Here is a 72,089-nt window from a genome sequence, read left to right as displayed (position 1 = left end):
GCAAATCACTCTATTTTTCTGAGTGCGCGAAGGATGAGTGGTTTCTCATAATGCGGCGTTGACGATAAATGAACGCTACCATAAGACGCTCCCATTGCTCGCGATCGGCCCTTGCGTAATCTACTACGAAATTCGACATTTTTCTTGTCCTTCCCCTGGATACCAATTCGACTTGACTCGACTAGTAACAATCGATAATGGTATTGCGGTTTCAATGATTTACTTCATTTCAACCAGTTTCTTCTAAACACACTTTTTAACTACAACGCACTGCTATATTGCAAACAACGCAAATAGCAAATTGTTGATGTGCCTACTGATTCAGTGCGCTGAACAACACTAGCCAGAAATGAAACTTAATTTGCGGGTCTGGCACAGGTATAAATGGACGGCAGCCGCTTATTGCACTATACTGCAACAACAATCAACCTCATTGATTATTGGTTGGCTAATAATGCGCGCGATAGCATTCCTTGACAAAATCTACCATATTCAATGATATCTATCTATCTATCGATCTATCTGTCTGTCTATCTATCTATCTATCTATCTATCTATCTATCTATCTATCTATCTATCTATCTATCTATCTATCTATCTATCTATCTATCTATCTATCTAGTCTACCTGTCTGTCTGTCTGTCTGTCTGTCTGTCTGTCTGTCTGTCTGTCTGTCTGTCTGTCTGTCTGTCATTCTGTCTGTCTGTCTGTCTGTCTGTCTGTCTGTCTGTCTGTCTGTCTGTCTGTCTGTCTGTCTGTTTGTCTAGTCTCTTACGCCGGCCCAATGAATTAAGTTCTCTTCCAACTTATGCTACCAGGTAGTTGCGTCACTAGTGGGAGAGGGGGAGCGGAGCATTTGGGGTGCACCATGTAGTGGGGGTTCAATGTAAGTGGGTGGTGGCTGACATGCAAACAATTATTCGTCAATGAAGCGATAAGGTTTGTGCATGCCCTTCATTCAGCGGAGTCGTCACACAATGCGCCGCCTAAATTAAAGAACTTCGAAATCTGAGGAGTGGTTATAACCACTCCTCAGATTTGGTAAAAAAACAGTGTGCGAATAGCGTAGGCTGCTGCGAACATCTCAGCGGAATTTTACAGTGGTGCACGGAGTGTAGAGCTCGCAAGCATATCGCGATGTTACATTTTTCTTAGACGTTCTCTTTTCAACATAAGCCTACTCCTAGCTCTCTTGCGGACGCTTTACATCGCAATAGAGCAGATTACCCGTATGCGTCGTCTATTGGCCAATAACTGACTTCAACCTAGACGGGTGCTCGAATTAGTGCGCTCCTTCATATTGCTGTGTGCATTCTTGACGCTGTTTGATAAACAGACTGAATTAAGCGAAAATCTGCTGTTCATTTTTGGTAATAATTGCGTAATTTCCCAAGGAGCAGAATATCATCTGCTCACGCTCGGCCACGGCAGACCACGTAGCAATTAGATTTTCGCCACTCTGCTTATCGGTGTCGTGGCCATCGGATCTCGCTAATTAAGAATATTTTTGAATAATCAACGAGCATCTAACGCCGCGAAACTTAAAGTCAGTGTGCTCGCATGCTTGGCAGCACGAGCTGCCTCCTAGCCGCTTCAGGTTGGACTCCATAGCATACCTCGCTGTGTATTGAACTACTGAAGGTGTTTCAAAATGCACAAGTTGGATGCGACTCTTATCGTTCGGTCAAGCTAGCGCACGACAAAGGTGGTCTGCCCGTCGTACCACGGCCAGACTTATCATACGAGCGCGAGGGCACAGTCAAGCCTTGTCATCCACAAAGCAAAAGCTGCGCATACGCATTACAGCTGCGTGTAGCTGCCCTCTCCTACGTTGCGTAGATACAGCGGCCGCCGCCTGATGCCGCGAATAGTCTGCTGGTTGAGCGCACTGCTGTTCCATGAGCAAAAGTGGGAGCAGCGGGTCGTACGCGCCAAAATCAGAAATAGTGTTGCCTACGTGAGCATCAAAAGTTGAACGGCGCGACGGACACGTTGAGTATGCAGAGCGTTTTGTACACGCCTCACTATAACGTAGCCTTCGCAGTGCAATTCATTGAATGAGCAGTCAAAGCACCAGGAAGAGGGTGTTTGAAATAAATTATGAGGTTTTACATGCCAAAACCACTTTTTGATTATGAGGCGCGCCGTAGTGGAGGACGCCACTCCCCTTTAGTGATAAGGGGTTGTATGAGTCTCACTGCGGTTGCTAATGGATCGAAGCGGATGGATAAGCTGCCAAAGCGAAATGAGTGTTTATATTCGTCAGATGATTACTATTAAAGTTGGTAAGGTCCGATGAAGGTTTACAAGGGCCGGATCGTTCCTGATAAGTTGATAAGGATTGATCAAAATAAATTAAGAGGTTAAAATACCAAAACCATGATTTGATTAGCAGGCATGCTGTAGTGATAGACTACTGAATTTTCGACCACCTGGTGTTCTTTGACGTGCACCTCATTCTAAGTATACGTATGCCTTCGCATTTCACCCCCATCGAAATGCGGCCGCTGTGGCCGTGATTCGATCCCGCGACCTCGTGCTCAGCAGCCCAAAACCATAGCCACTGAGCAACCACGGTGGGTAGAAGGTGTTTGATTGCCAATAAAGTCGCTTCTTCCTAATGCATTGAAGTACTTTTTGAGGCAATACGTTTTTGAAATCGTCTATTTTTACATTAAACACAATTATTCACTGCAACAGAATGTTGTTCAGGGCCCAATTTGCGCCTTTGGGTGACTTACACCTTAGAGGTATATGAAACATGTATTACAGACGTCGTTTCTCAGATGTACACAAAATATTTCGCAGGTACTCCCGCATTGCACTCATTGTAATTGATGTAAAAATACCACCTCATCGAGGCCCACTGCGCTACTATATTGTCACAGGCATATGCTATTACCGTGGTGTATTATATAAACAGCAGCCGAGAATCCCCAGAGGCTGTTGCCACTTCGTCGTCTTTACCCTCGATGACCTTGTCCTCTTTTCCCACCGTAACACGACTGCGACAGAAAACGCACCGTCCCGGTGCTCCAGACGGGGCCGTCGGTACGGGAATAGTAACGTTTAAGCAGAGAGACGTGTACGACGTCATGTGTTGTGGAACCGGGTGGCAGGTTGGAGGTCATGTGGATTATCTGGTGACATTGGTCACTTGACGTAGAACACGGTAAGGGTCTTTGTAACACGGAAGAAGTTTCTCGGTGAGCCCCACTCGGCGGCACGGGGACCAAAGTGCCACGAGAGAGCGTGGCGAAAAATAAGTGTCATGATGGCGGCGATTGTAAGCGAGCGGTTGAGATTCCCGCAATGCCAACAGGCGAGTACGGGCAAGCCGGCTCACATGGTCAGCGTGGGCGATGGCGTCGCGGGCATACTCGGTCCTCGAATCCTGTGTCGAGGGGAGTATCCAATGGTAAGACAGGGTCGCGACCGAAGAGTAAGTAAAAGGGTGAATACCCAGCAGTATCGTGGCATCTTGAATTATAGGCGAACGTGACATAAGGTAGAGCAACATCCCAGTCTTTGTGGTCGGTTGAAACGTATTTCAAGAGCATGTCTGTAATGGTGCGACTAAGTGGCTCATTAAGGCCGTTGGTCTGGGGATAATAGGAGCTAGCCAGTTTGTGTTTGGTAGAACGTGAGCGCAGTATATCGGTGATGACTTGGGAGAGGAAAGTGCGGCCGCGGTCAGTAAGGAGCTGTCGTGGGGCGCCATGTACTAAAATGATATCATGGAGGAGGAAATCTGCGAAGTCAGTTGCGCAGCTCGTGGGAAGTGCTCGAGTGATGGCATAGCGCGTCGTGTAATCCGTGGCCACAGCGATGCACCTGTTGCCAGAGCTGGGCTTGGGTTAAGGGCCATCAGATCCAAACCCACGTGAAAGAAATGCTCAGGTGGAATGTCGATCGGCTGTAAGTACCCGGCAGGAATTGTTGCTGGGTTTTTGCGATGTTGACAGGGCTTGCAAGCAGATACACAGCGCCGTATGGAGCGAGCGAGGCCGGGCCAGTAGAAGCGGCGGCGCACGCGGTCGTAAGTGCGAGCAAAGCCAAGGTGTCCGGCATTTGCGGCGTCATGAAGCTCCTGAAGCACGGTTGAGCGGAGCTGTTGATGAACGACAAGGAGAAGGGGCGGGCCTTCAGGATGAAAATTGCGTCGGTAAAATATCCCGTCGTCGAGGACGAAGCACCGTAACGATGGATCAGTAGCAACAGATTCCATTCGGTCAATGAGGGTCCTCAAAGTAGCGTCATGATGTTGCTCGTTGGCCATGTTCAAATGCTGGGAAACTGAAAAAACACTTGCAGAAGCGTCCATGTCGGTGTTGGCGGGTGTGTGTACAGGGTAGCGGCACAAGCACTCGGCGTACTTGTGTAGGCGACCAGACCAATACACCACCCAATAGGAATACTCCTGCAGCCGCAGAGCCCATCGTGCAAGCCTCCCTGTAGGATATTTTAAGGATGAAAGCCAACACAGGGCGTGGTGGCCCGGTACAATAGAAAAGGGCCTGCCGTATAGATAGGGGCGGATTTTCGCCACTGCCCACAAAACGGCCAAGCATTAGTACTCGGTAATAGAGTAGTTCCCCTCCGCAGGTGACAAAAGACGGCTAGCGTACGCGATGACACGCTCATGGCCGCGTTCAACTTGTGCCAAGACGGCACCAATTCCGTGGCCACTGGCATCGGTGCGCCCCTCTGTAGGGGCTGAAGTAGCGAAGTGTCCTAAAATCGATGGGTTGGTGAACATGGTGGTGAGGCTAGAAAAGGCGGTGGCCTGAGAGAGTCCCCATGAAAACGGCACACTTTTCTTCAGGAGATCTGTGAGAGGGCGTCCTACGGCGGCAAAATGTTTAACAAAGCGGCGGAAGTAAGAGCAAAGGCCCGCGAAACTTCGCACATCTTTTGCGTACACTGGAACAGGGAACTCTCTCAGGGCACGAATTTTCTCTGGGTTCGGTTGGATGCCAGTCGAATTGACGATATCTCCAAGAACAGTAATCTCATGGTGGCCGAAGTTACATTTCTTGAAGTTGAACTGTAGACTGGCCTTTCGAAAAATGGCAAGCACAGCTGAAAGGCGCTCAATGTGTGTGCTGAATGAGGCTGAGAACACAATAACATCATCTAGGTTGCACAGACAAGTCGACCACTTGAATGCTTGGAGTAATGAGCCCATCATCATACGCTCAAAGGTAGCCGGAGCGTTGCATAGCCCAAATGGCATAACTTTGAAGTGGTAAAGACCATCAGGCGTTATAAAGGCGGTCTCTTCATGATCGAGATCATCTACAGGCATTTGCCAATATCCGGACCGCAGGTCGATAGACGAAAAATACTGTGCCCCGCACGAGCAATCGAGGGCGTCATCAATACGAGGTATTCGGTAGACGTCCTTCCTCTTGATGTGCTTGATGTGGTGAATCGACGCAGAATCTGCATGAGCCGTCGTTCTTTTTCACCAGCATGACAGTGGACGCCCAGGGACTTGACGATGGCTCAATGATGTCTTTCGCAAGCATCCTGTCTACTTCCGTTTTGATGACGTGACGCTACGAAGCTGAGACTCGGTAGGGTAGCCAATGGATGGGTGGAATATTACCTCTATGGATACGATGTTTGACAAGTGACGTCTGGCCTAAGGGTCGGTTGTTCAAGTCGAATATATCCTTGTAGGAAAGCAATAGACTGCAGAGCTGTTGATTCTCCGTAGGAGCGAGATTCGGGGCGATCATTTTCCTAATGTCGTTGTCAGTACATTTGTCAGACCGGAAAGGCTCACATGAAGCATCGACGGCAAAAGTCTCAACTAAACTTATAAAGCAGCGATTGTAGCCAGGGTGATATCTATAGGCAGAATTTGCTTAGCGAGCCAGAAATTCACCACAGGTGATACGTGCGATTGTCTTTGACCCTCAGGATTGTATGCGGGACAGTCAGGTTGTGGGTGAGAACGATGGCAGTTATAGAAGCGAAGATGTGATCACAATCGCGCACTGGCGTAGAAGGCGACATTTCAATGTATGTCAACACCTGTGGTGGGACGGGAGCAAAATCAGTCGGTCTTAGACGAATTTCATGTGGTGTCGGAGGAACGTCCAGTAGAGGCAGGTCAAGACGCACAGTACTTGAGTAACAGTCGATGAGCGCTGAATGGGCAGAGTGGAAGTGTAGGCCTTGTATGAGGTCACGGCGGCATTGGTCAAGCACGGTGAAAAGGACGGCAGTATGACGGGCGGAAATGGTCACAGGTGCAGTACACATTCCGACCGCGGTCACCGTGCTACCGTGGGCGATTTGTACGAACCGAGTAATGGCAGGCGTTACAATTTTCTTTAAATAGCGGCGTAGGCGGCTGGTCATAATCGACATGTGTGCTTCTGTATCTATGAGTGCTGTGACGGTTGTGCCGTCAACTTAGACGTCATGAAGGTTATGTCTTGTAAACAGCGTCAAAGGAGGATTTTGTGGCGAATCCGGCACTGCAGCACCACCTCGAGGTGCCGCATTGGCTCGTTTTCCTGCTGGGACGGTCCGGGTAGGTCAGCGAGGGCGATCGGTGAACCTGGGACCGACCTGGCTGGCTACGTTGAAGTGAGGGCGTCGGAAGCGTCGTAGAAGCGACGGGGTGAGGAACTTCATGGCGAACTTGAATTCCGGAACGTGTTTTGAGGAGGGGACGGCCGACGGCTCCCGCAGTGATGGGAAACGTGACTGATTCGGCCACAGCAGAAACAGATCGGCCTGTCGTCAGGTGTGCGCCAGTCCGATGGATTTCTTGTAGTTTAGGGATAACGGACATTGTAAAGTGGACTGCGATAGGACCGAGTCATAGGAGCAGGGCGGGTGTCAGGGCGACTCAAGGAGCAGGCATTGGGAAGACCCATATTTGTTATTTCCTGGCGAACCACGGACTGGATCAGCGATATCGTCTCGCCAGTGTTGTTCCAAGATGTCTGTTGAGGTGAGGCTGGAAACGCTGCTTCGAGTTCGCGGCGTACAATTCGGGTCACGTTATCGCTTAGAGGTGGCGAGCTAGATTGGTCGGTGGGGTCGGTACAGAAAGAGGTCGCTGCAGTATTTGGAAGCCGTGTAAACTGATTGTATATACGGCGACTCTTCGCTTGCTCGAAATGGCGGCATTCCTTCATGATGGCGTGGACAGTCGATACGTTTCTAAAGACCAGAAGGTTGAATGCGTCGTCCGCGCGGCCTTTGATAATGTGTCCAACCTTGTCCGCCTCTGGCATTGACGTGTCGATCTTATGACAGAGGGATATGACGTCCTGAATGTAGGAGACATACGACTTGGTAGCTGTTTGGGCACGCGTGACGAGTTGTTGCTTAGCGACTAGTTGTCAACTGGTTGGATTACCAAACACGTCCGACAGCTTTTCCTTGATAACCTCCCAGCTGGTTAGCTCTTCCTCGTGTGTGTAAAACCACGTTCGCGGTGTTCCGTCGAGGTAGAACACTACATTGGCCAGCATTATGGTCGTATCCCTCCTGTTCACTTTGCTGACGCGCTTATACATCTTCAACCATTCTTCTACGTCAACGCCATCGATGCCGGTGAACTTGCAGGGGTCTTGCGACTGAGGTAGAGCAACGTACTGAGTATGTGTAGTCGGCATTGGAGCTGCGGACGCGGTGCCTTCCACTCGAAGCATGGTCCTAGGCTATATGAGACGTGCGCTGCGGAGCTCCGTGACGAAGACGCGTACGCCGCACGTCCACCAAAATGTTAAAGGTATAATGCTATTTACACGGTGTATTATATAAAAAGCAGCCGAGAATCCCCAGAGGCTGTTGCCACTTGGTCGTCTTTACCGCCGACGACCTTGTCCTCCTTTTCCACCGTAACAATATAGTGCGTGATTAGCTTAAAGTAGCGTTTTTATTTCCTTGCGAAAACTTTTTTTAGAATACCACATGTTTTACTGAGACCGTATTGACCTAGGCGCCTGCTATTTATGGCTAGTCTTTGTGATCCTTTCAAGTTTCCTCTTTCAGAGTTACCTCTTCTAACGTCACTCAAAGATTGTGCACAAACTCCGCAGGAAATGTCTATGTGTGCGTGCATACTTTGCTACTTCCTCATGTCCAGGCAGCCTGGTGCCATTATCAATTTTATTCTTATTTTTATAAAACCTTATCAACCCTTCTTTGTCGTTATCAACCTTATCGGACTCAATCCCAGCCTTATCAATCCTTATCTGTCGTTATCAACCTTAGGACAGCTGATATAATTCTTAACATCCCTTATCTACCCAGCGTGGTTGCTTAGTGGCTATTATGTTGGGCTGCTAAGCTCGGCGTTGCGGGATCGAATTCCGGCCACGGCTGCCGCATTTCGATGGGGGCAAAATGCGAAAAAAACCATGTCGTAAGATTTATGTGCACCCTAGTGACCGTGCCTCATAATCAGATCGTGGTTTTGACATTTGAACCTCATAATTTATTTTAATCATCCTTTATCAACGTGTCAGATTTAATCCGACCCTTACCAACCTCAACATTATAGAAGAGCTCTGATGAATATAAGCCCTCATTGCTCTTATCCATCCGTGTCGACTCATTACTAACCGTAGTGAGACCCATACAACCCTTCATCACTCCCTATCAATTGACTGACTGCTTATCTATCTTTGTTGTGCAACACAAACTTCATGAGCCCTCAAACATGGTCCCATTTTGGAGCGTTAAGGCACGCCCCAACCGAAGACACATCCGGCCTCCGGTGAAGCGCATGTGGGATGTGCAGTGTTTGTCATCAAATTTTGACAAAACTGGATGTCTTTTTATGTCTGCAAGGCGCTGAGTCGGCTCTACATGAGGTCCTAGAGATGGCTCTTATTCCACCATCACCATGTTTTTTTTTTTAACAGAGCCTTAATAGAAACTTTTCTCATTTGACATATTTGTTATGCCGACGTTATTAAACATTCGGCTCACATCACGGTGGAAGTTATATAGGTGAGGACACAGCAGCCCGCACCGGTGACCGATAATGTCGCTTAATTTCTCTAAGTGCCACGAGATGGCTGTTCCCCTAGCGTCCCGTGGCGCATTGAGCCGCAATGGTTTTCTATGAGAAATACGCACTTTTCGAATGCCGCTTTACAGGACACTGTTTGTGATCAACCAACGGTTGTTGGAGATGTCTGTGCAGCTTTGCTACTAACTGCAGTTTTGTGAAGTTTACTGCTCATTTACTTGAACGCGTAGAAGGCAATGAATTCCGGTGGTTTATTTGAACCTGTTACGCGAGTAAGCGCCAGGGCCTCTATAACGGAGCTGTAGCCATCCCGCGTCTCATTTGCTCTCTTTACTGTTGGCTTGTTCATTTGTTCGTGCGTCAGTTTGCCTGCTGACTCGTATGCCCGTTCCAAGCCCTGATCGTGTGTTTCTCTAGTTCGCTCGTTGGTTTGACCCTTAAATGATTTCAGCATTTGTTCGAGCTTTCGTACACACCACTCATTGATACTTCCATGCACTTGCTTATTATATCGTCAATTCACTCATTCGCGTACTCGCCCTTCACTTGTTCGCTCGTTCGGTTGTTTTAGTGCGAAAACTCTGCTAGCCCACCACCGTGAATTCCGTGGCTGCATCCTTGCAAGGATGCATGCTTGCATGCGAGTGTGCAAGGATGCCTTGAGCTCCCTAGAGCTTGTTCGAGGAGAGAAGCCTGGGTCTAAGAAGTCTCACAAACCACTTTCTGCTTGCGTAGGCACTGTTGCTGTTATCAGCGAACCACTCGCGGCCCATTGTCGCAGTTTACCGATCACCACCGCGCCCGCCGCTGGGCAGTGTTGGCGTAAAATCGGTGTCAGCTTGCTTGAAGAGCTGTGACGACGCTGCTGAGGACGACGCAAGGAACAGTTGAGGCCATGCAAACCGGAAGTGTGACATGTTGGCTGTTTTACCTACCAGACCAGTGGTGTATCTGTTAACCACTGCCCCGCTGTGCCAGGAATGCTATGAGGACTTTCGGCGATCTATAGACCCCCTCCCCCCGGCGGATTATTACATGGTGCTAGGGGGCAGTGAAACTGAATAAGCTACGCATAGCAACCACCTAGCATTGCATAACCTGGCTCTAGAATGTGCTGTCGCGGAGTGGCACGCTCGTTGGCGCAGCCAAACCATCCCTCATTTTTTTTTACCTTTTCGCGCTATCGCCTGCTCGAACGTGCCGCAGTCTCACAATATGTTTTTAGCAGTCCCATTGCATTAATTTGATCTAACTAAAAGTGCGAGAACTATGCTTCCCGAGTGCCTGCAGTAGAATAACCATGACTCAATGGTGGGGTGATATGCTACTCAGTCCACCACATTGCAGCATCGAGTGCCATATCAACCTACATCAATATATGCAGGTCGTGTTTTTCTGTTCTTTTTTTTGCTGAAGAGAGCACCGGTTTTACCTCCAGGTACTGCTCGCGTCTTTGTAGCCGCGTTCGAGCGCACACTTACATACTTAGTATGACATGGGCCGCCAGGACAGAGTTGCAGTTCATGAAGGCATAGTACCGCTTTGCTTACAACGACTGAGTCCCACTGACAGCGCAGCTGGCAAGCATCTGAAATTTCTGTTCTTTGAAGATCGTGGCCTAGCATAAAAGTGCTTAAGGAGAACCAAGATTTTTTTCATCTGTTGGACGAGGATTGCCTTCGATGGAAGGGGTTCTCCTAATTCGACTAGAATAACTTCGATAAAGCAATACCTGTTAAGTTCCTCTTGATGCACACAGTGCTTATTCCAAGCAGCCCTGGGCAGCCACCGACGGATTTCATCGGTGGTGGAGAGGGCCTGCGTTTCCAATGCTGCATACTCCTTGCTGCGCGTTGTGTCGAGATGTCTAGTGAGGCAGCCTTTGTGAGAGTTTTAATTAGAGGATTCTGTACATTTGTGCTCAACAAAGGAAAAGACCTTTCCTGCTTCTGCAGAAAAGGACCTTCTGCAGGAGGTCCTCGTATACAGAAGCAGAAGATGGTTACGTCATCTTATCACGTTGGGCTGTTCCATAAGCCTCATCTTTCGCACTGTCTTCTGGTGCACGTCGTTTCTTTCTGGGCCTTTTGGGTGGGGTGATTTCTTGGTCATGGGTTGCTTCCACTTCATTACATATGTAGGTGGGAAAATGCAAGGTATGGCGTGGTCTGCCGGTACGGTTCTCTTTGCAACGTCAAGGAAAATGTTGACACTAAACTCAGCGAAGTACCGTTTTTAAACCATTTCTTTCATAAAGCGCTTGCTGCAAATGCAATCCTCTTGGCTCAACATAGGGTCTATGCGAGGAATGACTTCTGCCTAGTCTTTTACTCGCTTCGGGTCGGAAGGAGCATTGAACACGATTACCTTTTATTTGCAGTGTTCCTAGCCACTGTTGCAGTTTTCAGCGAAGCACTTGCGGCCCATCAGTGCAGTTTACCGATCACCACCACGGCGCTGGGAATTGCTGGCCTTAGATCAGTGTCAGCTTGCTTTAAGAGCTGTGACAGTGCTGGTGGCGAGCACGGAAGGAACAGTTCAGGCCATCCGAACCGCCTGTGCGGTATGGACGAGCCGTGCGATGTCATTTGATCGCTATCGCAACGAGATCTTTAATGTATGTTCTTGTTTCTTCCGGCGAAGTTTCAGCGCTAGGCCGAGCTGACGATGCAATCAGCGGCCCGGTTTGCAGGAGCTTGTCTGGTACTTTATCTGGGTCGCTTGTACCTTGCGCATCGCCCGTGCTGTGTCCCCATCTGTATATCTTTCACCTTGGCTCGGATACTCATTCTGCAAGCGTAGCCCTCTAGCCAAGTGGATAAGAGATTCGAGCCCAGAGCGTGGTTTCGTTCGTTCGAAACTCACCATAGCCAACGTTATTTCACTACAATTTATTGCAGTCTTCTAGATGGCGTTCATCGTGTTGCGCGTTACGGATGGGCAGTCAGACCGACGTACACATTTCCTTTGCGAGTCGCCAAAGAGCATTTACGGATCAAAATGCGGATAGTCGGTAGGTTTGTATATACCTACGCGGCTATGTATGCAATGTGCAGCTCACGTGGCTGTGCACACTCATTTTAGGTCGTATTTAATATACCTGCTCAACGCCTCCATCTCTTTATTGATGTGCACGTTTCTTTTTTTATATATATTGTTCTTCTGCTGAATCATAAGACGAAATCTAGTTCGTCTATATTTTAGAAATTCCCTTGTGGAATGTAAGAGGGCATTGCACATTCGTGTTCTTTCTGCATGTAATCACAAAATAAACAATAAATATGCGCTTTCAATGCGATGTCACGCTGAGTTTGGAGCTGTGTTGCGCATTATTACTCTGGGAATTCAAAATGAGGAATTATTCGGTTACTACAGCCGAAGGTCCCCACTGAAGTAAGCCTTGAAGATAAAAATGTGCTTCGTCAGCTTCGTCGTTCAATTGTCATGCCGTCATCGGTAGTCATGCATCAGCTGTTATGCCAGTCTCGCTATGCCGTCGTTGTTGTCGCCTTCATACAGTCTTCGTGATACAGTGGTAATGCTATTGTAATCATACACTCGTCGTCAACCCGTTGTGCTCACACCGTCAACGTCATAGCACCTTCGTCGTTTTGTCGACGTCAACGTTGGCCTGTACATCAGAACAGCGCATGCACACATACGCGAATCAGCGCAGGTCTCTTAAAAAGTATGCATATCCAACGTACACATTGGAATATGTGTGAAGAAAAGCCTTTATAAAGGGGTTAAATAAATGCTATTATTATTTTCCTATTGACTCCTGTATATTTGGCGTAAAGGAATACTTGTTTGCGCATGAGCTCTCACATAACCGTGCTAAGCAATATTACATATCTTATATAAGTATCTATTTTATGACTTCGCCGTGTTTCTTTTAAATGTACCGACCGCTCCTTGAATAGCCCCCTCTTTTGGGTGTGTGCATAGTACAAGAATGATAGTCCTCATCCAAACACAGCTATCGTTTCAAACGTCAAGCTGGCGTTGGTAGGGTATGAATCTACCGCTTCCAGGTAGTCTCCCGCGGAGGCCTTTTGCCATTTTGCCGCACGCTTCTGGGCCAGAACCTACCCTGCTGTGTGTATGTTTCATGGTGTAGAAGTACACATTGTCTGAATCAGCACGTGGTGACCATCCTAAAGAGCTAGTTGGCATTAGCACATTATGCAGCGCCAGCTTTTCGTCCGATATGTTCCATCGTGGTTACGTGCATCATCATCATATCAATGCACGAAAACATTTGTTTGCCGAACCCCCATTGCGGGTATGTGCCATAGCATGGCAATCATAATCATCAACAGCGCCATAGTACGGAAGTGAGATTCATCTTCCACATGCAGCCATCGACCGTAAGATCTAGATAGCGTGGCAGTATATGTACCACCCACTTCTTAACAATGTGCGTATGTGCAATAGTTGACAGGCGGTGCGAAACTTCGCCAAAGGCCTAATCTGCAGGGAGGCTGAGCGCGACTGCGAGCGGTCAAACTAAAAGAACGAAAAGTACGACTCAAGGGGTTCCCGGTGCACGCGGGCGACGCATCGGGACGCAATGAGAACCGTAATGAGACAGCACACGCAGTGGCGCGAGCGCTAACCAACCGCGCCCCGGCGACAGACCGTCCGACGCTGTCCGGAACCAAGGACCGCATGACAGATTACAGTGAAATCACGAAGGCCTACCGCCTGGCTCGCAGGACTCTCCCACCCCCGCACCCGAGACTGAGTCGAGCGGCGGCGGTAGTACTGAGACAGCTCCAGACCGGATAGCTACCGAGCCCGAGACTGATGAATCGTATGTACCCCCAGTCATATCCGACAGATATGTGCAGAGTCTGCCGGAGGGAGACTGCAGACTACACGCACATCTTGTGGGACTGCGTCAAATATCCATAAGATTCAAAATCAAGAACACTCCCACCGCGGCTCGAGGCAGCCGCGAAGAGCTACGACCGAGACGATCAGCTCTGGGCCGTCCAGCAGGTCCTCGAGGCGCTCGAAAGGCACGGACCCAGAGAGCCGGCAACGGCGAGCGGAGACCCGCGCCGAGTAACGGCGACTTCGAGGATGACGTAGGCCCTCGTCGGGGCGCGCGCGCGCCCAACTGCAGGCATAAATAAAGTTGTCTCCAATCCAATTCAATTCAATATGTCCAATAGTTTGAAAACCTCCATGATCATCATCATCACGCAAACAGGATTTTTAGCCAATCGTCCGTTGTGGGAGTGTGGCATAGTATGAGAATCATAATCATTACCACGCGCAGACAACCGCGACGAGCCGGTCAGTGTGGGCACAAAAAAAGTGTCAATGTGTCAATAATTTCTGATCTTAATGTTTCGTTTGTTTTAAGAAGGTAATAAAGAAAATAAAGGTGTTCTGGACGAAATGTTTACCATTGGGTTGCTGCGCCATTGGGCCGGGGTTCGAAACTCGCCACCAGATACGCAGCTCTTTTTTTTTTAGGGAATGCAAATTTAATTGGCGATAAACCGACGAATGGCCAACAGACAGACAGACAGACAGACAGACAGACAGACAGACAGACAGACAGACAGACAGACAGACAGACAGACAGACAGACAGACAGACAGACAGACAGACATAGGTCAACCCAACCGAAAGCATAGAATGGTAGGTAATGAAAGCCTCGCTTTCAAAAAATTTAAGCAAGACCAAGTGAAATCGGGGCCCTATAACGTAAAACTATTCCAATATGTTTTTATTCCAATCTCTTGAGGTCAAATTTGCCTAACCACCGACGCAAGCAGCGGGCGGTCACCCGCAGGTTTGCCTGAACAGACCAATCAAACGCTCTCTTCATTCATAGGAGGTCACTTTCGCTTGCTTGAAAAACGAATAACATTGGCTACACTGAGCGCCTAGTCGTATCTAATTGGCTGACAAAAGGCGAGGAGAACGCTCAAGTGGAGAGGGACTCGATGGGGCAGAACCAGTGCACTGAAAATCGAAAACCGGATGAAGAGGATGGTGCTGGCGTCTGCGATTGGCCCGCTGAACCTTACTTAGCTTGCGGTGGCTGGTGGAAAATCACGGCGGAATGTAATGAAAGCTTAAGAATGGCGCTAAAACGGATCCTAAGCAAAGAAGAGTTGGCCAAATGAGGTCGTAAATTGTCGAAAGTGCTCGAAAACTTTACACGACCACGCAAGAAGTTTTATTATACGAAAATAAACCCATGCTCTCCGGCAGGTGCGAGTAGCCAGCGCCTGAGCGATCGGCGGCAGCCATCTCTTATTCCTTTCGGAATGCGGCAGCCTGCGGCTATTAAGAAGAAAATTGTTTTCTTCGGCATATTAATGCATCTTTAATGCGTACACGTCACTTTGACGCGTTGAGTTTTCGCGGTTTTGTGACGTCGCATGACAGGCAGGTGAAGTGGGTGTAGCCCGAAAGATTTTGACAAATAGCCGGGGGCTAATGGCGACAAGGCGTCGAATCAGAAATAACTGTTTTTCTTTTTTCGGTCAAATCATTCATAATCACTGTGTACACATCATATCATATGGGGACGTATCGCGGTTTTCGGGACGTCGCTGACAGACAGGTGAAGTGGGGGTGGTCCAGAAAAGTGTTTGACCAATCACGTAGAGGTGACAGTAGAAATGGAATAGAAAAAGTTGGAATAGGTTTACGTTATAGAACCCCTGGGCTAATAAATTTGGGGAAGCTGGAAAGTAGGTAAATGTACAAAATAAGGCTAAATAATGTCGGGCCATATTATGAATTTTGCATGAAAATAAGAATAAAGTTAAGAAGGACCACATGGCATTTGCATTGTACAATGTTTGACGTGAAATCTGGAGTTTGACCGTAGTGAGATACTCCTAGTCAATTTTGAAACAACAGGAAAACTTTATTTTGCGTACCTCCAACGCAGGGCATACGGACGTTCTTAAATCTCGCCCCTCGATATGAGAACGCGGCGGCCGGAATTTGATCCATCGACCTTGTGCTTAGCAGCACAAAACCTTAGCCTCTAAGCCCCTACGGTGGATAACGTTCTATAAATGCGAAAAAGAGCGATATGTATGTATGCACAGGTAGCTATCATGGAGGCATCAGCTGTGCGATGACCATTAATTGCTTTCTTACTTTTTGGAGAACTAGAGGCTCAAATATAATAAAATGAAATCGCACATCTATCTCACACATCCCTAGTGTTTGAACAAACGTTTGAGCGTTTGAGCGCAGCTCCTTGATGAGCTAAAGGGACCTAGCAAATAGAAAGGAGTAATTATATCTAGTATGGGGAAATTCCGTACTTTTGGCGCGATGTGAACGTTAGGTTTTTAGATGTTCCCACGTGGAGCAGGTGTAGCCTAGGGAATCTTGTGAAATGAAGGCATCACACCAACATTTCAGAAGTCATTCTTTACTGAAGAGCAAGAGATAAGTGTACATGTAGAATCCTTAAACACGGCATTCGCCGGAACTATAAATGGTTTGCAAGTTATCCCCGAATTGTCGGCAATGCAGGTATACCGTATCCATAAGGCGCGGTAATAATACCGAAGCAAGCCACAAAGTTTGCCACACCGAAGCACTGCTCTGATAATCTCGACAGGTTTGCCCCGTTTCGACTTTCTATCTAATAGACATAGCTACTGACAATATATGTAGCAATAATAGCTACAGTAAAGTAGATAGATGATCGCGATGAGTTTGAGGCTTATCAATAGTGTGCAATAATAGACATTTATCCAATATTTGTAAAATTAGATACACTAAACAATTTTATGCACCGTAATATTTTGCAAAAAAATATTATTCCAGGTTGCTGAAATTGCACTTAAAGTGAGCCCCAAAGAAAGGCTTCTCAGGCACCAGGTTTAGAAATGGCAGCACATTTAAATGGTTGTACTGTTTTCATGAAATAATAAACGCATTTACCTTATTTAGCTCAAAACGCATATACCTTACTATCATGTGGTTATCTACAAGAGAATGTGCTGGCGTTTGTAGGAGAAGACAGCCCTAGATACTTCAGCAATGTCTGTCTTGATAAAGCTCGCGTGCATATTTTGCCATATAAAGGTGTTAGTAAGGCCTATAGCGCTTTCTGTACACGGAAGCTTTGCTTGTTCTCGAATTTTTCATGCACTTCTGTGAAGCTCATACTTCACCAAGTTCAATATCTTGTAGCCGATCAGAAATGCAGGTTTTATCCTTGGGGTTCATCTCTTCCGTGATGGCCTTTGCTTCTATACAATACATCGCGGATCCTGCAGCATCCTGCAAAGCACAACTGCCACGTGAGAGACGGTTTATTTATCTATGATTACTAATTGGTGTAATATATATCTTCAGCTCAGTTCTTGTCTTATTCTTGCTAATCCACTTGATGGGTCTGTGTGCTTTGTAGCACTCTTGGTATAGTGATAAAAATGTACTCAAATATCTTACTACTATATAATTGTCCCCTCCTCACTTTTCCTCACTCGACAAAACACGTAAGATTGCCTTCACCATGTGACAGGGCTTGTCAACGTCTATCATTGTGCGCCTACATCAACTAGACTTTGAATTTCGGCATAGTTTGTGAAAAGCATAATCAAACACATTGCGGCATTTTACAACTGAGGCATGCCCGGCATACATAAACACGCGCATTGAATGAGTTTGCAGCAATGTTTGCACTTTAGCAATTTTATGGCTAATTCACCTATTAGCCACATCACGAGAATTTTGCACTTTTCGAATCATAGCGATTTGTAAGTGATTCTTTCGTCGTTAATTATTGAAAGCAGATCTAACTACCTTCTTAAGAGATGGATTATATGGTCCACTTTAAATTCGGGCTGAAGGTGAAATTTTCGGTGAGCGTCCAGTCAGCTAGTGAAACCAGTCGTCCTAGCTTTAACTCTCGATAGGGATTTCGAGTTCTTCCTGAACAACAAAATCACGTGAAAAAGGCGGAACAATCTTACAGAATACGAAAATTGGGGATTTCCCTCCGAAATGCAGAAAGCACAACTGCGCATGTGGGCGAGGGTACGCTTTAGTGATTAATATCCGCACAGCAAGAATTAAGGGTATATTTCCAGTAACCAGTATCATATTGACGCTGTATTAGTAAGATAAAGTTAGAACTAAACTATGCCGCTGAAATGCGACCAGCTCTACAGATATATTTGGGACTATTTAGCGTATTTAAAATTTTGTTAGGTGGCTTAGAGCAGAATAGAACATGCATGGACGGATGGATACAACTTTCTTGTACGTCCGGCAAGGTTTAACACGACCCGGGTTCAGGTCTCCCACGGGGGAACGTCAAGGCCCTGCTTCAACGCCGCTTCACGGGCTTGCTGGACTGCCTACGTCTGGATTCCGAGGCCTGAGCTGCGCCGAGCGGCGGCCCAGCTCGCCGACAGGGTCTCCGGAGTAACTGCCAACCCTCCTATAACTACATTGCACAGCCACATCATGTGCTTGAGTGTTGCTGGTCCTTCCTGGCACAATTTGCACCTGTCGTCCTGATGCTTATCTGGGAAGATACGTTTCAGACGGAATGGATTAGGGAAAGTGTTCGTCTGGAGTCTTCGCCAGGCGACGGCCTGCCTCCTGTTGAATTTGGGACTCGGCGGTGGGTATATTCTTGTGGCGTTCAAATATGCACTGTTTATGTCGTCGTATCTGGTGAGCCTGTCCCGTTCTGCTCGAGAAGCGTTCGCTATCGTGCGAGAGGCGTCGCCCTGTTGGACGCGGCGGGTCATGCCTCGCGCCGTCCGGTGCGCCGCCTCGTTTAGGTTCGGCAGTGCGTCCCCTTCGGTGGTGACGTGCGCGGGGAACCATATGATCCTCGAGCTCGCGGTTTTGAATCTGCCCGCTTTGGCCAGAATGGACAGGGCTTCCTTGGAATTTCGACCTTTGGCGCAATTCTTTACTGCCGTTTGCGAATCACTTAGTACGACTTCGCATTTCTGTTCTCTCAGGGCCAGCGCAATTGCTACTTCCTCCGCTATTTCCGAGTGTTTGGTGTATACACTGCAGGTGGTTCTGATTTTTGACTCTGTGTCTATGATTACGGCGCTGTATTTTTGGCCGTTCGCATATTCGGCTGCGTCGACAAATCGCGCGTTTCTCTCCCTGCCGAATGAACGGAGCAGAGCCTCGGCTCTTGCCTTTCTTCTACTTCGGTTGTAATCAGGGTGCACGTTTCTTGGGATGGTTGCCACCGTAATGGTATCTCTGATTTTGTTGGGGATTTGAATTTTCTGGTCATGCTGGTTGTGGTACGTTATGCCGAGCGTGTTTATAATGTACCTTCCCGTCGTGGTGGTCGACAGGCGTTCGAGCTGCGAGATGCGTTGTGCTTTGTAATTGTAGGATGCAATTGTAGGAGGAACTTCTACGAGCTATAAAAATCAGTACACCACAACAAAGCAGACTATCTTAGACGATCCCAGTTCCTGACACTAAAACGTGAGTCTCCAGCCGCATATAGCTGTTTAATTGGAGATGAAACAGCAAGTTTGTGTTTATTCCTGTGCATCCATGCAGCATTCTCTTCAGCTAACCATCTCATATAGCCCCGAGACGAGCCATTGAAAGACTTTGAAAGAGTAGCTCGCCTACCCGTGTACATGCGTAGACGAGGTAACAGGTAAAGCTAAAACGTTGTCAAACAAAACATGAATCGTAAGTGAAAACTCGCCAAATTAATTATAATAATTATTTCACACACGCGGACGCTGTTCCCAGAATACTTCCTGGAGGGTGTACGTATTCGTACGCGAACAGCACATGTGATTTGGTCATTCATCAAACCTGCCTAGAGTTAATGCTGCCAGGAGCATGTGCGCAGGACAATACCAATTTGCTATAATTTGCTATTCTGACAGTATGGAAGATAATGTGTTCTCTTGAAGCCGGCCGCAATGAGAATTTGACACTAATTTTAATTGCTGCTGAAGCGATTTGCAAAGACAATATCTATGGAAGGCAGCTACAATGCAGAGCTGCTATATTATGTATACTCTGATCAAAAAAGCAAGCTCTCCCTGCCCTACCTTCGCGTTGTCCAACCAGGGAGTATAGAGCTCGCATATTTGGTAGAGATTCAGTGTAGAAGCGCGCTAGGAAAAGAACTGAAAGCACGCTTGTGGAGCTTGTGGTGTCTTGTTGTTCAGTGTCTGTCTGTTTGCGTTCTTTCACAGTGAATTTCCCTCGATAGACTCCGCGACAAGTCGAGTCCTACGGAATGGTATTTTTGGTTGCTGATTCCTGCGGAAGGCTTCACCTCTTTTATCAAAATTCTACGTAATAAAGTTATGATTCAAATCGAGAAGGTATGCCTTCGCGTTCATCCCAACAATTGTCATTAGACTCGCATGTCTTACCACGAATACGAGTTGGAGAAACTTGCAAACAAGGCACCCGCTTCATGCGAAATTGATAGTGTGGATGCATTGCATTCAGTGTTAGGCTATCAAATGAGCACCGACAGTGCCAACCATCGACGTTTAAGACAACATAGCGATACAGTGGGCAGGTGCCGGAATGCTTTCCATGAACCCATCGAGCAGTTGCCTGAACTTTCTGAAGTCTGCTCAAATATACTGAATCTGGCGGATGCTCAAGAAAGAGGCTAACACTAGAGGGACGGGCTGCCACTACAATCACCAGCGTATTTCGGTTCGTGGTACTCGTGCACAGTTAAGCAGGTACCTCAAATTTCTCGAGTCTGCGCAGCTCATCCATTCGCTCACCGTGCCGATCACAAACACCAAGGTGGATATTGTTCTCCTCGACTTATAGTTGTAACGCCATCGCACAGGAATAGTTACAAAGGCCGTGTTGACCGTTCGTTATTAGAATTGGTGGCACACATATGGCCTTCCCGATAACGTAAACTGAAGTTGCTAACGCCACACGCATTGTCCACGGACATTTGCACCTAGTAACGGTGCAGATACGCAGAAATATGGAGCGCGATATTAAAGAACCCGCTGCAGCTCAGCCTGAAGTACAACGAGGACTTGTGATACTTCTGATTTGCTTCAATCATATATCAGTTCATGAAATACCGCGCAAAATGAGTCCAAGAGATGCGCATTTCATTATGCAGCTTCAAGATAAAAGAGACATGAAACAGTTCATTCTTGCTGCTCTTTAAGTTACCTTCGATAATGTATTTAATGAACGCTTTGCAAACGGCCAATAACTGCCCCTGGTAAAATTCGTCAGGCACCTTTGACTCAGTTCAATGTATTTCATGCCGTTGTAGTAATACAACGACAATTTTGTCTTTCTGTATTAGACCGCCGACTTGCCCTAATGTAGTTTAAGAGAAAAATCATAGCACAGATGACGAATAAAAATAAATAAAACGTAATAAATGCAGTTCCGATCAAGAGCATATCACAACATTCACTTACGAGTTTTCCGGTAAATGTGGACTTTTCATCCACGAGATGATAGTTCTTTTATAAGCAATGATGCTAAGGCGGCGTTACATATTTCATATCATCAAATTAGGCATTAAGATGCGCCGTGAAATGTAGTTCTGTGAATGTAATTACTAGCTCGACGCACGCTTGGCAGGTTCGTCCATGCATGTTTGTGACTTTTTATATACGAAAGTGATCGTGTTTTGCCATATCACAAAACAGTGTTTAAAATACATCTGCATTCTATAAAGTAGCAGGCAATTGTGGCATTCCTTGCTAATTTCAGCTTACCTGCAAGACGAACGTGTCTGGCAAAATATTTCTCTTTTCACACCAGCTGATGAATTTTGCATTCGAACTCGCTTCCGTGCCGTTTATGCCCATGTTTTTTAACCTAAGGGTCATCCGTCACCTTTACCACACATTACAAACCTTAACAGAGTTTTTAGTTAATGCCAAATACGAGCGCTCTCCAAATACCTTAAGATATATAAATCAATTAAAATACAATGTATTCATAATATTTGCATGCAGCTTTTGGTCCCCGCCTGCTGACTGCGAAAGCTATTTTTGGCGAAGCCATGCGAGGCTGTATGAAAGAAATGGTCGCCTTTGTAAGAACTGTCCCGTCAGAGAAGGTACGTCAGGTACGTGCACTTTATCAAAATACTAACTTTGTATGATTAAGATTGCAGGAAATCGCACGTCGTGCTCCCGACATGTCTTGCTGTTTAGATAGCTGTTACATTGTATAACCGCGTTTTATAAGCATACGCTGACGTTTAATTATCCATCTCGCATTAAACTGTTACATATTGAAATAGGTACAGCTGTGTTGATTGAAGAGGTCGTAATTACATGCGCAAGAAGTCAGAACTGTAATTTGGTCGTTTTAAAGTTTTAACAAGTTCTACATTTCATTTACTCGAGGTGCATGTTGCATCTTAGAAATCGAAGCCTGCCAGTTTTCAAAGCTGATCCACTTGGAACTTCGTCGGGATTAGGGAAACGCACTGTTGTAAGTCGCTGTATGATTATCTCCCCAGTTACCTAATTTGAGAAGAAAGCAACCCCTTACGCATGGTAGTTTCGATCCTGCACCCTGCAAGTGCACACCACAAAGACACAGAGACTCGTCAAGAAGTGCAAAACAAACATGTCTGAACGACGTTGGTAAGTTTTGCAGAAACATTGTCAATGTCTGCGTAAAAGTGGAGTAGATGATGTCACTCCGAAGTTTTTAAAAGTCGCGGACGTTTATTCGCCATCCTCTTGAACACTACATTCCAAGTCCTTAGAATCTTGTTTCTTTTAACCCGGGCCCTTGGAAGGTAAGCGACGTGGTGCCGTTTTCTTGGGTCTGGAGAGGCACAGTCTCCCTTAAATTACGGACAACAATCTCTCACCAGTGCACGCTGTAAACACTTAAAACAGATCATTCCCACCTGGTTGTATATTTGATGCAAAGTCATTCTTTTCTCATTATCAGCACGGTTTCGCTAAGCCTTTTCTCTTTTGAAACAGAAATGGCTTCTTTTGGATACGACGTTCTCGAGGTATTGGGCAAAGGTGTAATAATTGATTGCACATTTTTGGACATTTCTCACGATTTTGGTCTGTGTTTTAAGTTAAGTGAATTAAGCCCTGACGACAATATAATAGCGTGAATTGAACATTTCTTCGACAGCAGAACACATTTCGTTGACGCTAACATTTGCAGTTCTTTCAATTCTCCTGTAGGTTATGGTGTGTTCAGGGCTCTGTTTTGCACTTATTTTTGTACCTTCGTTTCATAAGTGATATGCCTAATACAATTTATTCTCCATTCAATTAACTGCCGGTCAGGAGCGTAGCCAGCGGAGGGGGGGCTTATGGGGCTTCAGCCCCCCCACCATAATTTTTCGTGCTGTCCATGCATCGCTGACAAAAGCAACCCCCGGGGCTCGAAATGATTCTGTATTTTGTCTAAAATGTCTTTTTCATGCTCGAAAAAACAATTTCACCGCGAACATGGCGAACTCGGGCTGGATTTCACGGCAACGCCCATGCACCTGGAGTCACATAACGCAAACAGTCTCATCCGAGCACAGTTTCAAGGGCGTTTTGATGGCGAACTGGGTTGCCGGGGCATCTAGCGGAGTCCGAAGAACCTACGGAGCGCATGAATGTCAATTCCGAAACTTTACGGGTTTATAGTTCTCGTACATTTTTTTATGTGAAAGGTGCATTGGAATTTCCAAAGTTGCGCTTTAGATTTTCAGTTGTGGAACCTTGAAGTTTCTAGTTGTTATAAACATTTGACGCCGAAGGTGATTGATTTTTCTAAAGTCGTACATCGGAACATACAACGAGGCAAGCTAAATCAACCCACTATCAAACAATTTGCCAAAGCACGCAGCGAGGTCCGATGAGACGAAGCGTTGTGGTGGTTCATGTGCGCCATCATGTCACACAAAAAAATTATCAACATTTTGTTACCTACGCCAGAGAATCCACGTAAATACAACAGAGCCAGCAAGGGTACCAATGTTCTTATTTATTTTTCCTACTGTGACTTTTATTCGCGAGGACGCATTGAGCCTCCTCAATTTTTTTTTGTTCTCGCTACCCTACCCACGGGCTGCCATAGCCAACCAGAGCGCATGCTTTTTTCTCGTGTTGTCCCGACCACCGCAAGGCGCACTTTGGTGAGCATTCGGTTTTCTCCGGCCGTCTGAATTTTCGCCTGACAGAGTTTCGCATGCTTTCTGGCTAGCAGGCGGGAAAAAGAAACAATGGTCGCTTGCCGTCATCACTATGGGGACTCGACGGCTTGCACCGTGTTCGCTGGAGCGCAACCTCTCCGGAAAGTCTTGTCTCGCCGGTGCAGGATACCGAGCAATATGCGTAAGGTTTTCGGTGGACCGAGCGTCTCACGTTTCCTTCGATATGTCCATGGAATCATCATGTACCAGATACACCCCACCAAATTATAATACCTATGCCGATATTGTGATGTACCAGACACCTTCCAACACACGGTGTTGGTGTGCCCATACCGCGAGAAAAACGGTCAAGATGATGCCTCAGAACTGCTACGACTGATCGAAGACACGTGGAAGGCAATGTTGAAGGCACAGAGCCCGGAAGATCAGCGAAATGTAATGGACCGGGTCCGGGCTGCGGCATTAGCCAACGGGTTTCTCGACTAAGAGAGCCGGCCACCTATAGGGCGAAGAAAGTACACGTTCTCACAATAAACGTTCATTCCTCTTCAGTCCACCTTTGGTAGCCACATTAGGTGCCCAAAGTAGGCATTCGATTGTGGCCAGGATACTTTTCCTTCCGTTTTTTTTTATTTCGGTGACCCCACCCCATAAAAGGAAAAAGAAGGCATGTTGCGGCACAGCGAAATGTCGCATGGTGAAAGTTCGCTTTTGTTACTTCTTTTGCGCAAAATAATGGGCCACGGGACACTTCAGCTGCCGGGCACTCTTACTATATTATTGCCATAGCAATTATATGGACACTCCAGGCGCATTCCTGTCGTCGCCCTCATGATCTGTATAAGTCCAAGGGCCATAACATCGTGGCCGCCCGCCGCATGCTGTATGTGCGACTGTCGGCAATGGTGGCGCAGTCTTTTGTGCGCAAAGGAGAGAAGCGGAATGGAAACGCGCCACCTTCCGTCGCACGCGATACATCGGAGCGAGTGGACCTCTAAAAATGGCGGGGCAGGGCAGGACCTTTTGCAGAAAGAAAGAGGAGAACTTCGAACTGTGGCACAGATTTTACAGAAAGTAGGTAATCTACATTCACGCTTTTTTAGCGTTATGTAACAAATAGCATGGCGAATTAACAAGCCAAAGTCTATGTGTGGGAATACATAGCCATAATCCGTGTTAGCTCTGTGGAAATCCCGCTATTTACTTTGTTGAAGTAAATCATTACTTCCTAAGACACGCCTGTCATGGTACTACATGTGAAGTGGGCTTCTATAAACAAAAAGTTCATATATAGTGGCTTTGAAATGGTACACAGTTCGATCGGCCAGATGATTCCAGTCCCTGGCCGTCTGAACGAAGAAGGACTTCAGGTACAAATGAGTACGTGCGGGTGGCACATATACATGGTCTTATGAAGAATGCACATTGGAGCACTGGCAATGTAAGGGGAAATTGGCGAGTTAAGATGCCGAAATAATACAAAAAGGAATTCGGAAATTTCGTATGTTATTTCCAAATCGTAAAAGTTACTGTACTAACGACATGCTGCTGTAGTAGAAATACTCGTTACAAGTATAGTTGCAGGCCTTTGAATAGATTAGAGGGTCTAGACCGGACAGGAATATTATATTTTCGGTCGTGCTTTTCTCGAATATGCTAGTAGATTCACAGAAAGTGATGCGAGTACCAAAAAACGGCGCAAGTAATCAAGAACGCCGTTGCATTACTTGCTTATTGTAGGGCGAAATCACTACCATCCTAGCAGCCTTAATTTTGCCTCTGTTTACATGACGCTTCTTTATACGGGGCTGCGCCAATTGAAAAAAAACTTTCACGTTCACTTAAGCGTACGCCAAAGAAGGTGAAGGTGAAAGCCGGTGCTGCGCTCAATAGAAATAAATAAATTACTTGGCATTCTCAAAAGAACGCTTATTACTTGTTTTCTCCAAACAAAGATCATGGGTTTGAGTCAATTAATTATCCCTATAATAATTACCACTACATTAATTAGCTTTGTGGTAATAGCAAACGCGGTGGGTTCTACATCCACCTAAGCTAGAGGACTCAACTCCTACAGAAGGTCGTTGGTTCCAATGCCTGAATTAACTAGATAATTTGCCTTTCTTTTGGCATGGTGAGCGGCACCAGAGCCAGCTCTGGAAGAAGACGAAAATGAACGGGAGAGCAGTGGCACAAGGGCGTGTTTGCGTCACTCACGTGACTTTCTGCACCGCATCCCGCATTTTGCAGACCATTGGGGGCATTAGCTACGTAGCACTGTTGCCTTAATAATGTGTGATTGACGGTGGAAGCGTTCCTCGGCTGTCCAGCACAGCAACCAGGTGCGCTAAACACTAGGCTACAATCTCATGCACACTTATCTCGTTCCAAAGACAGCCACCTTATTGAACACTCGGCATGTGCATCACAGGCCACTTGTTAGTCTTTTTTGCGAAAGCGCGCGTGTGAGGTCATGAAAATCAACCGTGATCTCAACATGTCGTGCCGCTTAGTCAGTCCTCCCGTACGCCTCGGCTGGTGTGCAAAGACACCCCCAGGCGTATGCGCAAAAAAGAAAGCTCAAGAGAAGCAAGTAACACAGATATACAAGATATCTGATGCGTGCCAGCTGGCGCGTGGGTACGAGAGGTCTTGTTACAGCGAAGCTGTCATTGGCTAGGATGTGGCGGATCGCATCCGCACGTAGGCCAACAATCTATCATACGTGGACCAATCCCCTGGATAGTGCAAAAGCGCGCCGACCCGCAGGTGGAGTAGAGGTGGAGCAGGTGTTAAGCACTCGCCATACTTGGGCCGACCTCAAAGGTAGTCGAAGACCCGGCCGACCCGCGGCGGAGGTGACGCAGGCGTGAAGCACATCCCATACCTGAGCCAACTCCAAAGATAGTACAATGCTAGCGTGACCCGCGGTGGAGGTGAAGCAGTCGTTAAGCGCTCTCCACATGTCGGCAGGTCCCGAAGATTGTGCAGTGCCAGGTAGACGCAGGACGGAAGTGAGGCAGGCTTTAAGTACTCCCCATACGTGGGCCATTCCGAAGATTCTGCAATGCCGGCCCGATCCACGGCGCAGGTGAAGCAGGCCATAAGCTCTCCTCAATGTTGGCAGGTCCCGAAGATAGTGGAATACCGGGCAGACCCACGGCAGATGTGCAGTTTGCCATTAAGGGGCACACATATACAGTTTCGCTGCTTATCCTTCTTCACAGTGGAAGGGCACTGAATTTTTATGAAAGGTTACCGCCAGCGCTACAAACGATATGAAATGCGCCAACAAAAGATATACTTGATGTGAAAACCTCGACTGATTAGGGAATTGCTTTCCACCGTTAGTCCAATGCGTCCTGAGCAACGTAGCACTGGTGCATTATTGTAGGGCGCGGGTCACATCTCTGGTCGTGCTTTCACGCGTTATCAGTAGCAGTTGTGAGGTCAAAACAGGCCACATGTGTACGCCGTAAATACCGATAGAAACTTGCGCAACAATACGCTACTCAAATAACCACCGCACAGGCACATAAACTACTAATATCCGCATTGTGAAAGACTTGACCAAGTTACAAGCTAGCAACTGCCGGTGATTCGGCGAGAAATTTTAAATTTAGAGGGCCGACAAGCATGCCATGTTGTTGATTTACATGCCAAGAAACAATGGCGAAAGCCGAACGCCACAAAAGTACTCGCATGAGGTCCAGAATATTAAGCTATAGCAAGCAAGCGTGCCATATGGAAAGGCAGGCGCACGAGCAGGTGGTGGATAAGTGATTTGTAGATGAACACCTTTCTGACACAACGAAGAATTGAAGTTCTTTCGAACACACCAAGAAATCATTTAACCAAAGCCACAGAATCCACAACGCTTCACGGGTGCCCTTTGCAGCAGCTAAAAAATGTGCAAAATAATGAAACCCGGGACGAAGCAATCCGAAAGCACCACAGAAAACTAACCAGCACGCGCCTGGCCATGTTCTTCGGCGCGGTGGCGTCGTTGCGCACGTTAGGAGCAAAAAGTTTGTTCGATTAAAGTTTTAATGCTGCATGAGCGAAACGGATATGGATAGTTTTCATAGTCGTCATGGACGCGGCTCTCATTATATTAGTACCCACACCTGGCAGCTACGATGATGTCAGTGCAATGTATTATTACGCGCACATTGTCTTGCTTATTCACAGTGACAGTTTTTCACCGATCTATAACTGTCGTCGTTCTGTCATTAGACACGCGATGGGCACGTCGTGCTGTCATCCTGTCACATTTCTTGATCACACTCCTCGTCGACGTGCTAGTAGCTAAAGATAGCGGCCGCAATGACGTGTGTGCAAACTATCTGCACGATGAACTTCCTGCCAATCGCAGACAATAACGGTACTTAGCACATCAGTCACACAAAACTTAACAACTTGTCATATCCCAAATTAACATTTTTTTGTAAAACAGGGTCGGAGCCGCTAAAGCACGTTACAGAATGCAGCGGCTACAGTGTTTGTGTGGCTATGGTGCCCTAGGATGTTTATGTACTTCTACATATGACAGTGTACCTAAAGGCCCCACGGCCGAAATTGCGAAATTCTTCGTCTAGAGCATCCTGCTATTACATGGCGCCCCAGACGTCCTAATCTCTGACAGAAGAACTGCTTTTAAGGCGAGCCTTACTCAAACAATTGCGCAATAAATTGAGACAAATCCACGCAGCACCCGCATAGGAACTGCCTTACAGACCGCTTGAATTAGACCATCGCCGACATTGTAATCTATATACAGTACGTCCACATCGAATACAAGATGTATTCAATACATCTTGTATTGTATACATCAATATTCATGTATAGATCAAATTCTTGTATACATCAATATTCATGTATATAAGACAACGCAAATCAGGCGTTCAAGCTGGCTTACGGAAGAAACGCCACGGCTACGCTCAACGAAGATTTTACTCCGCAGCGAAGAAGCACGTGGACTTGCCCGGCCAAGACCTCTCACGTCGCAAGCTCATGCTAAGGTTCCCTTCAGCGCAGAGCATTTGCCTGTCGAATTAGCCACAGATGACCTTCCGTTCTTTAGACGCCAGTTGAGTAACGGGGCCATTACCAAAAGTTTATTGCCAAGCACCCGCCGCGGTCGCTACCGGTCCTTTTTATCCAGTGGAAAATAAAGCGCCGTCTTGGGGAACCACGTGGTAGCCAGAGAGCTTGCTTTCTGTATCCAATCCGATCCTTTCTGACGCCAACGCTAGCCAACGTGCTGCGCAGCCCGCTCCGCTGAGGCAGCTTGTAAGCGGACCGTGTTTGTCAGCTGTGGTGTGGTGCTGCTAAGCACGAAGTCGCAGGGTGAAATTACGGCCACGGCGGCTGCATTTCCACGGAGAGAAATGCAAAGACGCCCGTGTCGTGCGTACTGGGAGCCCGGTAATGAACCCGAGGTGTTCGAAATTAGTCCGGAGTCCCTCAATACGATGTGCCTCATAATTATATCGTGACTGTGACTGTGAATTCTTTTTTTTTTGCTTTCAAAGTACATGGATCTCTGGAGCCACATACACAGTTAGGAGCACAGGCCTTTATTTGTACGTCCCTTCGCTTTATCTACTCCATTGTTTTAACTCTCCTTCCTCACACCTTAAGCCGTACCCCACTGCTGGCTAAGGTCTAAAACCAGTGACGCGCCTGAAGAAGAGGAAAAGTTTCCCACAGATGTTCCCCCTCCCCCGCCCCGGCGGGCAAGTGCCTGCGGTCACGTGGTCAGACGGAAGGGTTGATAATAGGAGCCGGTTTCCTCCCTGCCAGACCCATTGTCATCACGCCCATTGCGCAGGAATTTTCAGTAGTATTCAGAATGTTTCATGACGGGAAAGGACCGTCATAGCGGGGCTGAAAGGAACAAGGAGGCGTATCAACACGAACAAAAACGTGTCGGATGTTCGCAGATTTAAGGATAGAAAAAGGTTGCGTTTGTTCGTGTGAGCTTAGGTTGTCGATGGACGCAAATTGTGCATGAAAATTCGTAAACACTGGACGAAAGTACTTCGATACGAAATATATTGCGTGGGTACGGGGTTGACGAGGACACTGTGCGAACGGAGCGTGCAGCCATAAAGCTTCGCAGCTACAGCACATGCGAGTGCTGGTTGTCGTGTTGAACGAAGGCCGAGCAGTACGATTGAAATGCGCGATACCCAATCGTCAGCGTGAGGCTGAGTGGCGAGTGCAGCTTTCAGGTGACGATGTAGCCTCTCGACTTTGGCGTTGGATGCAGGGTTGTAAGAAGTTGTGCGAATGCACGTACAACACAGATGTAACAAACGTGAAAAGTTCCGACTGAAACTGTCTGCCTCCATCAGTGTTCACCGTTGCTGGCACACCAAAACGATTAATCCCGGTAGACAGAAGCCTATGAGCAACTCTCCCCGCCGTTATGCCAGGCATTAGAACTGCTTCAGGCCCCCGTGTGCATCTATCCGTGGCGTAAGCAAAACATACTTATAACTAGGGCGCCGTGGCAAAGGCCTAATGATGCGCAAATTAATAGTATCGAAACGCGAATCGGGGCGAAGGAATGTGCCCAATGGAGGCTTGGTGTGCCGTTGACCCTTCATACGTTGACACGCTGTACAATCGGGGACCCAGTCTTGTAAATCGGCGCGTATGCACGGCCAAACGCAACGTTCGGTGATAAGGTTTTGCGTCGCACGTACGCCTGGATAATAGATAGGGTGCAGGGCATAAAAAACAGCACGGAAAAGAAGAGCAGGAACATAAATGCGGTGCTGTTAGGTGAAGCGTCGAACCCCAGTGGGACGACGTGGTCGAGAAAGTTGACTTGCTCCAAGCGCAGAGATGTAGCAGATCGGAGACGTAGGAGTTCATCGTCGGACGCTTGAGCCGCCGAGAGGGATAACAACGAAAGGTGGACATATTTTGCGGCGCCATTGATGATAATACGATTGAGAGCTTCTGCTGCCTTGCTAAGACCGGTTTTATGTAGCGTATGTTAGTCGTGAATGAATTGGGCAATGAAAGCAAGATGTCGGAACTCTCCAGCAAGCACCTGAATGCTTTATTGCGAGGTATGCCGGAAGGAGTTCCCGTCTGAAAGTGCGGTATCGGCGTTCAGTGTAAAGTAATTTGCAGAAAAAGAAGGAGATCAGGACACATGCAACATTAACCTACTGATGAAGACGTGCTCCCACGGCTTCCGAAGATGCGTCCACCATAACGCTACTGCGAGGGGTCTGTAAAGGGTGATGCAAGAGAGCGGCTTGCGCAAGTGCGGTTTTAACAGTCGCGAAAGCTTGATCAACGACTGTGTCCCAAGCAAGTGCAGTAGACTCAGCTTTCAAAATGAAACGGAAGGCTTCAAGAGGCTGCACCAACTTAGACCATACAGGGATGAAGCGGCGATAAAAAATTGAGCATGAGAAAACGTCGCAAGCCACATGTGGGCTTAGGTGGCGGGCAGTCGATGATGGCTTGACTCTTGTCAGGCAGATGAGTGATGCCATGACTGTTAATGTGAGGTGCGAAAAAATCATCCTCATAACACCAAACTAACATTTGTCAACATTTATGACCAGATAATAATCAAAACTAGAGTGAATACTTAACGTAGATGCGCTTTGGGGGTTTCCGCATCGTTGCTGGCGACGAGGAGACTATCTATGTAGGCAAAACAAAAGGGTAAGCCTCTGATGACTTCGTCAATAAAACACTAACAGGTTCGAGCTAGTGTGCGCAAACTAACAGGCATGCGTAAATACTCAAAAATTATCAAATGGGGTATTAATTGCAGTCTGAAATGGTAGTTGGCTCTAGGAGGATGTGGTGATAAGCTTTCGCATGATCAATTTTCCTATATATTGTTGGGCCGGCTAAAAAAGCACTGCAATCCTGAATATTGGGTATCGGATATGGGACGGCAATAGAGATAACATTCAGTGCGCAATAATTATCACAACTGCCAGTCATAGTTCTTCTTAGGCACCATTTGTAGTTCCGACGAGCACTAGTGTGGTCACTGACAAATAATTTTTAGTTGCGACATATGATCGAATTCGTTGCGGGCAACTCGAAGTTAATCAGGACCGAGTCGGTGGGGGCGGCAGTGAATGAGCGGACCTGTGGTTACAATACAATGAGTTACAAGGGGTTCGGGGGCTGTATTAGTAGGATTGAGAGCAGTAGCGTCTGCTAAAACCGTTGACTGACAGACAAGGTGATGCTCTTAATCAAGCGACAGCGGCTCATGCGCAAAAACAGGTAAAAATGGCTCTAGAAATCAGCCACTAAGACGACATAGCGCACTTCTGCTATTTAAAATAGCCAAGTCAAGCTTCTATTAACACCCAGATCCAGGGTAAGAGACTTCTGTCCGTATGTTGCGATGAAGGAAGATTTGATAGCGCGTATGTGTTTTCACTGCACTGTGACGCCGGCCAGTGTTGGACGCAGGATATATGCTCATTACCGCACCATTGTTTACCAAAATATCATTCCTGTTGTTTGGTCACTTATATTGAAAACGTGGCTTGATGTATGACCATGATCACCCGCTGCTGTTATTGATGACCGGCCTGAGCGTTCCCCGCGTGCCACGAACAGCATGACATACATTGACGAGCCACGCCTCGAAAATGTCTGTGCTAGTAGTACCAGCCCAGTGATTAAAAACGGCGCTAAGGTTGTTGAAACGGCCGTTGAATAAAAGGCGTGCGGGAGGGGCAGGTGTGTTGGATAGGGTCAGTCATTATAGTTACGAGTGTTGCGTATTCCTGACGCAAGTCGGCGACTTTAGGTGCGAGCGTGTTTACTGTTTCGCGAAGGGAATCCACTTCAGGAAGTGGAGAGCTACCGACTGCATTTATGGCTGCCGGAGATGAAGTAGTCCATCATATCGTAAGCCTGTTCGCCGAGTCCCGGCAAGGATTTATGCTTAGCTGCGACGACAGCAATGAGCACGTTCGCTGGAAGACGCAGAAACAACTCACGCAATACGGTCTTGTCCAAGGAGTCTAGTTGGTCAACAATCAGTGTTGCAAGTGACAAAGAAACTGAGTTGTGCGTCACTCACCGAGCCCTTCTTTGTTTAGGAGATGCCGATTAAGCCGAAGCGCAGGCGACACGAGACAGTGAAGAGCCTCTTTGATTGTCGTATGTGGCTTATCCTGATGTGCTTGAATGAGGATGTCGCGTATCTCGGCCATGGCCTGTAGCGGCAAAGCTTTAAGCAGACGTTCGCATTTCCGAAGCTCCGACGTGACGCCATGTTTGCGGAACTTGCTCTCAGTTGTATGAATCATAAGTTGGGATCAGCGAGCCATAGCCCTGATAGCGTAATGGTGGCTGTAGCTCCTATATTTGCCCGTAGAACGTAATTTACCATTCGCAGCGGTAGTCCGAGTGGAGTTGAGATCGTCTGGAGTTTTGGTGCGATCCATTCAATGTTGCGTTCATAGGCCACATCACCAGTAACTGTGGAACCACCAAGCGCAGTTAGGAGTGCGCGGCTTTTATTTGTGCATCCTTTGACTTTAGCTAATCCATTGTTTCTAGCTGCTCTTCCTCATCTCTTAAGCGGTATCCCACTACTCGCTAATGTCTAGAACCGGCGACGCGCCACAAGAAGAAAAGTTGGCCACAGGTACATTCATCAGTCGTAAACAGTTGCGTGACGTCTCGTACGTCATCGCTGAATGGGTGGCTGATAACCCCCGTTCACGCAGGACGCAAGTAGTACACGCTGCATGTTTGAAACTCTACCAACAACATACACTGGCTTGCCCAAGTTCAGTGGACAAGTCAATCGTCCATGTCGTTTCTTTCATTTGATATTTATTTGCTTGTTTAGTTATTTTCGTTACCCTCAATCTCCGAGCTATTGCAGAGGGGAGTAGGTGACAACATATAAACAAAGAGCAGAATTAAACTTGTAGCACTGTGAAGTATTAGCGACTTCACAGTGCTACAAGCGATTAGTATTAATGTAAAAGTGAAATAAGATAACAGAATAGTACAGACATAAACATAACTGAACTGAACAGAAATAAACATAAACAGAAATACCTTTTTACACAAGACGCAGGCTGAAGGTATTTACTTGTCTGCCGCCTAATACAATAATTTTATTGCGAAAACATTATGCGGACCATTACGCGAAATTCCAGCTTTATTGTGGACGGCGTGACCAGGCGATGGTATATTAAATGGCCGACGGCACAAAAAGTAAGAAGGTGTCAAAAACGTATGGATTGGCGTCATGTTTCTCAGGCAGAGCAGCACTTCGCAAACTCGCAGACAGCGACAACTTCATAGCACACTCAGGCGCGAAAGCCCGAATGCCGCCACTTCGTGACTCTATCTCAGTTGCTCCAATACCTCGTAACATGCATGCAACATACCACAAATATATAAGACAAGCTTGGGTTAGAGCACTTAGCAAGAAATACTCAAAGAACCCCAACACGAGACATACAGATGCGGCAAAATACCCAGGTAGAAGAGCATACGTAATTACCGTGACCAACAACCAAGAGAAGGAGCTAATCGCTGCCACCATACCGGCCAGAAATCCAGAAACGGCAGAGGAAGCGGCCATCGTCCTCGGCATCGCCACATGCAAAGACACAGCAGTCATCTTGAGAGACTCTCAAACTACATGTAGAAACATACAAAAACGGCGAATATTTCCCTCAGGAGTGAAGATTCCTAAAGAAATAACAAGACGCCAAGAATTACCAGAAACCTACGTCGCATGGACCCCAGGCCACGAACACCTGGCCGGAAACGAAGCAGCACATGCTGTCGCCCAAGAGCATACCAGCCGGGATTTCCTGCCGCATGGTCTCCGGAAAGCGACGAAGGTGCAGGACATTCTCATCTTCTACGCCGTAATATTGCAACATTACCGACTGGAAAGAAGACGGTATACTCTACCACATCCAATATTAAGCTAGGTTGAAGCCACCACCCTCCGCAGACTTCAAACGAATACGTATATCCACGGAATCATCATGCACCGAATGCACCCACCAAATTCGCATGCCTATGCCGATATTGTGATGTACGAGACACCCTCCAACACACGGTGTTGGTGTGCCCACACCGCGAGAAAAACAGTCAAGATGATGCCTCAGAACCGCTACAAGCGATCGAAGAAACGTGGCAGGCAATGTTAAAGGCACAGAGCCTGGAAGATCAGCGAAGTCTGGTGGACCGGGCACGGGCTGCGGCATTAGCGAATGGTCTTCTGGACTAAGAGAGCCGCCCACCTAGGACGAGCAAAGAACACTTTCTCGTTGTTTCTTACAATAATCGTTCATTCCTCCTCCTGCCTTAGACAAAGGGAAGCAACGGCTTTAGAAAAGGAAATTGGATACGTTATATCTACGTTGGAGTCAAAACTGGGCCTCCAGGGGTGAGTCTACCACGGTTCTCCATGACTAAACGTGTGTCCACTGTGCCGATGACTGCACACGTCACGCCGCAGCCATCTAGCTGAAAAAAGGTTTCACCAAAGTACACCTAATTAATTCCGCATCACCGCGCGTAGGCAGTCTTAAGTGTCTCTGTTGTATTTTTGTTAATACACGGCCTCATATATTGTCACCTTAATTTTCCAGGTGCTATACATGGAGTGTCAAATCTACAACACGTGCATTCCCCTGGCTGAAGAACATAACTGGCAACCGGTAGGCGCTCGCACTTATTTTTATATTTTTTTCATTTATTCACGGCTGTCACAATGGAATTAATGTGAATGGCCGGTGGCATTCTTGGTGCCCGCGGACACAGGAACAGTACCGAATGAAGCAACGAAATACAGGTACGGAAGTTATGGATCATACGTAGCATTTGTACGCTTATATGCACCTCAGTTGGTCAAGGTGTCGTTGCGTCAAGGATGGCTGCGAAATGATTCGACACTTGTATGTTCACTTTGGAAGCGTGTTATGAAGGCAGTTACGAAGCGTTGATTTGTTGGAACACTGTTCCTTGTGCACGCCAATTCTATTAATAGGGTTTATACCTAGAGCGAATTATTATATTTTAGAGATACGTAGGAGTTTATCGAAGCAAACAGTTGGTATATAAGCGTGACGAGCTATAACAATTGTTGAAACCATCGTGCATTAAGTAAGCATAAATATTTTATTAAATAAAAAATTCAAGGACGATTACGGTGCTCCCTTATGCGAAAATTTTACGGAGACGTGTACGTGTTTCAATTCACAACATATTTCCTGGCATTGCCAAGGCAGCATATGCTATCCGCTGCGGCGTTTTTTCTCCACGTCCGAGGAGTGGTTCAGGATGACCTTAATGAACTCACGTATGAATTATAAAAAAAAGAACGTTTCACACTCGTGCTTTATAAAATGAGGCGCAAAGAGCGGTGACGATTTCGTTATCGCAGTCCGGAATTTAGTTGTACTGGCACCCTCACGACTGGCACGACCCAGCAGAGAGAAGAGAGGCCTGTTTATTTCCAAGAACAGTACGTTACTTTCCCGCAACGGTAGCTTACTGTGCCACTGAGGTAGTTTGATGATGCTGCTGTTCTGTGCATACGCATACGCCGTCACGCGGTATTTTTTGTATTTGGCGGGATTTTTTTATTAGCCGGAAAATGTAAACACGCAATGCCTAAGTTGGAGGAAATAATTTCTTACGTCTAAAAATTTTCAACAACAACCCATCCTTTACTTTGTGGTCATTAGTGCCGCTAAAAATGCTTGGAGCGCGCTGTGACAACACGCAGGAAACGATGAACCTAGGAGCATTCTCTGATGTATGTCTCACTACGTTAGGCCGGCATTGTGGGAGTTGTCGACAGAGCCCTCTTTCGGATGCCCAGCATTCTACGTCTACTCAGTCATCATCATCATCATCAGCCTGGTTACGCCCACTGCAGGGCAAAGGCCTCTCCCATACTTCTCCAACAACCCCGGTCATGTACTAATTATGGCCATGCCGTCCCTGCAAACTTCTTAATCTCATCCGCCCACCTGACTTTCTGCTGCCCCCTGCTACGCTTCCCTTCCCTTGGGATCCAGTCCGTAACCCTTAATGACCATCGGTTATCTTCCCTCCTCATTACATGTCCTGCCCATGCCCATTTCTTTTTCTTGATTTCAACTAAGATGTCATTAACTCGCGTTTGTTCCCTCACCCAATCTGCTCTTTTCTTATCGCTTAACGTTACACCTATCATTCTTCTTTCCATAGCTCGTTGTGTCGTCCTCAATTTGAGTAGAACCCGTTTCGTAATTTGAGTAGAACCCTTTTCTACTCAGTACTTCCACCAAATTATATGAGGAATTTAGCTTTCCTGGCTCAAGTGAGAGATATACACAATCGTAATACCAGCAGTCCTATATAGGTCCTGGAACCAACAGGAAGCAGAGTTTAAGATTCGCGCTAACAAATAAGCAGTACTCACAGAGCGTATTTCGAGTTTAACCTTCGATATTCACACGTGTATTTGTGTATCTTTATCGGGCGATTATGTTTAACCACCTAACAAATGTTATCGCACAGCGCAGGACGCGCCCTCATGTACCGAAAGTTTCTCGAAAGTTGTCGATGGTTCCATCCGCTGTCTGTTGTCACGGAACCTTGCGTAATCTGATTTCATAGCGCGACACGCATAGTGTAGCACTTCCTGGAAGACACGTGGACACCAGCGATCACTCTGGAACCTTCGATGACTGATGTATAAAGGTGGACGCGCTTGACCCGCAGATCAGATTTCGACGATCGCCGACTGTGTTCACCGCTATCGTTATGCCTTAAGGGTAGCCTGCTTTTGTGGGCACAGGTTCGCTCAATAAAACGCTTGTTTCTTCATTCCCAGTTTTGTTGCTGTCTTTACCTCCACTGCTACGTTACAATATATACAGTTATGTATATCTTTTTCACTACAATATATATATATATATATATATATATATATATATATATATATATATATATATATATATATATATATATATATATATATGTGTGTGTGTGTGTGCGTGTGTGTGTGTGTATATATATATATATATATATATATATATATATATGTGTGTGTGTGTGTGTGAGTGTGTATGCATATAACCATATCATGAGAAGCCAACAAAGGCACAAAGAGCAACATACGGGAAATTGGACTTACTACACGAATTAAAAGACGAATTAATGGCAATGGAAGTAGAGAAAAAACAACTTGCGGCAGATTGGGAACAATCCCACCTCTTCGTATTAAGCATGACATGCTCCACCCAATTGAGCTACCGCGGAGCAGCTTTCTCCTTCACTTTCTTGGGCATTTATCTTTTACTGCTAGAACTATCCTTGCGGGTGTTGGCCAGCACCACCACTCTCAAACCTTGGCGGAGGATCCTTTCTTGCGCAGGCGACACGAGTACGTGATCTTTTTCGGTGAAGACAACTGGTCACTAAACCCACACATACAACCTAAAGGTATCGATGTTGCCGGATTCGAGACCCCGGTTACTTAATGAAGGCTCGTTAATGTGTAGCATCGTAACGTCGCATTGTCACATGACGTCAGCACTTGGTCATGTGACCTTACAGTTAGTGTCTTACTTGGTCGCCTCACTATGTCACATAACATCGTCGCTTGGTCATGCGCTCAAATCCGGCAAAGATAATTTTGAGGGTGGGTCACCCAAATTTTTGAATTTAGTCGTCTATATTGGCAGTGGAGCACATTGGTGTTGGGCGTGGATCAACTCAATTTCGGAATAGAGCAAAGTCAATTTACAGGGTGCGCCACACAAATCTCTAGTAGGGCTATGTATATTTTGGGAGTGGCTCACGCCTTTTTTGAACGTGGATTAACTAAATATTCCACTTGAGCAGTCAGTTTTTTGGATGTGGGAAAGCTCGGTTGGTAATGACATTGAAACCTGATGTGACCACTTGCTCACGTCGGATGTTAACGCTGCACACCGGATTTACCATTTCATGGGGCATATAATGCTTTCACATTACCATTACAACAAAAAATATTCCTGAGGAAGTGGTTTTACACGACAGAACCAATATTATTTGATGTTGCAGGAACAAATACAACCTTTTTGACCAGGCAACAGCTATTATATATAAATATTTATAACACAGACATCCTACTCATCATTAAGAAAGAGCAAAAATTGGCCAACATCGCACTAATAATAATGATCTAGATATAGATACCATTTATTTGAGCGCTTAGGTGACACTGGCGTCGAAAATTTGTTTGTCTGTTAAGCACTGTGAGGTTGACTGTGCACATCAGTGATCTGATTAGAACACATATGACAATACACTAAGCCAATGGCTCAGAGGTGCGCTGAAACGCCATGTCAAATTTGCTTTGTGCTCTGTGATGAAAAAAGTTAAAACTATATTTCACGTCGTCAAGGTGGGTGGCGCATATGCGCATGGGTCTTGTAACGCATTCAAAGCTATTGGCCCTCCGTGCGTCTAGACACTTATCCTGCCCGCATTGCAGATTGCCTTCAAAATAGCTCTCGCGCTGTCGCGCGCTACGCAGGAGGCGTCAGAGTACAACGCTCCCACAACTCCCGCCTTCCTCTCCCCTCTCCCCGGTGCCTTCCATACGACGGAAGACGGCCTGCTTCCTCCTCGATTTCCTCCCTTGCGAGTGCGAGATTGAGCAGTCATCATCGGCTCATCGTCCCATGCTCTCACTTGCACATGCAGCTTATAGAACATGACGCGCGATTATGCTGATATCACGAGAAAAAACCCGGTACGTACATACCGCCCGCAGAACCCGTAGCGACTGCCACAGGAAGTCAACCCAGCGACCGAGGGCGCCTCCTCCTGCTCTCCTCTTCCGCGTCGCTTCGCTCAACGTCACCTACGTTGCTTCACAGCGCGCTTGGCGCGTGATTCCGTTCTCTTCCCTTACAGGCGCATTCTTCCTCCGCCGCTCTCTTAACTCGGGGATTTACACAAACCTTCACCGATTTCACAGGAGGGCCACGTACATTTGCGCGTAAAATGGCAAGACCTGAGCAAATGCTTCAGTAACATCTCATTGTATTATTGAAACAATAGCAGTAGTATTTTGCGAGTCTCACAATGCAGGGTACATGAAAAGCAGGCACCAACATCAAAACGGTAGATAGCTCTGGCGTATGCATAGAATGCCCCATCGCTGTTTTGAGGCAGATTTCTTTAAGTGTTGTTCAGCCTTTAAGTAGAGAACCTTGTTTTAACAACGCGAGCCAAGGCAGTCGGACATGATGGGAAGCGATCAAGGCCATGTGTGAACACTCCAGAATGTCCTATACAAAGCTACGTGGCAGAAAACTTTATTTCAGAAAAAATCAAATTTCTATGCAGCTTGTACTATTACTTACTAAAAATGTTTATCTGAATGATGTTCGCATGTACTAGTGTAGGCTGAAAATGCGAATACCTGGCTGGGTTGTGAGGCTGCGGATAATTATTCTTTTTTGATCCCATGGTCCCTAAACTTATGTCGTGGATTGTATATAGAGTACACATAATATCGGAATCAATAAAGCAAGCGTAACACCACAAGAGAGCCGGCATGGCGACATTTCTTGAGCATAGCAGGGATTGTGACGGCATGACGAAGGCCTCGGTGTACCTTAAGTGGGTGGGGGAGTAGTCTACCCTAAAATGAAACACAATACTGCAGTGCGCTCTGTTTTAAGTTGGTATAGGCGCCTTCCGTAACCCCGGAACACTGTTGAACCTGAAGGTGCGGAACGCAGCGAAGTATGCTATAGCACCGGTGTAATGACTACAAAGAATCCTTTCTCGAGGCATGTGAAATAGTTGTCGCGCCGGAGATGCTGAACGGAGATGAACACTCACAAAAAAAGCAGCACCTGGGTGGCGCTGATAATCTACCGATCTATAAAAATCATTATCTTTAAAAATAAGCGTGACCATAATGCTCTTCATGTTGGCTCTGCCACAATGCAGTAAATTTTGAGCGCCAACCATAAATAGTCGAATAATCGTTAGGTCCACTCAGCGACAGGCTCAGGTTCAGTAGCTGGGCCTACTGATGGTTCAAGCTACCTGTGAACATCTGCATATACGCATACTTGGGTCACGTTGATTCTAAATAGATAAGCAGTGTATGAAGTCAGCGTAATCGTTAAAGTGACTTGATTATGGGCAATGGTCAAGGAAGCTGACGCCTATGTTCCTTAATGACAATTTCTTTGTGAAAGTTAAGGACAGTGGCATTTTAAGAGCGAATATCGATCTCTCTGTGCGGAGGACCTAGTGGCGTTTATCTGAAACCAGTCACTACAGGTCTTGAATATCTGCCTTGGCCTAATTGAAAGCTGTTGAATGCCAGCATGAATGACCATTTGGAAAGTTTGAAGCTTTAAATAGGCCCAATATTACAACCTCAAAGCAGAACGTAACATTTAGTGCGGTAGTACACAAAAAGAGGTTAAACAAAGGCTACGGCCACGTTATAGAATCTGGATTCTGAGTGTTTATGCGCGAACAAAGAGAAGTGCTACAGCAACAGGTCTGCGCCTGTATTTACCACAGGTACTGTACCAGCAAGCAACGTCTGTTACACGTTTTAAACTACTATATAGTTAAATCTTATCAGACTCCAGCCATTACATTTAGTGAACTGCCACCTGACAATCTATTGGGGCGTCTAGACACTCTTTGAACGGCAGCCTTTTAAAGCGAAGCTGTATACCACTGCCGTCCAAGGAAATTTTTCGTGTCGTTCTGGTAAGCAAAAAATTCCCCATACGTGGGCCGATCCCCGAGATTGTGCAATGCTGGGCCGACCCGCGGTGGAGGTGAAGCAGGCGTTAAGCACTCCCCATATGCGGGCTGGGGCGCTATAACGTAAAGCTATTCCAAGCTTTTCTATTCCTATTCTGCAATCAGCCCTCCGCGATTGGTCAAAAGGTTTTTTGGACCGCCCCCTCTTCTCCTGTCCGTCACGCGACGTCACGAAAACGGCCATAGCTCCCCGTTTGATATCACGTGTACACAATGATTATGCGTGATTGGACCGAACAAAAGAAAAAAAATGTTAAAAATAACGTACAGCGCGAAGGACAAGGACAGCAATAGACGACATACACAGCGCTGACTTCCAACAATATTGTATTGTGTTGCCACATCGTGTGTATATATACAAGAAGAGGCATGGGCGGAGAAAATGTACGATAGTCACATGGGGTGTTCTGACAGCAGTCATTGAACTAAAAACATGGTCACCTGAACAAATAAAGAATATATGAAATATAAGCATTACGCTTTCTATCTGTTTAGATACGAGACTTCACCAGGGGTCAGCGCGATTGAGGGCGCACTAATGCAAATACTACCAAGTTTTCTGATGAGATCAGCTTCCACAATTTCCCGGGTGAGCTGAGAGCTGTGTCTCGCTAAAACTTCAGTATCTTCAAAGAATTGCACGCCGCCGCACTCCCGGCAATGGATGCCCGAGTGGCCTTGTACAGTGCTGCGGACGTTGTTACGATGCTCTCTTAGTAGGTCGTTTAAGCACCTGCCTGTCTGTCCTATATATTTACTGCCGCCAGACAGGATAATTCGGTAGACTACATTCGTTGTGCACGTCACAAACCGTTTTCTGTGCCCGACAGAACAACAACTCTGATGCAATTTAGGCGCGTTTACACGCTTACAGAGTCTTGCCACTTTTTCCGGGGCTGAGAAAACGACTGGGATTCCTGCACGCTGCCCAATTTTCTTTAGATTATGGGATACATCAGGCACATACGGCAGCACTGCAAACCTGCGTCTTTCAGCCCGCTAGTTCCCTGATTGAGCGGTATCATCACGTTTTGTGCGCCTCAGAAGCTGTTCCGCTATGGCTGAAATTAAGGACAAAGGGTAACCAGCCCAAAAAAGGCGATCAACGTGAGCAGCAAGACTAAGTTGCATCTGGTGTGGGCACGATTTATTGAGGCTGTTAACGAGACATAACTTTATAATACTTCGTTTAACGAGTTTTGAGTGTGCGGAGTTAAAGGGAAAGAGTGGCTTCTTACTTCTCGGTTCAAAGCACCAGCACACATGTTTGTTAGCAAGGCTCAGCCTGAGATCTAGAAAGTGCAAGGAATCATCCATGGGGACCTCATGCGCAAGGTCTAGAGGCTCCAGCTCTTTCTTAAAGATCTCCAAGACTTCAGAAACAGCAGGCTCAAAAGCGGGATTAGTGCAATCAATAAATATCAGGTAGTCGTCCACAAACCCTCACACCTTGACAACAGGGGACGCGGCTAGGTGACCATGGATATTGCGATCATGATGAGCTAGATAAATATTACTTAGTACGGGCGCCAGACATGATGCTATACAAACACCATTCCTTTGTATGTAATTTAGTTCATTCCATGAGATGTATGTTGATTTCAAGTAGAAGGTGAGCAATTCAAGAAAGCCGCTAACAGAAACACCTGCAGCATCCTAAAAGCCAACTGATCCAAAGTCATCAAAGCATTCTCCAACAACCAGAAGCAACTTGTCATGCGGAAGTGAATAGTACAGAGCTTTAACGTCGATCGAGAACATCTTGAGTCCCTCTTCGTTCTCTTTTAAAAAAACTAATAACTTCACCAGAATGTCTAACGAGAAAAGGATCGCCAATGATGTGAAGGTTTCGTTTATCTTGCAAAAACAAGCCAACAGCTTTCTGCCAAGTCGCTGCTTCAGTTACGATAACCCGCAGAGGGCAGTCATTCTTATGCGTCTTAGCTGAGATGAAAATGTCTAGGCTTAGCTTTTTAGTTTTTTCTATCACTTTTGCTAGCTTGTCAAGGCTAAGAGATTTGCATAGTTTTTTTGCTTACAATTTCACGTTTGCAAGGGAAACACTGTCATCACCTTTGAAAACTGAATCAATGGCAACGGTGGCCTTCGCATTGAAGTCACCCAAAGGCATGACAGCAAAGCCACCTTCTTTGTCAGAGGGTAAAAGTGATAACGAGTTCGCTTTCAGAAACGATGTAACATATCTGATCGGGAGAACCTTTGTGGAAGGTTTGCAAGGCGTTAAAACATCAATACCTTCCGCAACACACCTTTCAGATTCCGTGTCCGGGGCACGTCCAGCAACTTGCCTAACAAGGGTGAGAAGTTCGTGTGGCGATTTTCGAGGTTCCACGGCAAACTTAGGTCCAAGGGCTAACACATGCTGCAGCTTTTCTGGAAGCGTCACATCTCCAATACGGTGCACATTGTTCCTCGGCAGGGGTTTCTTCTTTGGAGTAATGGCGCGTAGTTGTAGAAGCGCATGTTGCCAGAGATTTTCAGCATTTCTGTCGACGATAGCAGACAACTCACGCCACTTTTTCTTTGCCGTAGACGGTCTGTCAGAACTGTGAAGTTGAAGAAAGAAGACGCTTGTCTTGGGCTGGTTACCCTTTGTCCTTAATTTCAGCCATAGCGGAACAGCTTCTGAGGCGCACAAAACGGGATGATCCCGCTCAATCAGGGAACCAGCGGGCTGAAAGACGCAGGTTTGCAGTGCTGCCATATGTGCATGATGTATCCCATAGGCTAAAGAAAATTGGGCAGCGTGCAGGAATCACAGTCGTTTTCTCAGCCCCGAAAATATTGGCAAGGCTCTGTAAGCGTGTAAACGCGCCTAAATCGCATCAGGGTTGTTGTTCTGTCGGGCACAGAAAACGGTTTGTGACGTGCACAACGAATGTAGTCTACCAAATTCCCCTGTCTGGCGGCAGTAAATATATAGGACAGACAGGCAGGTGCTTAAACGATCTACTAGGAGAGCATTGTAACAACGTCCGCAGCACTGTACAAGGCCACTTGGGCATCCATTGCCGGGAGTGCGGCGGCGTGCAATTCTTTGAAGATACTGAAGTTTTAGCGAGACACAGCTCTCAGCATACCCGGGAAATTGTGGAAGCTGATTTCATCAGAAAGCTTGGTAGTATTTGCGTTAGTGCGCCCTCAATCGCACTGACCCCTGGTGAAGTCTCGTATCTAAACAGATAGAAATCGTAATGCTTATATTTTTTATATTTTCTCATTTTTTCAGGTGGACCATGTTCTTAGTTCAGTGACTGCTGTTAGAAAACCCCATGTGACTGTCGTACATTTTCTGCGCATGCCTCTTCTTGTATATATACAAACGATGTGGCAACACAATACAACATTGTTGGAGTCAGCGCTGTGTATGTCGTCTATCGCTGTCCTTGTCCTTCTCGCTGTACGTTATTTTGATCATGAATTACCAACTAGCCCAAGCAACCACCCTAGGTAACTACATAAAAAAAGTTATTTCTGATTCGACGCCTCTTTCTCCATTAACCGTGGGGTATTGGTAAAAATTTCTCGGGCTGCACCCAATTCACCTGCCTGTCACGCTACGTCATAAAACCGCGAAAACTCTGTGCGTCAATGGGACGTGTAGGCTTAAAAAATGCAATATTATGCCGAACAAAACCGAACTTTTTTCTGAATAGCCGCAGGCTGCCCCGTTCCGAAAGGAATAAAAGATGGGTGCTGCCGATCGCTCTGGCACTGGCTACTCGCACGTTCTGGAGAGCATGGGTTTATTTGCGTACAATAAACTTTTCTGCGTGGCCGTGTAACGTTTTCAAGCACTTTCGACACGTTTACGACCTCGCTCTGCCAACTCTTCTTTGCTGAGGATCCGTTTTTGGGGCATTTTTAACCTTCCATTGCATGCCAGCGCGATTTTCGACCAGCCACCTCAAGCCAAGGAAGGGAAAGCGGACCAATTGCAGACGCCGGCCCCACCCTCTGCATCTGGTAATCGATTTTCATTGCCCTGGCTCAGCCCCATCGAATGCCTCGCCACTTGAGTGCGCTCCTCGCCTCTTGTCAGCCAATTAGATAAGACAAGCCGCTCACTGTAGGCAATGCTATTCGTTTTTAAAGCAAACAGAAGTGACCTCCTACAAAAAAGGAGAACGTTTGATTGGTCTGTCCAGTCAACCCTGCGGATCACCGCCCGATGCTTCCGTCGGCGATTACGCAAATTTGACGTCAGGAGATTGGAATAAAAATATATTGGAATAGTTTTACGTTATAGGGCCCCTGATCGCGAATAGTCTACAATACCGGACCGACCCGCGGCGGAGGTGGAGCAGGCGTTAAGCAGTCCTCATACGTGGCCGATCCTAACGATTGTGCAATATCTGCCCGACCCGAGGCGGAACTAAAGCAGCTGTTAAGTACCCCCCATACGTGAGACGATGCCGAAGATAGTGCAATGCCGTGCAGACCCGCGGCGGAGGTTAAGCAGGAGTTAAGCAGTCCTCATACGCGGGCCGATCACGAAAATTGTGCAATGCCGGGCCGACCCGCAGCGAAGGTGCAGATCGCCAATAAGGGACCCACATCATCGGTGGTCATCCTTCTCCACAGAGTGCAAGGGCGTTGAGATTTTTTTTTCTAATAATAAACGAAAGGCGGTCTCACACGCGGATGTGCACATTTGTTGTTATCGATGCATTTTGGAGCGTAGGTGTCTCTTGTCATTGCTGAAACGTCAAAAAGCCGTAGATTGCTGAACTCTCCTTTGTAGAGTTTTATTTATGGAGAACGTTCGGCACGCCTGTGCCGTGTTTGTTGTGTCGCTCATTGCGTGATCGCTCTAAACAATGGCCTAATTCTGCAAGGAAATCTCAGTACGCACACTAGCATTATGAAGTTTTGAATAGTCCTAAAATTTTCAAGTGATATTTTTGGCAAGACTTATTTGTGGATTACAAGGTATAACTATCATTATCAGCGCAGTAGTACCGCCGCTGCTACTACGGCAGGCAGCGTATCAATTTCATTTAAATGTAACTGGCTGATACATCTCTAACGACGAGCGATCTGCAATATATAGTATAGTAAATTTGCTCCGGATAAAGGATTTGAATACTGAATTACAAAATTGAAATATTATCTCTAATATTAGCAGTGAATCTAGTGCATTCGATGGCAGAATTTATTGTCGATTATTGCTCATATGTTTTCAGATTTTTCTGTTGGGAATGGGATGAAACTTTGAACCATAGTAAGAGAATCAAATCAATTGCAACGTTAGGCAGACCGGGTATCGTACGTTATCTATTTCATTCCTGGATAATGTATACTAAAGTCAACTAATTTTGTATATTACAGGCAATTGATTGTGCTGTGCCTATGCTCCAGAATAAGGTACGTATAGTTACCTGTTTTTCTTCATACAAAGAAAGCGCTTCGCCTTGGTTTATATTAAAAGCCGGGACACTTTGGTAATACTTCATCATCGAAACGTTGAAACCGAAAAGCACGCACTAAAATAAAACTGATTTCAAAACTAAGAAAGGGGAAAATCTGTTACGGTCATGTTTACTTGGTGTTAGCTGACATTGACATTGAAGGCAAACTTACCAGAGATTTATGACGGCGAACCACCAGCTTCGAACACACTTCTGTGTAATCAGTTGGTCAAATTCACGCGTTAAATCTGCTGCCCCATGAATTTGAATTATTTTCTCTTTTTAGCGTACGTCTGGCCTGCCGCTGCAAAGGTCAGCCTACATGTGCGCGAAAATTAGGCAACTATTTCCACTCGCTTCTTAAAGTAAAACCTGCTATATTTTAAGTAAATGTGTGGTATATGACGTGTATTCATGTGGTGGCTCTTCATGATATAGTGCCCTTGTTTATATTTGAGATATAAATTTCCATAATTAGTTCTCAGCAAAGGTTCACGAAGAATTAAGACGATGAATATATTAATGTGCAATGGAATCTGAGGAGGAAAGCAGCTAGGAATTTGTCAAGGACGTCAAATGATACGTTGCAAATTCGGAGATGTAATTTCAAGTATTTTCAAGTATGCGAAGACGAACAGCACAATGTTGGATTCATGCCTACAGAAAAAGGAGAGTGTTGGGAGGCTCGTTGGTGAGATGTATTTTTCCTTATCTTGAACTGCGCTAGGGACATGACACCTAAGTAGATGACAGCACGAACGTTCGTCCAGTCTTCTACTTCAACGTCTTGTTCTCAGCGCAGTTTTAAAGACACAAAATCTTTATTTAATTTCCTGCGTGTTCGAGGACTGGGATTCCGCCTATGTGTCGGCCAGGAGGTCTTGCTACTAGAAGCTTCCTCGGTCCTCTGGACTGGCCAGAGTTTCTCGCCCAGGGCTGAGCTCAGTGCGGCCCAGTGCGGCCACCCAACGAACGTGGAGGCTGTCGGTGGAGGCATCATTCTCATTACTGTGTATTAATCTCTGGCATTTCCATAGTTTGTGTCCATACGTAGCTCCCGCGTCGCATTCTTCGCATTTATCGGTCGTGTATATTGCTAGAAATATGACACGTAGTGGTGCCGGACTTTCATGCGGCTTCGCTTGAAACTGTCGCCACTGGACATACTGCGACCTATTCAGTTTTGGGTGAGGTGCCTGGTAAACGCACCTCTTCAGTTTATATTGTTTATTAATATCATTTATTCTAGTCATTCTCTCCTTCCACTCATACACATCGGGGTACTCTGTCAAGGGACCAAGATCTCTCGTAGCTCAGAAAGGGTTGTTACTTGTTAGGGTTGTCCTGTGCCGTGGGGTCAGGAGTGCGGGCTGGAATCCATAGAACGTGGACGCATCTGTTCTCACGGATTGTTTTGCTTGTTCTTCAACACGAAGGACGTCAGAGGAGATCCTTCGACTTTCAAAGTTGCGCACGGGCGCTTGTGAACGGCTGATTGTGCTATGGCCTGTGCCATAGCACGATTGATTGCGCTATGCTAAGATTGTGATTGATTGTGAAGTGATTGGGACTACGAATTGATTGTGATTGTGTTATGGCCTGTGCCGCCGTTTCCATGTGTCTCGTGTTTACTGCATTCTGTTTTGTGCTCAACTACTACTCTGACGAAACATCCGTTGTGTTTGTAGCGGGTGGCGTCTACGAAGATAGCCTGTTTGTTGTTACGAAAGTTCTTGGTCATGGTTTTTGCTGTACTTTGTCTTCCTTCACGGTGCACACGGTGCATGTTATTGGTAATGGTGGCACTGCCAGATTGACCTGCAGGTCTCCTTGAATATCGTATTTGATGTTGTGCTGTGAGTGATAATTGATGCCTAGTTTATCTAGGATGCATCTACCAGGCTCGCCTTTAAAGAGGCGCTAGTATTATAGAATACGCTGCGACTCTATCAGTTCCTCATGCCTGTTGTGTAAACACACCTCTAGAAGCCTATCACTACCTGTGCTTTTCATGAGTCCATGTATAGATTCCTGAGCGGGCTGTTTTTTTTTCCGCGGCGATCCATCTATGCTATGCGGTCAAATACGTAATTTTGCTAATGACAAATGGTTGGATGAGCCTTACGGCGCTTGCTTCTTTCATGCCACTGTGTTTGTTAGTGATTATTTTAAGCCCATCGTATGAGTAACCATCGCTTCTAGACTGAGAAGCGTTTCCGCGTTGGTGCCTTTAGCTTCTATGATTAACGTCGGTACACTTATCCTGTGACCAATGGGTACGGAGTGTCCATCTCGTGTTGTGAAGTTGAATGTCTGTGTATGCCCGTGTGTTGTGGTCTTTGGGAGGTCGGCCTTTAAATGCTGTTCTACATAGCAGCAGACAATACTTAGACCAGTGCTTTCAAAGTATTGCTCGATGGTGTTGATCGCTTCTTGTAATCGTTGTTTTATTGACTCATCGGTGTAGCTGCTAGTCCAGAGTTTCATATCATCCGCATAGATTGTGTGCTGCATGCGGTGTAAACCTTCGATCGTTTGTATTCTGCTAACGAGGCCAATAAGGGATAAGTTGAATGGTATAGGTAGTATTACCGGTACTTGCCGTGTGTCTGCACTGCCTATAGACACTTCCACGGAAGATTCTTGCTTTCCTGTTCGTTAGGAAGTTCCGGATGTAATTGTACATCCACTCACCTCAGCCTAGGCTACTCATATGAGCCTGTTTGACATGGTGGTTGATAATATCAAGTCTTTTTTGAGAACCAGCCCGAGCGTTGCTTGAGTTCCTCTCCCAGGGTCATTTATGATCTGGTGTGTTAATTGTGACATGTTTTGTGCAGAGAGAATTCTCCGGAATCCTATCATCGTACATGGAAGTATGTCATTGTCTTGTACTTCGTAGTGTGTCGGGCGAAGAAGGTGTTTTCCATCAGCTTACGCACACAGCATGTTAGCGATATACGTCTAAGATTTTCACGTTGTAGGCCCTTGACAGGCTTAGGTATAAGGACGACTTGTACTCTTTTCCATTGCTGTGGTACGTGCCCTTGTCACCAACACTCAATATTAAAGTTTGTTAACTTGCCAATAGATTCCTTGTCTAGGTTGCGGAGTGTTTTGTTTGTAATGGCGCCCGGGCGCGGTGCCGATTCGGCATTGAGGTTATGTAAAACTGCTCTTATCTCTGCTTCGCTGAATTACTCATCGACGCCAGTATTTTGTGTACCCCCATAGTCATGGTGAGGATATGGTGGAGTCTGGGATATATATTCACTTTCGATCTCTTTGACGAATTCTTTTTCTGTGCTTTTATGCGCGTGAAGAATTTGCTTGATATTTTGCCTAAGCACAGCTTTGGTGTCCTCCAAATTAAGGAGCTACCTGAGTAAGTTCCATGTCTTGCCTAGTTCCATTCGCTGTTCCATGGCGGTACATGTTTCCTCCCATTATTGACGTAAAAGCTGTTAGGGGTATTGTTCAATGTCCTTGTTTAGTGTGGCTATCCTTTTCCATAGCATTCTGTTGAGTTTCTCTGTTCACCACCGTTTTTGAAGCCATTGTTCGGCTTTCCACATATGTAAGACCTACTGTCCATGACATTAATTTGAGCTTCCGGTGGAAATATTTGTGTTGCCTCTGAGATATCTTTTCTAAGTTGGTTGTCCATTGGTCGATGTCTGTAATGTCTTCTGCAATATCCTCTCTCGTATTTGAGAACTTAACTCAGTCAACGAGCTTAAGCAGTTTGGCATTGCCTGTGCTGAGGCTCCAGTAAGCAGGATTTCAGTAATGGAGTGATCGATCCCCAAGTCTGGCTGTGTGTTAAGCCATCGCGCTGATAGTGTGTTCTTTGTAAAAATGATGTCGGTTGTGGAATCTTCAGAGACACTACTTCCTTTCCCAGTTAGCTACCACTGTAGGGTCAGAGTGTGATGTAGGGCCTGTTACAAATCAGTCCAAAAATCTTGCCCTTGGGGTGAGCGTGTTCATAGCCCAACGTGGAACGAGGGGAATTAAAGTCTACCCCGATTATCACAATTTGTTCACCCGCAATGGTAACCGCGTGTTTAGAGAGTGTTAGGAATCCGTGTCGTTTTAATTTCAAATTTCAATTTTTTTTTTAACTGTACCTGTAGAGGATTGAGAAACTGCCGGCTCTTTTCCTTGTGGTTATATTACCTGTACCAGTACCTCGTATGTTGTGTTGCACTGCCGTGTGGTTATTCAGCAATAAGGTTGCGAAGGCTTTGGTCGCCGCTTCGGCACTGCCCACAGACCTGTACTCTGATACTTTGGCGAGACCGAGTGTTTCTGGTAAGGTGGTAATATCTCACTTTTATTTATTTTATAACATGCTGATATAGAATAGCTTTCTTCTTTTCGTACCTTCTACAATGCCATTGCCACAATGTATATTCGTTGCCTCTGTCCGCGGCGGCAGTAAATGATTAGGAACCTATGGGGTCAAAATCGCCGGTTTGAGTTGTGGTGGTTTGGGACATACTTTAGTGGGTACTACTGCGCTAACTTGTAAACCTGCTGCAGTGCGCCCCTTTTCGAGTTCCGTTACTCTAGTGGCTAACTTATCTAGTTGATGTAAGTGAACGTGCTGTTCTTTTAACTGTGTTAGTTTGCTGCATAATAGCCGTTCCGCACTCTTTTGTTTACACAACAGCGTTGTCTGTAATTTCGTTTATTGCGTCGATTTGGGTTTAATAGTTTCTTCAATTTTACATATTTGCGAATCTACTCGTTGTTCGAATTCGTCCTCATGTTCATGCAGTATGTAAGCGGTTTTGGTTTTCTTAGGTTTGCTAATACCCTCCCGGATATTCTCAACAGCCGAACGTTTTGGTAGAAGGTTATCAATGCTCTCCTCCATAGTTGTGACACTATCCTCTGTTATTCCTGTTGCATCATCGCGCTGAACCTTGCGGTTTTTCTATTCGTGAACTTGTTCTCTAAATTCCTAATGACTTCGCTTGTTGCGACAATTTTCTAATTGTTTTGCAGAAGTATTTCTTGAAGTTGTGCTAGCTATTCTCCACTTTGTTGACTTTCTCAGTAGAAGCAGCCATCGCTTCCGCGCGAGCTCCTTGACCCCGTTCGCCCAGCTCACCTTCAGTGGTGCAGTGACGCCAAGGGCTTGGGATTCCCTGCACCTTTGCTGGGAGCGTAACCTCGACCTCGATCTGCTTCTGAATCTTGAGCGACTTGTCCTCTCGTACGGGAGACTATCGAAGGACTCCAACCGGTCCCTCGAGGAGTTGGCATTAGATGGCCTGTCCTGTGCTGCATGGTATCTGTCATCTCTTTCTCGCTTGGCTCTTTCCAAGCGACGCTTCTTCACAAGGAATGGGATCTTTTATTTGGCCTTACAGTACAATCTGCTGTGGGTTTGCGTTTGTCACACGGCGTGCACCTGGCCTTCCATTCCCGCTTTTCTGGAGGATTTGTCATCGCGGATCCTCCGCAGTTGGAGGGAAAACAGCTGCCCTGTGTCCGAAGAGTCCGCATTTGTAGCACAAATCCACTTGTTTTCTTTATAAAGTACAGCGTAGTAGGGTTCCTCTGTATTTCACGTAGTCTGTCCCTCGGTAGATCTCGAATAGTACAATCACGTTGGCAGTGTTGCCCGTTCGTTTGGCCATGAGTGCAGTTTCGATTCAGCGTGTTACGACGTTTCGGGCGCGGTTATCTAGCTGTAATCGCCGGTGTAGTGCAAGGCCTTAAGTTTATTTATGCGAACGTGGACTTTCTAAGAAATTTCGAGGGTTTCAAATTTTGTGCCCAAATGAATGAAGAAAGAAGCAGAAGGTGGCCCAGGGCCAGCTACCGCACTTGGCATCGTCAGTAATTTCAACAAGAGAAGAAGGAAGAAGAAGCGGCGGGTGCGGAACAAGTATTGAAGGCTCGCAATTTTGGAAGACGCCGGTCCAGTGCACTCTTCCGGGAGCTCTTGCTGCGGTACCTAGGCGGCCCTGAGGAGCTCCTACCTGTTGGTGCACACGCGCAATGGCGCCTGGTGTAACGCCATTTTGAGCAGGCCTGGCTGTTGCCTGCTCATAGCCGCCTGTCTTAGCAGCGAAAGGCTGTGCCGGGGACAAGTCCTAATTGAGGCCTAACTGAGACCTATGCTTTGAGTCCTGCTCTTGCTCGAGGTGGCACGTGGAGTTGTGGCGGTAGAAGCCAGCCGCCTCACACCCGTCCGAGCGCGCTGGCCACGTTAATGCAGCTGGTGCCCATCGCCTACCTCATCTGATGACCAATGCCATCATCGTGACTTGGCTCTACTTCCACGAGGGTCATCGTGCCTTGGCTCGCCTCCAACTAGAACCGTCACGACAGTTCTACCGCCAATCGTCGTCACCATCAGAGCTTAACCTGTGAGACGTTTTGAGAAGTTCTTTTCGGAGTCTGTGTTCACTGCTTCTTTTGCTTTAATTCTATCATCTTCGATAAATGTTCGTTTAGGTCTGCCCGAGCGTATGTGGCATTCATACGTGACAGACATACGCAGAGACATACGTGACGAACAATGGTTTTACCCGAATTACTGTCTTAGAAGTGTTGTCTGAGGCTGCTTCCTGGGACAGGCTTCCAATTCATGTGTGCCTATTTGATGCAGCCAATTCGCTGGTACCTGTTGGTGTCTTCTGCGATTAGAGTGCTGAACACAATAATGTTTTGGCAGTAGTAGGGGCTGATGGCATCTTGCTCTTGTGCTTCTCTGGGTGTATGGGTAGCTCGGTAGATGCGGCAGGCGATGCGGGCGGCTCCGTAGTCGGTGACGCGCAATTACCCTTCTGGTCAAACAATATTCTTGCAGTATTCCCACAGAAATGGCGGCTTTCTGCTAGGTATAGTGATTTGGCCAATGCGCTGCTCTCTCTGTTTCATGCAATTTCCCCCCATCAAAGGGTTCGCTGCTCAGGCATGGGCTCTGTAGGCTCGCGCTGTCCCAGCGGACGCCATCCGCTGTTAACCTCAACTTTTTCACTCGCAAAGTTTTTTTCTCTCCACACTCACTTCCATCTTGGAAAAAAAAAACACACGCAATGTGCTTAGGGCGCCGTTTTCTTTGTTCTCCTTCGCCAGGCCTAACTGCGTAGTCGCGTGGGCGGCGGAGTCGGCGACGACTGCTATGCAGATGTATGTTTAGCTCGCCTGCCGGCGTGGCAAACTTGAATACGGGCGTAAGATGGTGCTCAAACCTGATTTCTGTGTCCGCATGATCGTGGTGACTTGTCGAGTCGTGACGAGAAATTCGGCGTGCTTGGTGATTTTCTGCTCAGAATCATTCAGTAAACGAGGAGCCGACGCGACATGCGACTGCTCTTTTCGGACTTCTTCTCACAGCGCATTTTAAGTTCTTAAAATTATCCTTATAGATGTTGCACAGATGTCGCTGCCTTGGAAGGCAGCAAGTATAACGTTCCTCTGACGTGGGACTGCCCTCAATAAATCCATGTTGGATTTGGATCTTGGTAATATTTACAAAACATGGCGCCTGTTTTTGAACTCTTAGACAGGCGCGCCCAAGGTTTACAAATGCGTGCAACATTTGCACAGTATTTCTGGCTGCAGACATTCCAGTGTGCGTTCACATCATAAACCCACCATTGAGAGTTGGTGCGAAATCACTACATTTAGAAAGTACACCTTGTACACTTGGAATGGGATGTATTCAAAGAGCTGCCACGTCATTCCAATATAAAGTAAAGACATTTATAAAGCTTTCACATTGAGTCTTGAAATCAGTGATAAGTTGTCCGAGAATGTCCGCGATCAGTTCGGCTGACGAGAAATTAATGTTAGGTAAGTATAGAAAGGACAACTTTGTTGAGGAAAATGGCATTATGTCACCTGCACGCATGCGAAGGCAAGTGCAACAGACTTCGCGGTTTAAGGTTGCAGGCAACGGTGCCGCCTATTGAGCGTGATGCGTTAGAAACTCAGAGCACTGTTCCAGAAGCCCAACGAATCTGTCTCATTTACTATTTGGTGCTTTCTCGCAGAGTTCGTTCCTCTATACGAAGATCCGCTTGCCTTTAGAATGCGGTTACAAAGCAGAGAAAGCTTTGGTAAGTGCGTCAACCTTACTCACCAAGCTGAGGTTATACACCTGGATTCCTGGAGGAATATAAAAAACGTACACATAAAAAATAAGAATCAGGACTTTCTGAGTTTATGACGGCACAACTGTTTACATTTCCTTGTATGCTTACTATACTTTCTAAAGCAGACGAGCCCATTGTCTACAAAAGTGGGCGAAAGCAAAGACATATCGAAACACATAATACTGTCTTAAATTATACGTAACAACGCTCAAGAAGTCTCTTTTTTTAAATTTGACTAGCTGAAAATTGCTTTGTATGGTGTAGTAAGTTTTACGAAAAACACCATATGCGAGAAAAATGGATTGTTGGTCTCCGGAACTCACTTGAAGAGCTTTGTAACGTTCACGAGGTCCAAGAGGGGTGCATGTTTCGAGAAAGTTTATAGAAGTTCCTAAAGCGGGCGAAATCTACAACAGCTAAGTCGTGGAATAACTGGTACATAGAAAAGAACTTGTTGCTGCTCAGTATCGGCTGTTGCAACGGCACTGTTACGTATTGTCCATTGCGCAGAAATTATAGCAACCTTATTAAAGCGCATACACATCCCGGAAAACGCGCGTGATGTAGGCAAGGTTTAAATAAACACATGCTACAAGCTTGCCATGATGGTCATGCAAAAGAACTATCAATAATTATATGCATAACTTTCTCCATGTCTCGTACATCAGGTATTTCTAGCAGGTATGGTGCATCACATGTCGGAAATAAAGTTGGCCTTTGCTTAGGAACCACAAAACGAAATAACTATAATTTGTTGTCCTGAAATTTACCGGCCTGTCACGTGGAGAAGCAGAACTAGACGCTGCTGCACCATCATATCAGTAAAGAACGAAATGAATCCTGTGTTCAATGTTACGGTGGCATAATTACTTTCAGACCAATTGCGTTCTCTTGGTCGGTGATCACTCTCAGTTATCGGGTTGTCGTAAAAAGCTGCAATATAATTTAAAAGATAGTATTAAGCAGTCTAATTGGGATCGTATGATTGCAATGCAAATGACTGATAGTGGTAGCTTATAATAAGCATCATGTGCAGCGAAACCTACCATAGTCTGCTTTCTGTACTTATGCTTGACTCACAAGACATATTGTATGGGATGACCTACAGTAGGACAACCTATCGCAAAGGGTTCGGCTAGCAATGCCGCCAGCTTCAAGACGGTCAGGCAGAGGTGTTCTGGGGCATAATGTTGACCCAAGCGGTGGTTGTCGACATTGTTAATAGAGTCAGACCCGGCTCCACGATGCGTTGTATACAAAATACTGCCGTTTGGAGGCAGACATAACTGAACAATGTCAGGCTCTTATTGTGGGAGACAGCCAAAATTTTGTATTCCAACTACAAAGTCGACTGAACTGAAATGAGATGCAATGTTCGGCCGGGACTCGGAAGCATTAGCCATGGCGCTATCGAGCAACGTTGGCACTTCGCCACTCATGAAGCCTTTGGAGCATGTAAATCCCACTCAGAAGTGAAACAAATTTTAAATAAATTAACAATGTTACCTGCGAGAGCCATCACTTAATTATGAAGCGCACCGTTGTGGGGGACACCCAGATGAGGTGACAGTCAGGTGGGAGTCTGGACAAAAACCTAAAGTGGTTCGTTTTAGTTGTTTTTAAGCAAAGGTTGGTTTAATTCCGATATGCGATCATGTCACCTAGAAACATCCTGTGTAGAAGAACTGGAGAAATGTGTGCATCAAATAATAGAAGTTCTTGCGCAAGGGCGTCATGTTTAGAGCGTAGAACGTATTTATATAAAGCTTGCCTGGAGCACACAACTTTGGTGGGATACGTACCCATTTTATTAATGATGCTATAATTACAAGCGCAATATACAAGCTGCAGCACTAAAAGAGGAACCGCCGATATCTTTTAGCATGTGCGTTTTTTTTCACATTCACCTAAACCAAACTACGCGATCTTCGTTGAGTTGCAATCCCATCTACATGGGGCCGCCGCTATCGAGCTCCAACTCACAACCTATAGCGCGACGCCATAGCTACTGTGCTAGAGTGGCTGTGAATGTGCATTGCTATACGACGCCAGCACACAGCGAGGCCAAGAAATCCATAAGAGAAATTAACTTTACTCGGAATTAGGGGTCCGAGGTGCCCAATATTTCTTAATCAGAATTGCATGACTGCTCTCCTTGCTCGACATGGAAGGAGGAGTGCTATCTAGCACTAATGCATGGGCTACCTGTACGTATGTACAGATATGTATGTATGTATGTATGTATGTATGTATGTATGTATGTATGTAGGTATGTATGTATGTATGTATGTATGTATGTATGTATGTATGGATATGTATGTATGTAGGTATGTATGCATGTATGTATGTATGTATGTATGTATGTATGTATGTATGTATGTATGTATGTATGTATGTATGTATGTATGTATGTATGTATGTATGTATGTATGTATGTATGTATGTATGTATGTGCTCCTGCTTGCGTACAAGCCCATGCATTCATAATCGCTATGGCCCAACCTCCGAATATCCCCTTCTCCCCCACTCATTTTAATTACTGGCAGCAACAATTGAAGCCAGCAAACCACGAAGACGCAGGAAGTATTCGAGAAAGGGCACCATTTAATAAAATCGGAAATATTAAGAAAAGTGAAAACAAAAGTAGCGGAAACAACTTACCACCATTGGGCACCCCACCGGTAAGCGTCTCCTGCGTGATCGGATGATTGAGTACGGCACGAGGCAGCGTTACAATAGCTTTGGGATCAGAAATTGGTGCGACGTTGCAGTGACTCATTATATTGTTTTAGCTCAGATATACACTTTCTGTGGTTTTTTTAGATCTGCATGGCTAAAGCAATAGAAAGTACCGGCGCAGGATTACAAGGTATTGACGACGCCTTTACACTGGGCATGAAGACATTCTTGACACTTGGATGGGCCTGAAGAAAACTCTCTGTGGAGCGTTTGACTTTGAACAAACGGAATCACGGTACTCAACATGCAAGAGCACCATATTGAACAACATGCATGGTAAAGCGCGAACGCCTGAGCAATAAACCGTTGTTCGAACAACTGATGTAAACGATGCATCTTTCTTCTGTGAGCAGCAGTCGCGACTACTTTTGAGATTTCAATCTGTACACTAGTGGCCATTGGAAAGAAGTTGAACAATAAAGAATTAAAGAAAGGACAGTTGTACAGGTCCACTCAATGAAAGGTACTGCTATTATGGTAGTCTACAGAGTGCACTCCTGATATCTGATCAAAACAGGTTCATAAATAATCCAATGCCTACCAATGACGAATCTAATAGACGGAAAACCTGAATGATGGGCGTGACCATTGCGGACTCGCCTACATTATTACAGTAGTATATGGTTGCATTTCATAGAATTACCAGATCGTCTTTGCAGTATGTACCTGCTACACCCGGATATGCGCTGCTTCTTTAGAATGTATAAAACATTCTACGTATTTAGGATGATGTCCACGCCTACAGACACTTGCAAAGGGCTCATCAGAAGATGCATAGTTTGTGCATTTCCTTAGCGAATAAGAAAGCGGGAGGAGGAGGAGGATGAACAGGAAGGAGCGAAAAGTAGGGAGGTCAACCAGACGCCATTCTGGTTTGATACCCTGACCAGGGGGATAAGAAAATAGGCGCAAACATGTGTAATATATAGAAGAAAAACTTCATATTTGCCCGAACAGTTTGCCACAAAGCAAATGCACGCACACAGAGGGAAGGAGCCATCCCTTCAATGAGTGTATTTCTAAAGACAGACCCTTTCTGCCAGAGTGAGCACAGCATTTTCATATCGGGCATGGTTCTAGTACGTTATCATGGGCCGACCTTGGTGATTGTGCAGCCTGAAAGTTTGAGCCGATCACTGGTTGTTGTGATGTTTCCTATATATATATATATATATATATATATATATATATAACGAAGGAGCACACGTACGAAAATTGCATTTTTAATGGTTTAACGTTTCGGCCGCGGCACGGCCTTCGTCAAAGAAGTCAGGCAGGCTGAACTTTCTGGCAATTTATATATAAATTGCCAGAAAGTTCAGCCTGCCTGACTTCTTTGTTGTCTCGAGCAAGCGAGAGCACCTCGACACTGACCCAAAACTGTGATAACGGACGATAACAGATCAGAAGATGAACCGCGTCAATAATGCTTACACTAATTTCCTGCAGTGAGCAACCGGACCGCCAGGCTGCGACTCAACCGGGAAGGGAGCGCCAAGCGTATCATTTGTACATACTTCCTAGTGGTTAAAGAAACTCACACGCTCCTACTGCTCCAACCAATATTCAAAGTAGTCAGTACGAAGTCCAACAAACACCGGTAGAACTTTGTGAGAGGTGGTGACCGTCCAAGAAAGCGTTTCCGCTGGAGCAGGCAAGGTGGATGTCGCGTTATTGACCTGCTGGTCCTGCGAATCCCCGCCGTGAAATCTCGCGGGGAGTCGCTTTCCAACTGTCATCTGTGTCGGGCTCGCCAACGCCACTCCTTGAGCAGGGCTGCTCGTTGACAGGACTGGTCCTTGCAATATACCAAATTCTGAGCTCAGGCCTTTGACGTGGCGACTTGCCCGTTGTACAGGCGTCTCGATGCGGGTATGTCTCACTGGGCTGGTTCTAGGGCTGCACAAAGGTTTTCCAAACCAAATTGCGCACATTACCGGTACCTTTTTAGTAGGTGTGAGAATTTCAACGCAATGTCGCGAAGAATGTCTAGGCGTGTTGGTGTTCTAATCGCGCAGACTGGAGCATCGAAGCACCTGCATATTACGACCAGGGATGTAGCCAGGGGGGGGTCTTATGGGGCTTCAGCCCCCCCCCCCCCACCGAAATTTTTTCGTGCTGTCCATGCACCGCCAACCAAAGCAACCCAGATTTCCCCCGGCGCAGGAAATCATCCTGGATTTTGTCTAGAACGTCTTTTTCATGCTCGAAAAGCCATTTCACCGCGAAAATTGCGAACTCGGGCTGGATTTCGCGGCAACGTCCATGCACCAGGAGTCACATAATGCAAGCAGCCCCATTCGAGCACAAGGTTTCAAGGTCGTTTTGATGGCGAATGGGCTCGCCGCGGCATCTCGCAGTGGCCGCGAAATCTAAACTCTATCATGCAATCTACGGAGCGCGTGGATGTCAATTCCGAAACTTTATGGGTATGTTTTCAAAAACTTTTGTTGTGAAAGGTGCATTGCCATTTCCAAACGTGTGCTTTAGATTTTCAATTGCGGAACTTTGTAAGTTTAATGTTCCAATAAATATTTGACGCCAAAGGTGCATTAACTTTTCCAAAGTCGTACATCGAGCCATACAACGAGACAAGCCAAATCAACAGACTGCCAGACAAGTTGACAAAGCCCGCAGCGAGGCCCGATGAGACGAAGCGTTGTGGTGGTTCATTCGTGCCGTCATGTCACATAAAAAATATCAACATTTTTGTTCACGTGCGCCAAAGCATCCAGTGAAGACCCTAAAGCCAGCCAAGGTAACTATGTTCTTATTTATTTTTCTACGTTGACTTTTAATCGCGAGGACGCATTGAGTCTCTTCAATTTTTTGGTTCTCGCTCCCCTAGCCAGGGGCTGCCAGAGCCAGCCAGAGCGCCAGCGTTTTTCTCGTGTTGCACCGACCACCGCGCGGCGCACTTCGGTGCGCGTTCGGTTTTCTCTGGCCGAGTGCATTTTCGCTTGGTAGATTTTTGAACGCTTTCTAGGTAGCAGACGAGAAAAAAAAACAACGGTCGCTCGCCGCCGTCACTGTGGGGACTCGACGGATTGCACGGCGTTTGCTTGAACGCAACCTCTCCTGAAAGTCTTGTCTCGCCGGCGTAGGATACCGAGCAGTATGCGCATGCTTCTTGGTGGGCCAAGCGTCTTGTGTTTTCTTCGATATTCCTTGAATAGCCACATTAGTTGCCCAAAGTAGGCATTCGATTGTGACCAACACTTTCCTTTGCGTTTTTTTTTTCATTACGGTTCCCCAGCCCCACAAAAGGAAAAAAAAAACGTTCCTGCGCAGCGAATTGTCCCATGGTGAAAGTTCTATTTTGTTACTTCTTTTGCCCTAAGTAATGGGCCATGGGACGCTTCAGCTGCCGGGTACTCTTATTGTATTATTGCGATATCAATTCTATGGACACTCTAGGCTCATTCCTGCCGTCGCCCTCGCCCTCAAGTTCCATATAAAGTCCAAGGGCGATAACATCGTGACCGCGCGCCGCATGCTGTATGTGCGAGTGAAAGCGTGTGTGTGAGGGGGGGGATGGGTGAGCCGATGATAGTGGCTCAGTCTTGTGTGTGCAAAGGAGAAAAGCGGGGAGCAAGCGCGCCGCCTTCCTTCGCGCGCGATACATCTGTGGGAGTGGATGGAATTGGGGCGGGAACTAGGATTCTGTGGATCTGTGATTGCGCAACATGTTTATTTGCCTTGTTTGACCCATTATATACCATGACTTTTTCTTAGATACGTAGATTTATTGGAGACTATTGGAGGTTATTGGAGTGCAGTGAACTTTGTTTCCAGTGGCAATTTATTGCCCTTTATCAAGCTGTAGCTTCGCATTTGTATATTCCATTGTATCTTCGCATTTCTAATGTACGAGGGGGAGTCAAATGAGAGTGAGCCTACCCACCCCGCCCAATTGTGGTTCTGTTCATTATCTGCAAGGCCTGCGCGTAGCACGCAGGCATCTCTCATTTACAAAAGTGGCACGCAGGTGTGAGGATAAATGTTCTTTAAAGCGCTCATTCACTGGGTTGAACATGGTTGCGTGACGTAATGGACGCTCCAGAAGTTGAGCAGCGTGGTGCCGCGAGGTTTTTGACAGCTGAAGGTGTTTCCCAAAAAGAAATTAGTCACCGTATGGCTGCCGTGTACATTGAACATTGCATTTCATCGGCCACTGTGAAGCGTTGGAACAAACGGTTCAAAGAAGGACGTGAAAGTTGCAAAGACGATCCCAGACCAGGCCAAAGCCATCGTGCAATCACCCCTAACAAAATTGCAAAGGCTGATGAGCTTTTGACAGAAGAGCGGAGGAAAAGCATCGATGAACTGGCAGAGCGTTTGATTATCAGTCACGGTTCGCTTCACAGTCACCGTTCACGCCATAATTCATGAAGGAACATCTCGGTTATCGGCTCTTGTGTGCTCAATGGATGCTCAAGATATTAAACAACCGCCAGAATACGGAGAAGTTCGGCGCTGCCTTTGATCCGGTATCACAATAATGGTGACGATTTCTTGTCTGCAATTGTGATCGCGGGCCAACCATGGTGCCAGTAATACGAGCTTGAAGCAGGACGGCAAAGCAAAGGCCATCATCTCCGCAAGAAAGGTGTGGTTGACTTTTACTTGTCGATTGTGAGGGGCCATTACTGATAGAATTGCTAAATCTTGAGAGGCTATGAATTGTTTCCGATGTTGTGAAACACCGGATCGGTTGCGTGTCGCAATAATTGACAAACTACGTGAAAAATTGACGAATGGGATCATCTTGTTCGACGACAGTGCCTGTCCCGACGTCGCTGATGTGGTTAATATAAAACTGACGAAGTTCAAGTGGGAAACGCTGCAATATCCGCCATACAGCTCAAATCTCTCGCCTTGCGACTTCCAATTTTTAGGGCAACCGAATAAAGAGCTCAAGGGAACCAGATTCGTCACGGATGATGACGTGAAAGTCAGTTGCAGACGTTTTGAAGCGGCAACCCAAGGAGCTTTACAAGACGGAAATTACGCGACTTCATGGTCAATGGGACAAATGTCTAAATGCTTATGGAGGCTACTTGTAAATAAAGTGCCCCGTTTTTCGTATATTCGCATTGGCTCACTCTCATTTGACTCGCCCTCGTATATTCTGCAGAACTCCTGCTTTTTATACATGCTTTCTGCTGCGACTATAATTTCAGTGCAATTACTCACGATACACCAACGTTGACAGTTGCTCCTGCGTAATACATTGGAACAAGCGACAGCGTCATTGAGATTCTTCCCTGGCCGTTGCATATGTACAGGAATGTAAACAAGGATCTTGAATGACGAAGTTTCATTAACATATTTGTCCTCAACTTGTTCATTTCATGACCTTTACATTTTTCATATCAGCGGCATGCACTGCTTTGCTGCTTTCGAACTGATTTAGTTCTAATGCTCGTGTGATATTTTTTTTACTTATTAAATAGACCAAAAACATCGAAACATCGACATCAGTTATGTTGGGCACAATTTTTGGCAAATACGAGTGTAATATTTTATGAAAAAAATACATATTTTACTTGTATTGACAGTGCCTAGCATTCAAGAATTCGTTTACAGTATGTTTGGCAATGGCGATGCAGTTATTTGTCATGTATTTGATCCCTAGGCAAATTGTTTAAGAGGAAGCTTTATCTTGAGCCCAACTCCTACGCGGCCTATTCAGATACATGTAAAATACTGAAACAATTTTCTGAGATAACTCCTGAATCCCTTTTAATGAAAGTTGTTGCATTTGAGAGAGAAAGTTAAATTCTAGTGTCTGTTGGAAGTGGAATTTCGATTTAGGGCCACAACTTTGTTTAGAATATTTTGAAAAATTTGAAACTTCAAAAAAAATAGAAGAACGAAGTTTACAAGTTAATGGCTCGGCATCAAGAACAGATTTCGCGGTTCTGTAAACGGCATCCCTTACCCCATTCAAAGCAGACAAATTCGATATGTCTATTTGTATCTTACATGAATTGGTTATGTTATGTACAATTGTTCTGCAAGAGCCGTATTTCCATAATATTTAATTTTTTGAGATTCATGTGTAACATATCAATTTTGTCCGCTGTAGAGGTACTATTATGTGCAAATCACAGTATTGCCATATCAATTTTCATTGCTGATTTACAGAGTTGTAAACTTCATTGTTTCGTTTTCTGGAAATTTTCAATTTTTGCCACTTCTGAATAAAATAAAATGTTACTTTTTCTTTTATATGCAACAAACCTCACTAAATTTGGTGCTGTGGTTGCCGAGAAAAATGAATTCTCCTTCTGCATCTATTTAGATAGGAGCGTCCGACCTAATGTTTCCTCTTAGGAAGAGGCCAAGCTGCAATGTGAGCTCCCCTCGAACGAAATTTCTGGCTACGCCACTGTTGACGACCTAAGGTTAAACAGTATTGTTTGCTGAAACAAACTGTAGCCTAGGTGTACAGATCACTGTACACCTAGGCCTAGTGTACACCTAGTGAGTACGGTACTCACTGTTATTTCTTGACAGGGGCGGGCGGGATCCTCCAACTTATGTTAGGTGCGGCAATATATTGGCGGTCTTCCGTGTTCTTATTCAATGCTATGCAGTACAAGCAGAGCGGAAAAAGTATTTCCCGTATGCAAATCACGGAAGTATAGCTCTTCACCCGGCATTTTTTTCTCAGCAATGAATCGCTTTTAACCTGAAATTGGTCTTGCTGTTATTAGCTGCAACAAACGCTCTGAAAACCATTTGCCTAGATAAGTTTTAGCGTACGTATTACAGCCCTTGTATTGAAGGGCCCTGGTGAAGCTACAATGTCACTGTCAAGTTCTGTTGCATGATGTTCTTAACGAAATCCAATTTCCATAGCCCACATCCCTAACTAGTCAGTGGCACTACTTTAGTACTCATATATATATATATATATTACGCCATTTCCAGCGACACTTTTGAGGCCCTTTTACAGACACGTCACATTCATCAAAATAAATTTAATGTCAACCATCTGAGCCTTCTCTTTCATTCATCTGAGGCTCCTCTCAAAATGTACGCACGTGCACCGCCAAATCTCATGATCTGCAAGTACTGAGAACGAACGACGATAGGCTAATACATGAGTAACAGGTCCGCTCCAGGAAGAGACAGAATACTATATGAAATGTCAGACACTTGCGCCGTTAAACCAACAGAACAATACTGTCGCTCTTGAAGTCTATATTCTGTGCCGACTACATTCCGTGCGCCTGGAAAAGAAGTAATCGCAATTCCTATTCTCAACCGTGGCAGGGACCCCTCCTCCGCCAGCACCTATATGTATATAGCTCCGAAAAGTTGCATATTCAAACTCTTTCAGAAAATGATTAGACAGCTTCATCAATTCCCTTTAACGCAACAAAATACTCGATTCTTCACAGTGACGTTTCAGGGAAGGTATATCCACAACAGATCACCTTGTCTGCATCGAGACAAATATCTGTGATGCCTTTGTGCACAAATAGTTTTTCTTGCCATTATTTTTAGACATGGAGCAGGCATAAAAAACAAGAATATATTTTAGAATTTTTCCTGACCAAGCTGGAATGGGAGCTCGATGCAACTTGCTGAACGAGACTAAGAGTTCCCTCTACTATCGCAGGTTGCGTTTTAGAGTTGGTAACGTCCTGTCTCGTCCTTTTACGCGTGAGGCCGTATTCTACAAGGTGGTATGTCTTCTCTTCGCACCAGACATCAGCAGCCGGTAACTCGACCACGAGCACACACAACTTTTTCTGCATCATTCTTTCCCAGGCCTGCTAGCGACTGGAACGGCCTTCCCCAAGAACTTGCTTCCATCACATGCTCACATATCTTCATTAGCTCAATAACGCGTGCACTTGCATCATGATAACCATTTTTGTTTGTAAAACTCGTTGAAAATGTTTGTCTGTATTCTGCTGGTAATCAGTGTGTCCCAACCTTGATGTATGCCCTCACAAGAGGGTCTTTAAGAAAATAAAGTGAAGTGCGCTGAGATGCACCCTTTTTAATGTCAAATTGAACGCGATCCCCACGGCCATACCACGTACTATCCAAATAGGTTACAAATAATGTAATCTAAGTCCCTTCGAGCGACAAGTACAGCTTGGTTACAAGAAGGGTTTTCTCCGGTCTGGGAGTCGCAACTAGAGTGTGACATCTCTTTCTTAGAAATATTGAATCGAGCACCTGAGGCACATATACACTCACCCTTTATTGAGCTTAAGGAGAAGTCTTCCTCTGATAACTTTTAGACAGATGCTTCGAAGTCTCCTGCTTGTGTTCCTTACGCAGCTCTGGGACCCTCATTTTCAACATATGGAACACTAAAGGCACGAACCAGTATCGTTACAACGGAAACATATGCTGTACACTCGGCTATTCAATACATAAGGCTCACAAATGTAGCTAAGGCTATTTTCTTCACACAGTCATTAAGTGTAGTGAGAGCGCCGATTAGTCTACGAAACAGTAGAAACAGAAGATGTTTTCGATGAACTGAACAGCTTCTGCTCCGCATATATGGGCAACCAAGTGATTGTCTTATGTTGGGTACCTGGCCACAAAGGTATAAAAACCAACGTAGCTGCTCACGAAAACACTGCATCAGTGACTTTCAGCGACACAGATAGAAAAATCCCCATCCCTGCCACAGACTTCTAATATGATCTACGCCTTAAACTAAGGAATCATTGGTAAGGAGAGTGAGATACACAAGCATTGAATAAGCTACACATAATAAAACCGAAACTAAAGAACTGGATAAGTGAGAAAGCAGCATGGTACAAGTAAGTACTTCTTTGCTGATTAAGAATAGGGTTCACTTAGGGTACTCTATCTGATCTCTTAACTGGGGTTGTGGGATCCTGTAACCTATGATAAGTGCGGTAATAATCTGACAGTCTTCAATGTTCTTATTCAACGCCCTGCAATTGAAGCAGAGAGAAATAAGTATTTCCCTTCTGCATATCATGGAATTATAGCTCTGCACCCGGCATTTTTTTTCTTCGCAATGAAACGCTTTTTACCCTGAAATTAGTCTCAGTTTTTAGCTGAACCAGACACTCTAGAAGTTATGTTGGTGGGTAATTTTAGCTTACGAGTAACAGCCCTTGCATTCACGATTCTAGTGAAGCTCTAGTGTCACTGTTCTGTTCTGTTGCATCAGGTTTTAAACGAAATCCAATTGCCATAGCCCACTTCACTAACTATTCAACGTCATTACTTTAGTACCTATATATATTACCGCATTTTCAGCGACACGTTTGAGGCTCTTTCAGAGACGTGTCAGATCCACCAGAATAAATTCATTGTCCACGCCATCCGCAATTCATTGATAACATTACCATTAGCCATGCCGCACTTTGGGCATACCTGGCCCTTGGGCCATAAATCACCACATATCTTTATCAAAATATGTTCCTGCATGAATTTTAAGATTGTTAATGCCAGGTACATATTTCATCTGCAGTTGCCGAAAAAATTTAGAGCATATACGAAAAAGATATGGTAGGTCAACAGGGCCTCTTTGGTTCTACTATTGAGCAATTTTTAACCGCTTAATTTGTCAAACAATGCGGCGACTTTTGTTAACGCATATATCTATCGTTCAGCGGCTCTTGAAGCAAATTTAAAACTCCATATAACGACTGCCAAGTGGATCTCCGCTATACATTTTGGCAGAAGTTTTATGTACACTTCAGAAATGGCGCTGAGCATTTGCGAATAACTTGTTTTTGCAGTGGCAAGGTCTCCTTCTTCACTGAAATGCTGTGCAAATGATGGTAGCCATGGAACTTGAGTGCACAAAAGCTTGGCCGTGTAGTCAAACTTGTTTTATGAAGGTGCAGCACCGTTGCCTACATGTCATGCTCGATGAGCGTTTGTGAGTATGGTGACAAGTTACGCAACTAATTGGTTGTTATGGGTGATCTGTCCCTAGTTTTCTTCCTACCTGATTTGATATCTTGGCTGTATATCGCTTCATTTATATCAGACAAAAAGTTTTAATTGACGTTCAAGAACATTCATTTATAGTTTCTAACTAACCAATAAATTACATTTAGAAAAAAGATTCAATTTCTGTTGGGAAAGTTAGAATACTGGCGTGAGCATAACAATAGTTGAAGATCGCTTTTTGCCATTCGATCCAAATCTTTTAGGTATCGTGAAGGGAACATTTTATGGCATCAACTACAAAAGATTAGGTTTTCATTGACGACAATAAAACGCGGCACATTATCCTTTTTTATGATTATAAGTGGGCAAATTGAATAAAGCCTTTGCTAATAAGTGAATAACACATGTGTAATGCACGATTTTGTCCGATTACCATAAGTGTTTATCGTGTTCGTCACCGAATCTCTGGTTTCTTCTAACATAAACATGGTTTTTCTTGCCCTGTGCAGCGGTGCATCGGAAAAGTGGGAAAGAATTCTCGTGTTACAATAGCGACTATAGAGGACTCCGTCCTGTTTGAAATGAAAGCAATGTTGTCATTTGGATGGAATTAAAAATTCTTATTCTGGAAGAAAATTGCCTTCTAAAGGCGGAAGGGCTGCTGAGATTTTTATTGTTCCCTATATTTTTACGCACTGGCCCATTTACGTCTGTACACAAGTGAGAGCCCATTTATTGCGTAATAAACAAAGTGACTATAACATGAGTCATGTACATTGGGTAGCGTTTAGTAATATTTTGATGTGCTTTGTATCTGTGCTGGAGTAAACGGTTCTATGGATAAGGTAGCAATTATGGCATACTTACTCATGTTATCACAGGTAAGAAGTGCTTTATATAAAGTACCTCTAGCTGAGTGATTTGTACATGCTGATAAGGAACATTATTGGATGCAAGAGATGGATTTGTCGATGATTGCAAATGTTACAGATGCGTTTTCTTGATCCATGTAAGTCGTCTGTCGTTCTTTATGATGCATTTATTTGAAATCATCGAGTTGCTGAAGAGGGCATTGATTAAAGTGAGCAGCATTTCTCTTCCGTCTGTTTCTATGCGTGCACGTTTATATTTCTCTTTATGTTTCCGCTTATCTATTCAGTTGAGTAATCTTCCGGTCAGAGAGGCAGACAGACAAGCCCCACACATGTTTACAACACATAGACGTGGTATTCGTAATATGGGGACATCGTCAAGACAGTTGAGATATCTTTTCACACAACAATAAAATTCAGATGCAATCTTGAACAAAGCCCATAATTTTTTTGGACGCAACAATATATATTGACAATGGGACAATAAAGACAACGCTGTATAGGAAACTTTTTTACAAAGAACAGCTGCTAGAATATACGAGCTACCATTCCAGACATTGCAAACAAAGCATCTTTGACTGACAAGAAAGGTGACTCCGTGGCATTTGCATTGAAAAGAAAGACTAGGTCGATAGACTTGGGGCGGTGTAACATCGAGCTATTCTAAACCTTTCTATTCTGATTCTGCAATCAGCCCTCCCAGATTGGTCAAAAACTCTTTTGGACCACCCCCACTACGCCCGTCTGTCATGCGACGTCACGAAAACCCCGATAGCTCCCCATCTGATAGGATGCGTACACACTGTTTATGAATGATTGGGCCGAACAAAAGAAATATAGTTATTTCTGATTTGACGTCTTTTCGCCATTAGCCCTCAGATATTGGTGAAAAGTTTTCGGGGTGCACCCATTTCACCGGTCATGCGACGTCACAAAACCGCAAAACCGCGCCGTGTCAAAATGGCGTGAACGCGTTAAAGATGCAATATTATTCCGAACCCAACTGCTTTTTTTCTCAATAGCCGCAGGCTACCCTGTACTGGAAGGTATAAAAGATGGCTGTGACCGATTCCTCGGGCACTGACTACTCGCACCTACCGGAGAGCATGGGTTTATTAACGTACAATAAACCTTTTTGCATGACCGTGTAAAGTTTTCGAGTATTTTCGTCACGTTTGCAACTTCGCTCTACCAACTCTTAATTTCTGAGGAACCGTTATAGCGACATGGTTAAGCTTCCGTTGCATGCCACCGTGATTTTTGACTAGCCACCTCAAGGTAAGTAATGAAAAGCGGACAGTCACAGACGCTAGCAACACCGTCTTGATCCGGTTATCGATTTTCAGTAGACTTGCTCGGTCCGATCGAGTCCCTCTACACTTGAGCATGCTCCTCACCTCTTGTCAGCCAATTAGGCAAGAGAAGGCGCTCAGTGTAGGTAATATTCTTTTTTAAAGCAAACGAAAGTGACCTCATATAAACGAGGAGAGCGTTTGACTTGTCTGTTCAGGCATCCCTGCGGTAGTTACGAAAATTTGACGTCAGTAAATTGGAACAAAAGGTTTGAAGCAAAGTGAAGGAAAGGCTTTGTCAAAGGGCTATTAGAATACGTTAAATTTGCCCATTTTGTACCTGCCTCACTAGCGTAACGGAAACTGGCACGAGCACGCGGTCTCGTGTACCGCATCTTAAGAAGTGAGACATATCTTATACAGTATTTTGTTTGATCATGTCTTATATATTTGTGATTTATAGGCCACTTCTTGATCAGCGTCCCATTGTGGATATGTGCCACAGTGAGGAAATTATATTCATCATGAGCACAATGTAATTTTTTCAAAGAGCTGCTTAGGGTTTACCCGATGCGAACCTCCCGCTTCTTGGCTAGTCCCCATTATGAACTTGTTTCATTTTACCACCCGCAACTTCGCCACAGCATAACCCGTCGAGGATTTGTGCATTGCATGAAAATCATCATCAATAGAATTGACACGTGGCTGTGAGTGAGTGAATAAACTTTATCTCAGGCCCGGCGAGGACGCGAACTCGTTGCGCACCCGACTAGTCCCACGTCGTGACCGGCAGGTCTAGCGCACCGGCCCGGTCACGGGCACGCCGAACGACCAGGATTTGCTTTTCTAGAGCGGGGCTACGCAGAAGCGAATCCCACTCCTCCTTGATGAACTTGGGGTTTGTCGACCCGCACTCCCAGAGTATGTGAGGTATAGTGGAGGTCTGGCCGCACGACGGGCAGGCCTCGTCGTGATACACGTTGGGGTAAGCCTCGTGGACAGCGGACAGACACTGATATGTGCTGGTCTGTAGAAGCCTAAGCGAAACGGCTTGCGCCCTATTCAACTTGGGGTGAGAGGGTGGAAAGACCCTTCTGGACATGTAGAAATATTTAATAATCTTGCTGTGAGTAGCGGGAGCGTCCCTGTGACCGTAGAGAGGAGGGGAGTCGGTGCTCCTTATAGAGGAAGCGCGGTCTGTGAGGTCACGCGCAGCCTCGCGAGCAGACTCACTGAGAGTCGGGGGAGCACCCTCGAACGATCGTACGTCAGAAGGAAACTAGTGAATTGAATGGTTTGTGAGAGCATGTGGACTCGAGCCGCTAAGAAGAACAGCTTCCTTGGCGATGCAACCATTCTGAAAAGCCCTAACTGCCGTTTTGGATTCACTATAGATTTCGGACCCACGACCGTCTAGCAGGGCGAGGGTGATGGCCACTTGTTCGGCGACTCCGGGGTCTGAAGTGCGAATCAAGGCGCTATTGGAAATCTTTTCCGCTCGAGTCGACCACAACGACGGCATAGGTCTTCCCGTCACTGTACACCGCGGCGTCGACGAAGCTTGCTCTACTGTCGTGTTGCTTGATCTGTTTGAGGATGGCTGCTGCTCTGGCCTTGCCTCTGCCCTCGTGGCCGTCAACTCGGAGAGCTAGTTGGTAGTACCGCAATATGTATTGTGACAGTCTTGTAGAACGTTCCCTTGTGGATATTTCCCAGTGTCTATATCATCATCTTAGCAAGGCAGGGACAG

General features: G+C 45.9%; 1 protein-coding gene across 3 annotated transcripts; it reads left to right on the top strand.

Annotated features, from left to right (window-relative positions):
- Positions 1–16,360: 16,360 nt before the first annotated feature.
- Positions 16,361–58,572, top strand: LOC142564915 (uncharacterized). 3 transcript variants are annotated; one of them, XM_075676118.1, is made up of 8 exons: positions 16,361–16,616; positions 17,195–17,304; positions 21,976–22,088; positions 35,780–35,848; positions 47,325–47,360; positions 47,691–47,716; positions 55,423–55,488; positions 58,348–58,434. In XM_075676118.1, the coding sequence occupies exons 2-7, from the start codon at positions 17,205–17,207 to the stop codon at positions 55,457–55,459; spliced, it is 381 nt and encodes a 126-aa protein (XP_075532233.1). In that variant the 5' UTR covers positions 16,361–16,616; positions 17,195–17,204; the 3' UTR covers positions 55,460–55,488; positions 58,348–58,434. The 3 variants fall into 3 exon arrangements, with proteins under 3 accessions (XP_075532233.1, XP_075532231.1, XP_075532230.1); XM_075676116.1 differs by lacking the exon at positions 47,691–47,716 and having other exon boundaries at positions 21,976–22,079; positions 58,348–58,572; XM_075676115.1 differs by lacking the exon at positions 47,691–47,716 and having other exon boundaries at positions 58,348–58,572.
- Positions 58,573–72,089: the final 13,517 nt, after the last annotated feature.

Source organism: Dermacentor variabilis, chromosome 11, assembly GCF_050947875.1.
Source record: "Dermacentor variabilis isolate Ectoservices chromosome 11, ASM5094787v1, whole genome shotgun sequence".
Lineage (NCBI taxonomy): Eukaryota > Metazoa > Arthropoda > Arachnida > Ixodida > Ixodidae > Dermacentor > Dermacentor variabilis.
Note: the sequence above shows the minus strand (reverse complement) of the source record. Positions and strands in the feature narration are given on the sequence as shown.

Coding starts and splice junctions, on each gene's coding strand:
- LOC142564915 (XM_075676115.1), top strand. CDS start 17,205: ATGCAGGTTTTATCCTTGGGGTTCATCTCTTCCGTGATGGCCTTTGCT. Junction 22,089..35,779: donor CGTCAGAGAAGGTACGTCAG/GTACGTGCACTT, acceptor TTAATTTTCCAG/GTGCTATACATGGAGTGTCA. Junction 35,849..47,324: donor AAGAACATAACTGGCAACCG/GTAGGCGCTCGC, acceptor TGTATATTACAG/GCAATTGATTGTGCTGTGCC.